Raw genomic sequence first — 72089 nt, forward strand, 5'->3', positions numbered from 1 at the left:
CGTTACCCTCGGTAATGGTCATACCTGCCAAAAAATATACAGACTAGCCTGCATTCATGAATACATAGGTATTCTTCACTTATCTGGCATTATTAGGCAATGAGGTATTGTATGTTAGGAGAAGTTTTTTTTAAATGACAAATTTAAGAGGAGTTATTTTAACCTTCACTTGGTAATTTTTTTCTAAAATTAAGAAATGTATCCACTGGTGTATCTAATGTTTCCGTGATAACTCGGGGTCATCAGTTCAATCAACGTTTGCATGAATAATGCAAATGGAAACAAGACAGGCATGCTTAATGAAACTGAAAATGACATAGCACTGGCTGGAATAACTGATGAGAGAGCAAGAAAAAAACAAAAATGAAAACAAACCGTGATCAAGAAACAATCGGTCAAGTTCTGACTTTCTGTACTTAGTTTCAAAAAGAGACACCACAAATCCCAGCGAGAGACTCCAGCAGCATTAGCTGTCTTTCTCCTTTGTTTCCACCTTCCTTTCCTTTTCCTTCTACCCTAGATTGTTCCAGGAAATGTTTATAGCTGCTTCCAAGACAAATGCTAATACTTACTTTCTCTCACACAAACTTCACAATATGTCACGTGATAAATAGTGTGGAGGTAAAAGACAATTCATCACAGGGACATCTCCCATGAAAATAAAATGAGAAACTAGCTTCTAAACATGCAGAGAGAAGGGCGTGGTGTCAGGCACTAATTTCCTTGCAAATTCCTCTCCATTTCTAATAGACGTTCTTATTTACCAAGATCCCTTTTTATTGGTGTCCTATTCCAGACTGCTCCACTCCGCCCATCCTCATCCTGTAAAATACATTCACACTCTTTTGTGACCCTACCTATTTGCCCATTAAATAATCAATCATAGAACGGTCGGAATTAAATATAACGTGAAATTAAAATACTGGAGTCACTTGGAGGGTTTAAGCAGCTCCACCAGAACATACTGGACATGGATTTAAAGAGGCTGTGTGGGACTTGCTCTTGTCCAAGTTCTTTCTCAAGGAGTATCTGAAATAAGCCTAAATTCAGAGTTAATAAGATTGGCCTGCTTTCTCAGGTGGACTGGAATTCATTGCTCTTTCCCCTCAACTCCCTGATGTCAGTGGCACTTTCCAGAGATGAGGTGGACTTCTCTGCCTACTGCAGAAGCTCAGTTCCCCTGGGGCCCATTCCCTGTCTGAATCCCACACTTGAGGCCAGGTGCCACCCTTCCCAGAACATTCGTGGTCTCATTTCAGTTTTTGACCTGCTCAGATTGAGTCCCTGTAGACTCTTTCTCAGCTTGAAACCTGCTCTTCAACCCCTTTCCCTGACCTCGATGGTTACCTTCCTACTTTAGGTCTCAGGTGCTTTAGCTATAAAATGATATAGTTGCCCTTAATTCTAAAGTCTTCTTTCTAAAGCTCTACAATGTGGTGGCTCCTTGAAAATGTTTCTCTTTGCTGGTTTTAATTTTGTAGTGAATTAAAACCACAGCTACTCTAAAAGACGGTATGTTACATTGGATAAGGGAAGTGTGTTTTTGTAGTTAGATTAACAGGGATGGAAGACGACTTAGTATGTTTTAAGATACTCATGATCCATTCTCGTGAGAGTCAGGGGAAGAAGGGGAAGGGAGTTAATAAAATACCAAACCATTGTGACAAATTAAGTTATCAAAGATGTAGCTGATTAGTTACTACTTGAATAAGCCACACATATCCAATTCAAGTTTTCCTTTATTTTTCTAAGGAGGGATCCCAGTGAACTGAATCCCATGTTCAGGAACTCCACGTTCAATGGCTTAGTCTTTAAAAACTGTTATGTTGCTGGAAGAAGAAATATTTCCCATCAAGTCCTAATTGATGTTTAGCTATCACGCACATTTGAAATAAATTTATTACTTTGCCTGATCTCAGTGTAATACATTCCAAAGGGGCAAAGAGCACACGAAAATTTATGGAGTCTCCATCTTCTACACTAAAGTGTGCAATAAATTACATAATATTGGGCCGTGAAATTCACAAGCTATAGAAACCACACCATTAGCAATGTATACAGTGGTAAACAGCAGGTAATGATAATGATATAAAACAAAATAGACTGTGTATGTTGGCACTGCTGCCAATAAAGCAATCATTAAATGCATTCATATGCATCTATGCTAGGTAAGCTCTTTGAGGGCAATTGCTATGAATTCTACATACCTGTCAGGATATTATATAGAGCCCAGTTTCTATGGCCTTTATTCAGAGACGCTGAGAAACGGTTACTGTGGGTAAATTCAGACCTTTTCTCAATATAGAATTTGGTCAACATGCATTCTGAACAGCAAAATTTCACACTGCTTTCAATTTTCCTACAGTACTTGCCACCTCAACAAATGCAGGATTAAGTAGAATGGATTATAAGAAGTTAGAAAGGAAAGATGGAAGAAAAGAAGGAAGGTAGAAAAAAGTTGCGTATGGAGTACATCAACATTTACGTAAAGAGTGGACCTAAAACTAACCTGAGGTTACCCTAAACTATTAGCATATGATATAGAAGCGTAAATGAAAAAATAAAAAAAAACAGCAAGGAAAACTCAAAGATTCTTTGTTTTTTCACTTTACTGCATATACACGTCCGTCTTAAATAATCTATATGCTTATATCCAATAAGAGAGCATTGTTTTGCAAGGCTATTTGGGTTCTATCAGCATGTAAAGGTCGGACAACTCAACTTTAGCAGAGTTAGCCTTCAGGTGAATAATTGCTTCTTTCAGGTTGTGAGCATTTCAATTTTCCAGAAATGTTTCCCAAAAATTAAAAACTAAAAGAGTCCTAGGACAGCATCCTTTAGAAGTTTTATAGTATCAAGTTTTTTGGAGGAAGAGTATCCTTGTCGATTATCAACACAATGATTCCAAGCAGGTCAATTTATGCTGAGAATATTATATAACAGAACCCACTTCACCTCCATTATACTGACAATGATCTTCCTTACTTCAACCTTGTGCTTCTTAGTAAAGTTGAAAATACTGAGCCAAGAACAGACAGTGACAATGCCAGAGACTCAGATGTACCTATAGGTGCCTTCAGACAACATCAGCCACCCAGGCTAAAGTCCTGGTTTTAAAACATCCCAACATGAATGAATCTCAAAAACCATATGCTGAGCAAGTGAAGCCAGATCAAAAGGGCACCTACCATATTATTCAACTTACATGAAATTCTAAACTGGGCAAAATTCATCTCTAAAGATAAAAATCAGATCCGTGGTTGCCTTGGGGTGGGAGATGGGGATACTTTTGCAAAAGCCTAGGAGGAAACTTTCTAGGGTTTTAGAATTGTTATCGATCTTATGGGGGTGGTAGTTATACAAATGTGTACATTAATTAAAAGTCATTGAACCGTTGACTAAACATGTCTGCATTTTATTGTGTGTAAATGATACCTTAATAAAGTTGATTACAAAATGAACCAAAAACAAAACAAAGAAGAAGAAAAACCTCTCAAGACCTCAAAGGAAATACACTGTTTTCTTCCAGGGTACCAGATTGGAAATGAGGCACTGGTCTGTTCTACCCTCAGATTATCCCGAGGATTATCTAGTCTATTTGAAAGCACTAGAGTCCCCTATCAGAAAAACTCACCCCATGTTTAATTACTTTGATTTCTTCTCTGCCTCTTCTCCCACACGGTGAAGTCATTTACGGAAGAAAAACCAGCTTTTTCCAACTTTGCATCATCACATATTCTTTCCAAAGCTACTACTTATGGAACAAAATTTGGCTACACTTTGTAAAAATCTAGTTTTTTGAGCCTTACAAATCTTAACAGTTAACCTATTGCCTCCTTTGGAATTTGGAAAAAAAATTATTTTGAAAATGAATAGCTGAGATTTGACATTTTTGTGTTTTGTGATTTTCTCTTCCCCTAAGAGAGAAGTGAGTAGGAATGAGAAACACATACATAAAGAAAAAACAAATTATCTTGCTGCCTTTGCATGGTTATAATTTATAGGAGGCCCTTTTCAACAATAATCTATTATCAGAATCAATAAAAATAATCTCCATGAAGGCCAGGCCAGGATATTTGTCTCTTTTTCAGCAGATTGCAATACAAACCACATTCATGGATAGATATGCTTCTTCATGATCTTTGTAATACTGTAACAGCTGACCATTTCCTCATGCCTCTTCACCTTAACTTAAACCTGGTTTTTCACTAATGACCTCACATTTCCTTCTCTATCACTTGGTTGTCGGCCTCTTTTCCAACTCCAACTCCAACTCGCATTTCACTCTGGAACCAAAGGAAGACTCACACCTTCCTGCTTTTTAGTGGTACCTCAAGGTCATTAACATATTGTGATCAACCTGAAGAACAGCCAGTCAATTGTTATTGCAGAGCCATCTGAGAGTTTGTAGCTCTAAAAATTAACTAAGGACCACATTTGTCAAAAATACCCTAGTTTAAGATTTTGGTAATATAGCAACAATAATTCCGAAGTCATTTATGACGATCAGTGTGGGAAGCACCCTCCTTCGGGAAGATCCTTTGCCATACAATACACTTTCCCTGTCAGGTAATAAGGAAGCACGGCCGTGGAAATTAAACTTTTGTGGAAAGAAATACTTGGCTTCGAGAAGGCTTGAAGTTCATACATTTTCCTTGAATTAGATTCCCCATTAATTACATTATCCACAGAGAGGTAATTATCAGAATTATGTAAGCAATTAAGGAGATGCTACTCCACATTCTTTCAGCTTGTTGACCTTTCTCACTTTATTTCATGTGGCTATCTGAAACATCAGTGATTTACATGTCTTTCTTTTTTTTTTAACAGATTTCTGTGTGTGTGTGTGTGTGTGTCCCCATGATGAAAACATCATTAAAATAAAATATCATGAATAGACTCTTAAGAAGCAGAGTCTACTTAAAGTCCTGGAAAATGTGAAAGCACTAATATTCATGGACAACTCTACACTCTGAACGCTACTCCAAATTTTATTGATCTCTATTTTGTCTAGGAGTTTTTCAAATTTTCTACCATGATCATTTGTTAGTTTTATAATTACATAATAAAGGCATTACATCATACAATCTTTTGTTATCCATTGCAGTTTTAAAACTATTCCTTTCCTTGTCCTCAGCAGATATGTCATAGATTATTAGTACACAAGCAAAGACTTTCAATGTAACAGTACTTTATAGTGAGAAGAACTATACTGAGCTATCTCTATCCTAAGACAATGCACTAGGAAAGCACTAGGAATTCTTAAGCACTAGGAATACAGAGAGAATCAAGGGGCAAGTTCCTTGCTTTCGAGTAACATAATCATTATAGCAAATGCTTAAATAGCACTTAGTATATAACTCACCACAGCAGTCTTATTATACTCCTTTTAAATCGGTGAGCAGAGGAAGCCACAGGGAAGTCATAGGGTAAAGCCAGAATTTGAACCTAGGTAGACTAGTACACTGTCCACAGCTTTAACTACTATGATAAATATATATATATATATATATATATATATATATATATATATATAAGTCATATATATATATATATAACTTCAAGTATTCTGAAGTTACAAAACACTTATCTACCAAAACTCAAAAAGGAGCACACAAAATTGCATAGAAAATAAACATGTAAAAGGTCATAAATAAACCACAATATAACCTGCTCCACATAATATACTGATTGCAGTGTCCTGGGCCTCTCCCATCCTTAGGTAGCTGGAAATTACAACAAAATAATACTTTTCACTTTTGGAAGCCACACTATCTCTCATACCAACCAACTAATTACTTCCTTATAGAGAATAAGAAATTAACCTGAATATCAGAAAAAAATATATATATATAGCATTACTGATGTAGAATCTTTATTTAAAGACAATAACTTCAATAGCAGAGGGAACTTTACCACTGCAGGCTTCAGATAACCTCTATATTTCTCAGATTTTATGCTAAATCATAAAATGCCATATTGTGTCTGAAGCTATTTTTTCAATAGTCCATTTTCTTAAATGGACTAGCAAAGCAGTAAATACTGAGGAACATTTTGGCTCCCAAATCCTAAAGCCATTCTGATTATGCCTGGGTCATCATGGGGACATCATCGGAACTACCAGAGGACTGGCAGAAATACCAGTGGTCTAGCCAGCTTATAAATTAGAAATTATACAGAATCCAATTTAATTTTTTGTTAAGTAATTCCTATGAGGTTTTTGGGATGTCAGTGTAAAGTCCTTTGATGTGTAATCTTTATCCATTAGATAGGGAACAATGTCAATCCCCATCATAAATACGGTCCCAATCTGACACTGAAAATCCACTGTAGGGCATAGGACCTGCAAATAGGATATGAATCACACACATCCATCCACTCATTCAGACAATCCACAAATATTCATTTTTAAGTCTACTATATGCCAATAATGTACCGGGCTCTAAGATGCTAAACCATGCTAAATGCTGAAACAGACATACTCAGTTCTGGCTCTCCTGGAACTTATGACCTACAGAAGTGCCTTCATTGTAAATGGTCAGGACTCAGCCAATGCTATTATCATCAGCAGGTGACCAAATGATAGAGCCTGCTTTCTAAACAAGCTCCACACTCTTTGCTTTCAACATTTTTGCTTTCCTTCAAGCCACATAATCCAGTGGTCAGTTTCTCCCAGTTAGTGAGGTTTGGGGAAAATGTACCCAGTGAACAATTCCTTGTGGCCTCACTCCTTCCTCACACTCTCCTCTGTGCTCTTGAGCTAAAGAGACCTGGATTCAAGTCACTTGCTCTAACCTTATTATTTTAAAATAGGGCTGCTCCTGCTTTGAGGATTTCCACGGGATCAACACAGTAGCAAAGCAGCACTGAATCAGAAGCAGGTAAATTTCAAAATGACAGCTCTAAAAATATCCACTCTCCTTTTGTTCTCCTCCTATCCCTTTGCTCTGAACACCTCTGCTCTGAGGCTTTGCCTTTACCCTTCTCTGATTACTGCTCCAAAAGGGTTTCCAAGAACCGGGAGTATTTATGGTTTCACTTGCTCCCAAGTCCTTGGTGGGAAAGGATGCTTGCTTTCTGATTCTTACTAATTCCACACTCACATTGTTAACACAAAAATCATCATTTAAAAAAAAATTTCCTCAGCTTCATATTTCATCTGGGCCAACACTGAAAGAATATTTTCAAAGAAACAATATCCTCTCTCCTTTGCTCTTCTGAGTTTCACGTTTTTACCTCCAGTCTCATTTTCAACCCTTATTACGGGATGCATCACCAAAATAGAAGAAAGTTCTTTCTGCTTTCCCTGTACCAGCCAATTATTCTACTTTGTTCTGTCTCTAACGAACAGAATGCGAAATCAACACAAAGCCTGATTATGCGACCTCTTCCAAGGGAAAGGTCTGAGAGTTGTCTATTTACTAATGAAGCTCAGTGTGTATTAAGGGTTGACTGAAGCAATCATCAGGAATTTTCATCCCTTAAATTAATGTTTTCCACCAGATGCACATCGTTCATTTCAGATAATATAACTTTTAAGTTCAGGATACAACTGGACAAAAGAAAAGAAAAAGAAGTAACCAACACAACACTTGCAGTAATAACACAGTAACAGCTATCATCCTTCCCTGAGGAATTCAGCCTACTTTATGGACACAATTTAGTACAAACTCATAAGAAAGCTAACAAAGCCCAAAACCACTTCACAAGAGTGTAGAGAGGTAAAGGTCAAAATTTATTACTGCCAGGCCCAGCAGACAATGGCACCTACCGGAAAGAGCACAGGACGGGAAAACCTGGAAGCCTGTGCTCCAGTTTTGGTTATTCCTGTAAGCATTGGTATGATCTGAGTGAACTCAGCCTGCCCTGCTTTTTCCGTTTATAAAAACCTACATCATCCTCTCATTAGAACGAAATGCCACATCTGAAAAGTTGCAGATCTCTTTAGGAAAGAAACAAAACTCATGTTTCTAACCAAAATGGAATAATTCAGTCAATGGAGACATAATAAAAAGCTGCCATAAAGCAACTGTTTACTTGAAATCTATCTTTTGTGGTGTATTTATATGGGTAAGGAGTGTAAGGATATCATAAGTAGAGTTACCAATTCTTCCAGAAATCAAGGTCATTGAGTTCAGATTCCAACTTTGACCTTGACCCAGGCTTACAGAGATGTAACATGTGCCAATACCTCATATCCACCATACATGGGAGAAACAAGGTATGCAGACAGATCTTCTTCTAAGTATCCCATATGTAGTGGTTTTAATACAGGGTCTCAGATTCGTTGCCATTCTTCACATCCAGATGTGGGCATTTCCCCTTGAATTTGGGCAGGCTTTCCATGGCTTCAAACAGTAGAGCAGGGGTCAGTAAATTATGGCTGCTGGGCCAAATCTAGGCCGCTACCGGCTTTTATAAATGAAGCTTTATTGGAACACAGCCATGTTCCTTAGTATATGTATTGTTTGTGTCTGTTTTCACATCACAGCAGCGGAGCTAAGTAGTTGCAAAAGAGACTGTATGGCGTGTAAAGCCTAAAATATTGACCGTCTGACACTTTATGGAAAAACGTCTCCAACGCCTGCAATAGTATAAAGTGATGCTATGTAACATCTAAGACTAGGTCATAAAAGGTCATGCAGCTTTTGCATGATTCTCCTGGAATGCTTCAACCCTGAACGCTCATTCTTGGGATACTCTATCTTGAATCCTAACTACCACGTTATGAGAAGTCCAAGCCACATGGGCAGCCATCTATAGGCACTCCAGGCAACAGTCTTTGTTGGGCCCAGTCTTCAAGTCATCCCATCTCAAGGGCCAGACATGTGAATTAAAATTATCTAGATGATTGCAGCCCCAGCCATTTGAATCCCCATGAGCTGAGGTTTCAGACATCAGTCACAGAGTAGAGACAAGCCATCTCCTCTGCGTGCTGTTTGAATTGCTGACCCACAGAATCTGGGCACATATTAAAATTTTTGTTTATTTCACCACTAAGTTTGGACTTCTTTATTATGTAGCAATAGATAACTACAGCACTGTGTCTGTACACAGGAGATCTACATTTCACAGAGCACATACTTTTAGATGTGAATGTTGACTGCTCAATTTCTAAGAAGAACGTATACACACATATAGGTACAAAATAGTTATGTATATGTAAATATTAGACCTATATAAACTAATCTATATTATCCATAAAATGAGGGGCCCTTGATAATGGCTAACATTTCTTTTCGGTATTTATTGTGTTCCAAGAACTGATAAATTCTTGCATTGTATGAATTTTCTCTTTTAACCCTCATAGCAACTCGCTGAGAGAAGTAATGTTATCTCTATATTATAGATGAGAAAACTGAGGCAAAAACAGATAACATGCTCAAGAGTACTCAACAAGTAAATTTTAGAGTCAAGATTGGAACCCAAGTTCTCAAGGTTTAGATCCCTTACTCTTAGTCACCAAGCTATATACTGAGTAAGGAGATGAAAGCTGAAGCCATTACCTCATGCTCAAGAAGTTAGACAGAAACTTAGCAGGCATGGTTGAAAGAAAACAGGACTTGGAGTCGTAAGTCCAGAGCCTGAGTTATGAAATGAATTCTCCTCTCATCTAGATATAGGTTTGTTTTTAGAAAATGAAAAAGATCACTGCATGTTTTGATGGTTAATTTCTGTACTTAATGATTACAAAAGAATGGAATTTTACCAGGGAGCTATTTTGCAATGACATAACTTATTGATTCAAAATCAAACCTTTATTATAAATTCTTGATTCAAAAGCAAATCTTTATTAAGTCTCCGTTGCATCAGAAGTCTTTCCCATTCTTCATTTCTTTTAAAACCCTTTCCTGTCTACTCTTGGCCAAAGCTTGAAGCCTAATTTAACATTTGGAAATAAAATAATGAAATAGTCATAACACAGCAATTCCAATGCCTACTGAAATGGAAGCTCTAAATAATTTTTCAGATAATTTAGGAAATTAAAAATATTTACATCATAGATGCAAAGAGAGAAGTTACTTGTGTAATAAAATAAATGGTGAGACAAAAAGTTTCTGGTCAAGTAGATTTGTTTAAATATGAACACTAATTTCAGCTCTATCCCGGTGCTAAAACCCAGTGACAGGTTGCATACAGTTTCTAAAGGGATAGTTCAGTGCATTGGGTCAAATTCATGCCATAAAATGTGGTATTATTAGTAGTACTAGAAGACAGAGTGTGACTGTCTTCTTTGGGACATAGATAAAGACCCCAAGTTAGACAATATCAAGCACAAGTTATGTAGAATAAGATATGATCTCAGTCTTTGGAACATGTCATCCAGGATTGAACAAGAGGTAGATTTATTATGAAGTACATGAAGCCAGAGACAGTAAGCAATGAGTGGTAGTTGGTTAAAATAGACAGGTTTTAGAAGTAGAGGCAGGGATGTAGAAAACAAACTTAGGGTTACCAGGGGATTGTGGTGGGGAGGCTAAATTGGGAGATTGGGGCTGAAATATACACATTGCTATACATAAAATAGATAACTAATAAGAACCTGCTCTTCTTATTAGCACAGGGAACTCCACTCAATACTCTGTAACGGGCTATTTGGAAATGACTCTAAAAAAAAATAAAAGTGGATATATGTATATGTATAACGGATTCACTTTGCTGTACACGTGAAATTAACACAACACTGTAAATCAACTATATTCCAATAAAATTTTTTTTTAAAATAGGTTTTAAGAACCATAGTCAGGGAGCAGTGTGGATTGGAAAGACCTGGCAAGAAATATTTCTGCATCCTCAGACAATGCTCCCCAAGCTGGCTATTGCAAGGGTGAGCATTTAAGAGATCTTTGACCTAAGGAGGACAGGAGATTAACAATCAACCCCAATGTGCATGAATTATTCTCCTCTGTGTTATCAGAAATCAGATGGCATCCTAGAGCAAGGGTCAGCAGATCTTTTCTGTAAAGGGTCAGATAGTAAATATTTTGGATTTTGTGTACCATACCTCTCCGTTGCAACTGCCTATCTGCTGCTGTAGCACAGAAACAGCCATGCACCATACGTTAATGAATGGGTGTGGGTGTGTTCAAGCAAAATGTTATGTACAAAACCAGGAGTCAAGCGAGATCTGATCAGTGGGCCAGAGTTTGCGGACCCCAGTTCTGGGTCAGTGTTCACAGCTGAATGAGTCATGAGGCCTTAAGTTCCAGTTCTCATTGTACTACTTTCTACCTGGGTGAACTTGGGTTCATCCTTTTATTTATATGGGCCACTATATTAGTCAAGCTTCTCCAGAAAAACAGAACCAACAGCATGTGTATACAATGTGCCCATATATATTGATAGATATAGATATCAATATTGATACCTAGATCTATATCCATATCTATATAAAGATAGAAAGAGAGAGAGAGAGACTTTAAAGAATTGGTTCACACAATAATAGAGGCTTGGTCAATTCAAAATCTGCAGGTTAGGCTGTCTAGAGACTCTAGGAAGAGTTGCAGTTCAATTTCTGTAAGTCTTCTGGTAGAATTCCTTTTTGCGACAGGGAGGTCAGTCTTTGTTTTATTAAGAGCTTCAACTGATTGGATGAGGCGCACCCATACTATGGAGGATAATCTGCTGTACTCAAAGTCCAACACCAATTTAAATATGAATTTCATCCAAAAACACCATCACAGAGACTACCCTGGTGGCGCAGTGGTTAAGAATCCGCCTGCAAATGCAGGGGACACAGGTTTGAGCCCTGGTCTGGGAAGATCCCATGTGCCGTGGAGCAAATAAGCCCGTGCACCATAGCTACTGAGCCCGTGCACCTAGAGCCCATGCTCTGCAACAAGAGAAGCCACCGCAATGAGAAGCCTGCACACCACAACAAAGAGTAGCCCTCGCTTGCTGCAAATAGAGAAAGCCCACGTGTGACAATGAAGACCCAACGCAGCCAAAAATATAAATAAATAAATAAATAAATAAATAAATAAATAAATAAATAAAATTGTAAAAAACACGAAAACACCATCACAGAAATATCCAGAATAATATCTGACCAAATAACTGGGCATGGTGGCCCAGACAAATTGACATAGAAAATTAACCACCTAAGCCATAGTTTTGTCATCTTTTACTGAGAAATTTGACTTATCTGAACTATTTTGATAACTAGAAGATACCGTCTAGAGGTAACACCCTCAGGTTTTTACATGGTAGGCAGCAGAGGGAAAGAGCCCATTTGTCCAGTCAGATGACACCTAAAGATAAAATTCTGTCTTCTCTTTCCAACCCACAAGGATGAATGCCAAAAATACATCACTTATATCTGCTTTAGCTAACATAGGATAGGTCTGGAACAGACCTATGCTCCCAGTAAGCCTCATGAAATGCTATTTCATTAAGGGGAGACTTTACTTGCTAAGATTAGAAGCAAAAGAGGGTGGTGGATGAAACACTGCCCAAGGATATAAGTTCATGCAAGGAAGCAGGAGAGAGAATGGGTATCCGAAGATGTGCGCTCTAAGCCAACACTAATTCCACAGCATCAGGTTATAATTCAGGGAGCACAACTGCTGGGGTTTTTTTCCCCCTCTTTTTTTCCCCCAAAGAGGGACAAATCAAGCATACTGACAAAGGAAGAGCATTAGTCACCACAGATAAATTCCTTTTTAGAGGTGATCTTGCAAATAATTTGGCTCAGTGTAGACTATGATTTGGTTCCAAAAACCATAAGCTAGAGCATTTCATTCCAGGTCCCTCCTCAAATATCCATGATAGGTAGAAATTTGGCATCAGTAGTCCTTGAAATCTCCCCAGGTGATTATAATATGCAACCAGGGCCGAGAATCTGGAGATGTAGAGAGAATTTAAATTGAACTTTAGTTAAACAGTAAAACGAGCTCTGACTCTACTGGCTGGAGCTAGAAAAGGGATATGCATTTACTGGGATGAGAAGATAAAGAAAACCAGGGAGTAAATCAAATGCTTTACACCTGTGCTTAGCTAATTGTTACTCAGATAATTCAGACAATCTTACAGCACCTGAACCCTGAAATTCCTTAGTTCTGTTTAAAAAAAAGTAACTCTTCAAGTAACTGAACTCTGAGAATCATGTAAATCATAAAGAAAAAGAAGAAATCTTATTTTTTGAATTAGTTGATTTCATATATACTGTTTCACTTTCATGATGTTAACTAGTTAGCTTTCTTTCCATTTTATGTTTGAGGAAAGTAAGGCTTTAAAAATCTCAGTCATTTTCTCAAGGTCACTTGTTAAGGGTGTGGTAGGGAGCATAATGTCTCCTAAAAATGCCCTCACTCTAATCTCTAGAACCTATTAATATGTTACCTTACATGGTGAAGAGGACTTTGCAGATATGACTGAAGTTATAGACCTTGAGATAGAAAGATTATCCTGGATTACCTCATGGAACAAATCTAATTGCATGAGTCCTTAAAAGTAGAAAACCATTCCCAACTGTAGAAAGAGAAAGAGAGAGATGTCCTAATAGAAGCAGAATCAGAGAGATTCAACATTTTGGGTTTTGTAGGTGGAGAAAGGGGACTCTGAGTCAAGGACTACAAGTGACCGCTGGAAGCGGATAAAGTCCAGGGAACAGAAACACCCCTAAGAGCCTCCAGAAAAGAATGTAGCTCTGCCAACACTTTTTTTTTCTTTTTTAACCATCTATACTGGAGTATAACTGATTTACAATGGTGTGTTAGTTTCTGCTTCATAACAAAGTGAATCAGCTATACGTATACATATATCCCCATATCTCCTCCCTCTTGCATCTCCCTACCACCCTCCATTCCCGATCGCACCCCTGTATGTGGACACAAAGCACAGAGCTGATCTCCCTGTGCTTTGCGGCTGCTTCCCACTAGCTATCTATTTTACATTTGGTAGTGTATATATGTCCATGCCACTCTCTCACTTCATCCCAGATTACCCTTCCCCCTCCCTGTGTCCACAATTCCACTCTCTATGGCTGTGTCTTTATTCCTGCCCTGCCCCCTAGGTTCTTCATAACCATTTTTTCTTTTTTTTAGATTCCATATATATGTGTTAGCATACGGTATTTGTTTTTCTCTTTCTGACTTACTTCACTCTGTAGGACAGTCTCTAGGTCAATCCACCTCACTACAAATAACTCAATTTCATTTCTTTTTATGGCTAAGTAATATTCCATTGTATATATGTGCCACATCTTTATCCATTCATCTGTAGATCCTGCCAACACTTTTACTTTACTCAATTGAGACCAATGTCAGACTTGTAAGGTAATCAATTTACATTGTTTTGAGTCACTATATTTGTGGTAATTTGTATGAAAGCAATAAAAAACTATTACAGGGGTCCTACAGGAGCCAGGCTATATATTTATACTTAAGTATTTCTGAAATGAATTTAACCTTGTGATTGACAGCAGCAACAGCTTCCAAGGGATCCCACCACACACCTGAGGCAAAAGCAGCCTAATACAAAGCAGTGACAGCAGCAGGTCACTGCCCCACACTTGGGGTAGAGGGGGACTTGATCTACTGTAGCAGCAGCATAGCCTGAATGGGAACCCATCCTCCTGTGGCACTAGTCCCATTAACATTAGTCTAATCTGCTAGCACCTGCTGCGCCAACAGGCCCAACATATACAAACCCTCCAACTCAGCAGCATTAAGTGAGCCAGACTCAGGGTTTCCTGAAACTCATATCCAATGGCACTGGAAAGCCCAGATATCACCTAATGTTATGAAAACATAAAAAAAAACAATAACAGAAGACTGGGAACTTCAGAAAGAAAAGGGGAACAATGGAATGGGTGAAAACAAATGGGGTATATATAAGAGAATATCATTAGCCTCATGAGTTTCTTAAATACTATATAATGGTCAAAGCAAATATTATGACACCATCTGATGTGGTTCTCAATGTAGAGAAAGGAAATACTACAGAAAATCATACTTTAAAACTGGGGAATATTAAGAGACTAAATGGAAGTAAAATTTTGGAACTTCACTTGAAGTAATAAAACACTGATTCCAGTAGGCTATGGTAAGTTACATATGTATACTGTGATGCCAAAAGTAACCACTAAGAAAACTATACAAACAGTATACACAAATGATTATAAATAAATTAAATTAAAATGGACTTATTAAAAAATGTTTAAGTAACCCACCAGGCAAAATAAGAGAAACACAGGATTGAGAAACTAAGGTAAAAGACAAAACAAAAAATAAAATGGTAGACCTAATCTTTAACATAGCAATAATTACATTAACTGTAAATGATCTAAATAACCAAGTCAAAGACAGAGATTGGAAGAGTAGATTAAAAATTCACAAGCATGATCCAACTATATACTGTCTATAAGAAGTTTACTTTAAACATCATGATATAGGGAGTTCAAAGTAAAAGGAAGATAATGATATATCATGTGAATGTTAATCAGAAAAAGTAGGAATGGCTATATTAATATCAGATAAAGTAGACTTCAGAGCAAAGGAAATTATTAGGGGCAAACAGGGTCATTACATAAAGATAACAGGAATAATCCACCTAGATGACCCAATGATACAAAATGTGTGTGCACCAAACAACAGAACTTCAAAATACATGAAGCAAACACTGAAAAAAAGTAGTAAAAGGAGAAAATTTTAAATCCACAATTATTATTTGAGACTTCAGCACAGCAATTTATAGAACTACCAGAGAGAAAAATCAGCAAGAATATGGAAGAAATGAAAACATCATCAATCAATAGGATATAACTGACATTTAAAGAACACACTCAGTAACAGCAGAATACATATTCAAGTGTCCATGGAATATTCACTCATATACTATATACTGGGCAATAAAAAGAACCTTAGCAGATTTAAATTGTAATGTGCCTAAGTGTTGGATGCTAAGACTCAGAGGTTTTCTTATTTCTTTCATTTATATATTCATAAAAAATTAGCAGATTTAAAAGAATTAAAATCATAGAGTATGTTCTCTAGCCATAATGGAATCAGACTAGAAATCAATAACAGAAAGACAACAGGAAAGTCTTCAATCACGTGAAAACTAAACATCACAATTCCAAATAACTCATGGGTAAAAAAGACAGCAGCAAGGAAATATTTTTTAATGCATAGAATAAAAGGAAATGGAGATATAACAGATCAAAGTTTGCAGAATGAAGTGAAAGCAATGCTGAAAGGGAAGTCTATAGCACTAAATTGGGAAAGAAAGTGTTCCAAAGCAATAATCTAATTTTCTATATTACAACAGTAAAAAGGGAAGAGGAAAAAACACTAAACAAGCAGAAGGAAGGAAATAATAAAGATGAAATAGAAATCCATGAAACTGAAAACAGGAAAATAGGGGGGGAAAATCAATGAAACAAAAGGCTGGTTCTTGGAAATAAACAATCTAATCAATAAAGATCTAGCAAGACTGATAAAGATAAAAAGATGGATGGCACAAACCACAGATATCAGAAATGCAACCAGGGATACCATGGCATATCCTGCAGGTTAATAAGGGACAAGTTGTTATGAACAAGTCTACACTATAAATTGAAAAATGTAGGTGAAATGGGCCAATGCTTCTACACTCAAAACTACCAAAACTCAGCCAAGATGGAATAGATAATCTCAATTTTCCTGTAACCATTAGAAACACTGGTTTTTCATTTAAAAACTCCCAAAAGGAATATTCAGGTTTAGATGTTTCACTTTTGCCCAAGACATAAAGAATTAACACCAATTTTACATGATTTGATAAGAAATAGAAGTAGAAGGAACAGTTCCTAATTAAATTTATGAAGCCAGTATTACCTTGATACCAAAACCGGACAGGGATATGATAGAAAGAAGAAAACTACAGACCAATATTTTTTATGAAATTGGCTGTAAAAATCCTCTGCCAAATATTAGCAAATTAAATCCAGAAATATATAAAAAGAATAATATACCATGACCAAGTGGCATTTATTCTAGTTATGCAAAGTTGGTTAAATATTTGAAAATCAAACAATATTATCCACCATATCCAATAGATTAAAGGGAAAAGTCATGTGATCCTATCCAATAATGCAGAGAAAGCACTTGACAAAATCCAATCTCATTCATGATTGTAAAAAAAGAAGAAGAAAGAACTCCAAGCAAACTAGGAATAGAAAAGGAACATACTGAAACTCATAAAGATGATCTACAAACAACCTATACCGACATTATATTTAACTGTGAAAGACTGAATGCATTCTCTGTAAGATCAGAAACAAGGCACGGATATCTGCTCCCACGACTTTTATTAAATATATTACTGGAGGTTCTAGTAAGAAAATAAAGCAAAAATAAATAAATACATACATTTAAAAGTTAAATTTTTAAAAAGTTCATTTAAAAGATAAAAGGACTATTCCTACTATGTTGAATAGGAAGGAATATATCCTACTGAATGTTGAAGAGTAATATATCCTATTATATTGCCTAAGGAAAAGTAAAACTGTCTGTGTCTGAAGAGGACATGATAATCTAAATGGAGAAAATACCAAGGAATCCACAAAAAGCTTGAGAAATAATATTAGTTTGTAAATGTTTTAGAGTACAAGATCAACACAATTTTATCACATTATATATTAATAACTAATGTGTAGAAGCTTAAATTAAAATATGTGATGCCATTTACAACTGACCTAAATAAATACTTAAATACAAGCCCAATAAGACATTTATAGGACCTCTATACTGAAAATTACAAAATGCTGATGAAGAAAAAATTTAAAGTCCCAAACAAATAGGGAGACATACCTTGTTCATGGATTAGAAAACACAACATAATAAAGATGTCAATTCTCCCCAAGTTAAGAGGCTTAACACAATTACTCTTAAAATGCCCTCAAGGTTTTTGCGGATATAGACAAGCTTTTTCTAAGATTTATATGGTAAGAAGAGGCTGAAGAATAGCTAAAACAATTTGTAAAGGAAGATTAAAATGGGAGGAATTAATCCACCCAATTTCAAGACTTTGCAGTAATTTTGGAGGGTAGATACATAGATCAATGGAATGGAATAGAGAACCCAGAAATAGACTGACATAAATACATTTAACCTGTTTTTGACAGCAGTGCAAAAGCTATCAAGGAAGAATAGACATTTCAAAAAATGGTACTGAAACAGTTGGACATCCCTCGACAAAAACAAACAAAAAATGAACCTTAACCTAAACCTCCACACCTTACACAAAAATTAAATCAAAGTGGATCATAATCTTAAATGTAAAAGCAGGACATTTTTAGAAAAAAAAATAGGAGAAAATCTTTGGCATCTAGAACTAGGTGAATAATTCTTAGACTTGACACCAAAAGTATGATCAATAAAAGCAAAAACTGATAAATTGGATCTCATCAAAATGAGTTAAAAATGCTTCATAGAAGATCCTTTTAAGTGGATGAAAACTCAAATTACACAGTGGGAAAACATATTTGAAAATCCCATATGAGACAGATGACTTGTATCTATAATATACAAAGAACTCTCCAAACAACTTAAAAAAATCCAACTAGAAAATAGGCAGAAGACAGGAACAGACATTTCATGGAAGAGAATATACGCATGGCAAAGAAGCACATGAAAAGATGCTCAACATCATTAGCATTAGGGAAATGCAAATTAAGACCATAATGAGATATCAGAGAATAACTAAAATTATAGTGACAACATCAAATGCTGGTGAGTACGTAGAAAAGTTATATCACGTCACTGGTGGGAAAATAAAATGGTTTAGCCACTCTGAGAAACAGCTTGACAGTCTCTTTTAATCCTAAAAGTAGATTCACCCTACAATGCAGTAATTGTACTCTTGAGCATTTATCCAAAAGAAACAAAAACTTAATTAAGTTCCCACAGAAACTTACACATAAATGTTCATAGCAGTTTTATTTATAATAGCCAATAACTGGCAACTACCCAAATGTCTTTCAATGGATGAATGTTGAAACAAATTGAGATAAAATCTTATGATAGAAAACTACCGAGCAATGATAAGGAACAAATTATTAATATATGCAAACATTAAAATGAACTTCAAGGGAATGATGCTGAAGAAAAAATTTTTAAAAGCCAATCTCCGAAGATTAAGTAATTCATGATTATGTTTACATATTATTCTTAAAATAACAAAACTGTGGAGATGGAGAACAGATTAGAAGTTGCCAAGGGTTAGAGATGGGGGTAGAAGGTACAGTGGGGAAACTTTGTGAGGTTTTTGTGGTCCCAGTACAAATAATACAGCACTCTTGGTTTTAATCCCTAAAGATTTTTTAAAACAATTCCTAATAAGAGGTGTCCAGATAATTAGCAATGGCAGCAGATTACAGGTATAGCTCCCCAACATGACAACTTCAAAAGAGATTGTACTAATTCAATGCATATGTTAATGTTAAAAAGGCCAGTCACAGTACTTAAATGGTATATATCTTAACGATATTATCCTAAGTATCTAGCTATACCAGATGGACTAGCAGGATTTTCTGTACATTCAATCTTATTTAAGACAGGAAATCTTATAATAAGAGAGTTAAAAAAAGAAAAAGAAAAAACAACACACCTCAACTCATAGGAAGATGAGGTGAAAAAAGGAGCAGTGGTTCAAAAGCTTAAGCAGTGGCACCTAAATTTGGCTGCATATTAGAATCATCTGAAGCACTTTTTAAAAACCCTCACACTGACTGTTGGTCATCCTAGACCAATAAAATAACTTTAAATCTCCTCAGACGATGCCAGTGTCTAGCCAGAACTGAGAACCAGCGGACTAAGCAGAAGGGGATGTTTCTACAAAGATTTCTTAACAATAAGTCCTTTCACCCAATCAGATTTACCTTCCCACAAAGGGGTAAAGAAGGCTAGATGTTGTCCATACTTGCTTAGCTTTAATTAGCACTTGTGACTTGCCCAAATCCTAGATCATGTTTCCCCTAAATTTCATGTTATTCCCTAAGTTTTTCAAATCCAGGGCTAAGGGGTTTGCCAGGATGAGATTTTAAGTGTTCACACAGGGGAAGTCCCTGGCAAACCAGGACAGCGGTCACTCTACATTGAATTGTAAAGTATCCTAAATAACCCTGCCACTGCTCCCAGATACTAGTCTGTGCCAACCAGTGGAGAAAAGGCATTCTCCATTACTACCACGGCAAATGCTGCTGTACTTGCCTTGGCTACTCCCTATCTTTTCCAGGCGTCACTCCCCTTCACCTGCTGGTGGACGCTTTGGCAGCTGACAATGCAGATATTTTCAAACTTTAAGGTGAATAAAAATCATCTGGAGGGCCAGTTATAACAGAGATCACTGAGCCCCACTAGAGTTGCTGATTCCATAGGGCTGGGATAGGGCCCTAAAACTTGAATATCTGACACATTATCAGGGGACGCTGGTAAAGCTGGTCAGGTTGTTACCGAATGCAGGTTCGTGTGTCTGAAGCACAGTGAGGCCAAACAAACCTAAAGGTTGGAGTCTGGAGAAGAGAAAGGTTTATTGCAGGATCGAGCAAGGAGAGGGGTGGTCCGTGTTCCAAAACCCCTGAAATCTCCAAAGGATTTCAGCAAAGCATTTTTAAAGGCCAGGTGAGGGAGGGACATCCCAGGGCATGTGATCAGCTCGTGCACAATCCTCTGATTGGCTGATGTTGAGGCCACAAGGCAGGTAACATTATCCATCCTTAGGTGCCAGAGGGTCTGGGGGCTACGTGCTCATGATCATCAAGGAGTTCATTTCTTCCATTGGGTGGTGGTTTTTAGCATCTGAAAACTCAAGAAATATGCCTGAGATACTATTATCTGAGTACTTCAGAGAGAAACTACAATAGAGGATATGGGGGATGGGTCTGTCCTAGGAAGGCCCCATAGGGTACTGCTTAGTTACAAGGTGACCATACTTTGAGAACCACTGCTCTAGTGGCTTGGAATGTTAAGAAAGCAATGGAAGAATCCTTTCCCAGATCTAGATTCTAGTATCACCAGCTATTTTGGTGGGAGGAAGGGTAAGTTTTGTCCTTGCTTGGACTTCTTGTTCATTTATATCAAAGCCTATTTGAGGCAGTGCGTTCGGCAGTCCTGCAGATCTGTCTTTTGCTTCAACAGTGTTTGGAATGAACAGACCCAGGGACGCTCCTTGCTCCAGCCCCCGACCACCTTCCAACCTTTCTTCCTTTCGCAACCTTTGGAATCAGACACTCAGCTATCCTCAGCCTCCAGGACAGGCCAACACCAGTTTTTGAGCTTAGCTCCTTATCACTGATCAACCACGAGTTCACAGGTTCGTCAGAATTATTCCACCGAGGTGGAGGCCGCCGTCCACCGCCTGTTCAACATGCATCTGTGGACACTTACCTCTCTCTGAGCATCTATTTCGACAGCAACAATGGGACTCTGGACAGTATGGGCCACATTTTTCGCCAACTGGCTGAGGAGAAGTGTGAGGGCGCCCAGCGCCTCTTGAAAATGCAAAACCAGTGCTGCGGCCGCGCCCTCTTCCAGGATGCGCAGAAGCCTTCTCAGGATGAGTGGGGTAAAACCCAGGATGCTGTGGAAGCCGCCATTCTTAGGGAGAAGAATCTGAACCAGGCACTAACGGATCTGCGCGCCCTGGGTCCTGCCCGTGCAGACTCCCAGTTCTGTGATTTCCTGGAGAGCCGCTTCCTGGAGGAGCAGGTAAAACTCATCCAGAAGATGGGAGACCACCTGACCAACCTCCGCAGGCTGGCTGGTCCGCAGGCTGTGCTGGGCGAGTATCTCTTTGAAAGGCTCACCCTCGAGCCAAACAGGAGTCTCTGAAGTCCAGCCGCGTCTGAGGAGACCCTCTGGCGTCAGAGCTTCTGCCTGAAGCCCCGCTCTGCAGCCACTAGGCAGCTTTGTAACCGCCCTGGAGCCCTCTCCCAAGCCTTGGACCAAATGGAAACAATAATGCTTTTTGCAGAAGGAAAAAAAAAAGCCTATTTGAAATACAAACAGAATAAAGTGAAAAAAAGAAATATATACATATATTCACGTTCTTTTAACATATGAATTGCCCCACTTTATCTGTGTGAAATAAGTTTGTTCCCATTATTGGGCTGGTTCTCAAGCTTTGCTGCTCGTTTGAATTACCTAAAGAGCTTTGAAGAAAAACATTGGTGTCTGGGTCCCAGCCCCAGAGATTTTGATTCAGTAGGTCTAGGGAGGAGCCTGGGCACGGGAAGGTCTCAGAGTTCCCCAGGTGATTCTAATGTGCAGCAACTTTGTGAACCACCTCTTGGCTTCAATGCAGCTAGTCATCAGATATTAAATCTAAGACACATGGACTACTAGTGCGTGAGCTCTGTCGCTAGGTGTATTCCATTTTCTTTCTCCTGGAAGATTCGTGCCAGGGAAAATGATTGATAGTTGTGTTACTTCTCTGAAATGGATGGAAATTTCCAATTAGCGTGAACAGGGGAGGGTGAATGGGTGAATGCAATAAGGTGTATCATTTACGTATTGCCCTATGTGTATGGCTAGAAGCTTTTGCAACTGAGGTCTGCCCTACTTTTCATGCTAATGGTAATGCTTGTCCTCCTAATGCAGCCGTAAACTTTATAAGCCCATAGGTAGACAGCATCACAAAATATTTACCCCTCCCCACTGGCCCACTCTCAAGCTTCACTCCCCTTCCCCAATACACAAATGTACATCAGTGCACTTGAGACCAATATCAACATACTGACCTTCAATTCTTCTACTCTGCAGCTTCCCTCTTATCAGGAGATGTCAGCATTTAGTGCAAGGACAAATGCTTGCCTCTTGAGGAGTAATGTAGACAAAGCCTCCAAGAGACAAATAGCCCTCAGGGAGGGGGAAAAGGTCTTTCAAAAAGGTTAATGCCCAGAGGAGGCATTTTCAGTCATCTCAGCTTAGAGGTCAAATATCCAAAATTAAAAAGGTTAAAAAAAGAAGAAGAAAGCAAGGAAGAAAAGAAGGAAACAATTTTCTTATCTCATAGTAATAAGGCAGTTTTCCTTAAAAAAAAAGACTTAAGCCTTAAATTCTCTTTCCTAATCAAAATGTGCTTTTCCATCTTTAGACTATTCCTCTTATATCCTGTATTATTCATGATGTTTAATTCTTGAAATAGCACATGGCTGAAAACAGAAGCTAACCTCTTGTTCACTATGAATTAAATCTTCTTTTCCTAGGACCCGTCTACAATGTACAATTTGGGGTTGGCCAACATAATTATTTTCTCTGAAATACGTTACAGCATTTTGCCTTTTCAATATATAGTTATACAATACATTGTTAACACAACATATTTAATATAGTCAATATAGTAAATACAACTATAACACACATGATATGATGCCACTTTGGTGATTTTCTTCATCCATGTAATTCTGAAATTTGACAGTATAGTTTTCATATTCTAATGAGCTGAGTATTACCTTTGCAAGGATAGAAAAATAAAATAAATTCATAATATTCTTGTGGGGTTTGCCCCTGGGGTGGATTACCATAATGGGGGGATATTTGAGCCTTTCCCCAAGTCATTAAAAATCCTCCAGCAAGCAGCCCCTTGTTCTCTCCAGGGAGTGGGGGGAAAGGATCTTTAATCATAATAATCCCGGGGGGAGAAATCTCGGAAATAAGACATCTGCTTCTGTGCCTTGTTGTTTTGCAGAATAGCAATGATTGCCTTAGCAGCTTCTATTGCCATATGTATACAATAAGTAAATGAACATAAAATTGAATAAACGCATAAAAGAAGGATAAACCCACCCAGCTTAACAAACCCACTCTCTCACCTGCTGTGCCCCGAAACATGAAAGAAAGAATCACGGGATCATAAGGATTAATAAAATAACAGCCTCTGTTAACAAAATTGACAGAAGATATAAGGATAATTTGTCTGATGTGGGACCAACAGCTTAACTAACTGCTTAATTCTTTTTTAAAGGGCAATTCATTCATTTATTGTTTAAATATTGCAAGACAACATCTGAATTTTTGTAGCACAATTTAAATGTTTTACTTTTTTGATAAAGCAGAGTATAATAGCAAAAACAATTAGTTTCCAGTAATATCTATATCTCTATTCAGAATTAAGTCTTCCACAGACATGTAACCTGGAAACAAAAGCCTGTTACAATAAGCAAAGCTTCAACGGAGTGGCTACTTTTCGGGCCAGGGAAAGGTTCATCCCTATAGGAGGATGATGTGCTATGTAAAATGGCTGCAAGGTCACAGCCTTGAGGGCGTTGGAAGTCTAGTATCCTATTCCACATTAAGTAGTTCGGGGAACTTCAAATGTCTGTTCATCTGCAACCAAGCTGGCAACCTTTAACTGATATTTCAAGCAGGTAAGAAATAAATGAAAAGAAATCCCTACATTGATGTTCCTTGATTTACACTGTTAAATGGTTCATTAACATGTAACTCTGGCTAAGAATTACATTTGAGACTCCTTGCCCAGATTTTGGTTAACAGTACAAATCTTTCAGAAATTCATGTTTTTATTAATCAATAATTTGTCAGCTAGGATACGTTCAGGCATCAGCTACAACTTCAAAATAGGTGCACTGCCTCAGCGCTTTGGAAAGACATAATCTAAAACACTAATAGCAGACAAAATATCTGTTACTAGACAGAATATGTGTAGTACAGCAAGACAAAAACATATTCATATGTGTCACGGACCAGCCTCAGAAAGAGGATTTCACCGCCCAGGGTCAGAAGGGACGGGGTAAGGAACTGAAGTAGCACCGACGAATGGGGTCAGAAGGACCAAGACAACTGATGGTTGCAAGGCAAGTTTTATTATGTTACAGTTGCAGATTATATCGACTAGAAAAGGGAAGGTTGCCAGACGGTGGTTTACATTATCTAATGACTGTCTCGGCTCAAGGTTAACTTCCCTGGGAGAAAACCCATAAACCCAGAATCATCCAAAATAACCTGCACGTGCAGGGTGGAGACAGATTGGCTTGTCTCATTTTACATTCTTTCTGATTTCTGGGCCCTGGTGATTTATCTCCCGTGGAATGGAACAAGGAGGGGAACAAGTAGGGACAGTCCCTTCGAGCAGCGGCGGCATGCCTGGCATGTCCGTAGCCTGCTCTCAAGGCTGACTGCTTCCCACACATATGTTGGCTTGTTTAAGCCTCAAGCCCTCGATCCTTTGATGAAATACAATAATTTCATTCCTATGGTTTTCAATACCAAAAACTCAACCTCCAGGAAGGCTAAAGTCTAATTTGTACTCCAAACCAAGTAGCAGTGCAGTTCGCTACTACTGAGGCTGAATCCATAAAGACTTCAAGACCACGACCAGAAGACAAGTTATTATATATAATACCCTAGAAGGCCTGAAACATAATTATCATATACATAGCTGGTCCTTCAGAGCTTTTCACCTATAACATGTTTTTTGATGAAAGTTATTTAATGTACTGGAGATAACTGTGACTTACTGATCAAATATTTGAATACTTATACTTACCTGGGATTTCATTTCTGCTGAAAGAAAAAGGAAGAACAGGACTCACCTAAAAAAAACAAACTTTAGAAATGAAAGTAAAAATCTTATCACACACTCTCACTTTTGGAAGCAGCATAGAGGGGCAGTCAATGGTAAAACACTGGTGAAATAGGTCAAAACTCTAGGCCAAAAATCCATTATTATTATCGTCAGTGACAGTACCACAACTGTGCCCTTCATAATTAATAAGCACTCCTAACAATCTTCATTTGGCACCAGATGATGTGTTGAAGAGAAACACTCTGGGAGGTTTTGAATCACACTTGGTATTTTGTTAGCCAAGTTACAGGAGAATTTTTAAAGTGGGGGGAAGGGAAGAAGGAAACGGACCAGAAAAAGAATTGAAGCCATCATCTACAGACCAACAAAGCACTGAGAGTTCCAAACGTTATGTCAGACACTAAAGTGACTGATAGAGGCTCAAGTGGTTTATAAAACCTATAAAAAGACTACACCAGCAAAGTCCCCATTTATCGGTAGAGTTCAGAAACTAAAACAAGGAATATTTTAGCCTAAAACCTTATCTCAAGAGAATCATATACACTTCACATGAATAAAAATACCTGAAACCAAACATTTTTAAAAGCTCCAATACCCAAAATAGAAAGAAAAAAATTAATTCAGAAGACTCAATCAATCCGTGATAATCACAAAACGGCCGGGCAATCTCTATCTCCCTTCCACACTAACCATCCATCCCCTGGAAGACCAAGGGAGATCAGACCTTCCAGACTTACCTTCCAGACCTTCCAGACACCTGGCTGCTGCAAAATTCGATGGAGACTCCTTGTGGAACAGCAGTTTCGCATCTCTTGGGTCTCTCCCTATCGTGATCATGCAGGAAGCAAGTCTGGCTGTGCTATTCCTTATCATTGTCTGTCACCCATCTGCACCATGCTATTGAAAAAGTAGTTTCCTTTCCCCCAGAAGGTTGAGGCTCAGCTACAGGGGTAATTCTCCTGGGCACACAGTCATTATTTAGGCCGACTCAGTGACTTCAACAGGCTTAATCATGTGATCAGGTTTGTTGCCAGCTGCATAATGCTCCCACATGTGTAGATAGAGCCGCTCTAGTTCCATTGTGTATTGTTTGGTGTTGAACAGAGGGCTAGATGTTCTCTGCTTCCAGACTTTGCCACGAATTTTCTTCAGGTATTCGAGATCAGTTCCCAGTTTCACAGCTATCTCTTCATATTCTTGCCGATTTTTAGCAATCAGCTCAAGACAGCCTAAACAAGTGAGCTGGGAACCTGCAACTCGGGAAGCAAGAGTCTCTCCTGGCATAGTCACCATGGGGGTCCCTGCCCAAAGGACATCCATCCCTGTGGTGTGGCCATTACAGAGTGGAGTGTCCAAGCAGACATCAGCCAGCTGGCCTCTCCGAACATGTTCCTCTTTAGGAGCAACAGGGGAAAAAATGATACGGTTCGGGGGAAGGCCCATATTTTGTGCGTACTGTTGAATATTAGCTTCTCCTGCTGCTGGAAAACGCAACAGCCACAGTACACTATTGGGAACACGCTTCAGAATATTTGCCCACATCTGCAAAGTAGATGGGTCAATTTTGTATAACTGATTAAAGTTACAGTACACAATGGCATCTTCTGGTAACCCATACTGAGAACGTGTGGTTACAATAATGGTACGGGGAACCTCCTCTCCAGTGGCAGCCTTATTGTTGATCAGGGTAGTTGCCAGGCCATTGCTAATACTGAATCCATTTATTGTAATCTGAATTTGTCCTCTGTTAATCATTTCAATAACTGCTTCTGCAACAGTATTCATAGGAATGACAGGCATATTAAGAGCTGTATTACTGCTGTCTGTGTTGTCTTCTCCATCAGGACATTTCATCTTGACTATTTGCACATCTGATAGACTATCAAGAAATGCTTGGAGGCCGATGCCATTCAGCACAATCCGATTGTCATAAATGTGCCCATTGGACTTAAAATCGATGACGGCTTTTTTCTTCAGGTGCGGGAACATATTAGCATGATCACCAATAAAGAACGTATGGGGCATATAAGCCAGTTTCTCAGAATACTGCTCAGCAACTTCAGCAGGTGACGTTTCCTGATCAGTGATGATATAATCCATGAAAAGCACGCCACTAGTCCCAGGGTACCCCAGCCACATTGCCTGAATAGGAGCTGGCCTGAGAGCAAAGAGTTCATTTCGAGCACCCCTGGTATAACCATTCATATTTACAAGGATGTGTATACCATCTTGATGGATGCGATCAGCTGCTTTCCCATTGCATGGAATCTGAGAAAGATCAGTGAAATGATTGGCTTCTGCCATCACCTTCGCTCGGAAGTTTGTGCCATCATGTGGGCTCAGGGCATGACAGAATATCTCAAATTTATCAGAATTGTGAATGCCTGGAATAGACTGCATAAGGTGAGAAGTAGGATGGTTCCCAAAGTCAGAACTCACGTATCCTACATGCAGTCGACCGTCACTGAGCTTCAAGTCTTTTGGATGTTCATACGGTGGTTTATGAAGGGCACTTATATTAGCCAAGCAGAGGTTCCCATGCCTCTCAGCAATAGCCTTCCTGAAGCCATGAGGAAGAGGATAGAGCATACTATGATGAGGCTGCACAGAAGGCAACCTATTCTTCTCCAACTGGTCAGCCACAATGCTGACCAACTTCTTCATTCGCTCATCATAGTCTGTCCAATCACAGACAACCTGCAGGCAATGAGCCAAATTACAATAAGCGTCAGGAAAATCAGGTTGAAGCTTCAGAACAGTGCGATAAGAAGCAATTGCTTCTGGAATATTCCCTGAATCCTGGTGAATGGAAGCCAGATTGCTGTGGGCATCCGCAAATGCAGGGTTGATCTGCACGGCACGAGTATAACACTCTAAGGCTCCCTGAACATCCTGCATATCCCATAGAGTGTTTCCCATATTACAGTACGCATCAGCAAAGGTAGGACTGATTCGAATAGCCTCCTTATAATGCATCAGAGCTTCGTGCAGTTTTCCCTGCTGCTTCAATACACTTGCTAAATTTGAATGGGCATCAGCAAAGTCTGGGCAGAGCTCTAATGCTTTACGATACAAGCGAACTGCCTCTTCACTGTTTCCCTGTTCTCCTTTGATATTGGCTAGGTTATTCAGAGAGTCTGCATGGCGGGGACACAGCCGGAGAGCTGTATGATAACAATCTTCTGCTTCAGCAACACTGCCCTTCTCTTTGAGAGCGTTGGCTAGGTTGCAGTAAGCATCAGGGAAATGTGGTTGCAATTCAATAGCTCGCCTGTAGGTGTCTATTGCCAGATCCATCAGGCCTTGCTCATAGTATACACAAGCCAGGTTGCCATGTACCACTGCATGATTTGGACTCAAGCTTAGGGCACGAAGGTAAGCTGCCACAGCTCTGTCAAAAATCCGTGCCTCATTGAAGACATTTCCTAAATTGATATAAGCATCCAGAAAATTGGGGTCAAGGGTGACAGCCTTTTCAAAGTGATGAATTGCAAGCCAAATCTCCCCTTGTGCATTGAAAACACAGCCAAGATTACTCCAAGCTACTGCAAAGTTCGGTTGCATCTCAATTGCTTTCAAATAACATGCCTTGGCTTCTTCTAAGCCACCCAGGGCTTTGAGCAGGTTCCCCAGGTCACTGCGAACACAGTACAAAGAAGGATTGTACTGAAGAGCAGAGACGTAAGCTTGTACTGCTCCTTCCATGTCGCCTGCTGCTACCAAAGCGGCTGCCAGGTTAATATAACCATCGATGAAATCTGGTTTGAGACGCAATGCATGCCGGTAATGCTCAGTTGCTTCCTGCAACTGCCCTCTTTCCTTGTACACATTCCCCAAATTCGAATAGGCTTCTGCCAGAAGAGGGTTCTGTTTAATTGCCAGAGTACTAAAGTGGGCAGATCTGTCCAGCCTTCGACACTGGAAGTGTATAGATGAAAGTAATAAAAGTACACCAGTATTGCCTGGCTCTTGTCTCCAGAGCTGCATGCAGTGTCTCTCAGCTGTCTCAAAATCTCCTGCCTGATATTCTCGATGTGCCAGCTCAGCTAACCCTTGGAAGGAAAGCATACGTTTCGTTGGTTCTGTGCTGTCGGCCACGTTGCCCACGGAAGACGCCATCTGGAGCTTCTGGAGAGAGTGAAAAAAGGGAGTAATTGAGTCCCGCTGCCGCCACTACTGGCAAGAATGTTTCTAGTGGTAGCAAACACGAGCGCAGCAGCCGTACCACTGCTTTGGCACGCTTAAGCAGCGGCAACAGTTACAGGCACCGAACCTTAGGAACTATGGTTGGCCATCTACCTCTCATGCTCTTGAAATCTTAATTCTTAACCCTGCCCTCTTCCTCCATTTTTCTCCTAATCAGGGAATAAAAATTACCTATCCATTTGCCTTAGAAGAAATCAAAAGTCAGTAGGCCAAACACTTTTCAAAATATTGTTTTCTGTCCAGTTGGAAATGAAATACATGATTGACTTTTCTTCATCATTCATATAGTCAACGTGGAGAACATTAGGGCCGTGAATTTCAATACAGTAAGATGAGAAAATTTTAAATTGGCCTTCCCAAACCACTAATAAGTAACCGATGTTGTATAGAATGCTAAAATCTTAGAGACTGAGTTTGATATTTTAAAAGTTCTGCAAACATTAGCTAATTTCTCCTCATCAAATTTCTCATGCCTCAAACCTGAGTATCACTTTTTAAAAGATAAATTTATTTTTATTTATTTATTTATTTTTATCTTGGCTGCGTTGGGTCTTCAGTGCTGCGTGCAGGCTTTCTCTAGTTGCGGCGAGTGGGGGCTACTCTTTGTTGCGGTGTCCGGGCTTCTCATCACAGTAGCTTCTATTGTTGTTCCACAACTCTATGGGTTCCTTTTTAGGTCCTACGAAGAACCCTAGAAATTAGTTCATGTCATTATAGGTTTTTGCAAAATTGTCAAAAGTGAGATATTTTTATTTCCATCAGGTAAGTCCAGCGTCTATTTCTTTGTCAATTTTCCTTCTATCATATTCTGCTATGTTGGATCATATTGGATTGGTCACAGGCTTTCTTGAAATCTGGCTAAGGAGATGTTTTAAGTGAGGCTATTATGTGATTTTCAGACACCACCATATGTAACTGACTATATAATATCCCATTACAGGAATAACTTCCAGTACTCTTACTGACTACTCTACTGACTTAACTAGCACAAGACACAGAAGCGTAAGGACAAAAACCACCTTACAATATAGCCATGTCTTGCACTTCACAGCTCTCAAAGCATGTGCGTTTGAAGAAGAAAAAAAGAACTGAAAAGTATAAAACCAGAAGTTATTCTGTGGAAAATTATTTCAATCATCAGGCATGTGAAGGATAAGTCAAAGATTCAGTTTTCTTCAATGCTTAGTCAAAACGGAAATTTCCTTCTGTCAAGAATATACCCCAGGGCTTCCCTGGTGGTGCAGTGGTTGAGAGTCTGCCTGCCGATGCAGGGGACACGGGTTCGTGCCCCAGTCCGGGAAGATCCCATATGCCACGTAGCAGCTAGGCCCGTGAGCCATGGCCACTGAGCCTGCATGTCCGGAGCCTGTGCCCCACAACGGGGAGAGGCCACAACAGTGAGAGGCCAGCATACCGCAAAAAAAAAAAAAAACCCAATATACTCCAGGGGCTTCCCTGATGGCACAGTGGTTAGGAAGTCACCTGCCAATGCAGGGGACACGGGTTCGAGCCCTGGTCCGGGAAGATCCCACATGCCGCGGAACAACTAAGACCGTGTGCCACGACTATGGGGCCTTCGCTCTAGAGCCCGTGAGCCACAACTACTGAGCCTGCGAGCCACAACTACTGAAGCTTGTGTGCCTAGAGCCTGTGCTTTGCAACAAGAGAAGCCACCACAATAAGAAGCCTGCACACCGCAACAAAGAGTATCCCCCAGTCGCTGCAACTAGAGAAAGCCTGCGCACAGCAACGAAGACACAACACAGTCAAAAATAAATAAAGAAAGAAATAAAAGAATATACCCCATCAATAATGTGTGTAATGGAATGGTGTCAATGAGTATTTTATCAGAATTCCTGTAATGCACAAACCTATAGCAGTACTGAAATCAGTAATGCATTTATAATAGTAAATATTTATGAGGAAGTAATCCATAGAGGTTTTCTCAAAGTTAACAATGAACATTAATGCGACATTATCAATAATAAATTGTGATGCTGAAATAAACTTTTCTAAACTATTAATAACTAAAAGCAAACTCTAATCAACCATGTGAAAAGAAATCTATGTCTATAAACTACAAAGTTTATTTCTTACAATTTTATTTCTAAAACAGGAGGCAGTTAAAGAATATATAGCTACAAGAGTGGGGAAAAAGTTTTATAGAGACACATCTGGCAGTAGTTAATTTTCAAATGTCATTTTTCTAGATTTTGTGACACCTATAGTATTGATATTTCAAAGCATTTAACAAATTGTAATTTGAAGATTTGCTACTTCCAGGTAGAGTAAAATATTTTGAAGCAAAACAACATTTCCACTGAGAAAAATTTTAAAAGCCAAATAAAATAGTCAGCATTCAATCAAAAAGTTCTAGACATACCAAGAGATAGAATCATATGACTAAAATTCTAAGAAAAGAACAGATAATACACAAATATTTATATAAGATATTGTGTATATTTATCAGGAAAAGTCTTTATCAAGAAAAGACTTTTAAATCATCAAAATTAATATTACATTTTATTTATTTGTATATTTTATTTATATATAGATATTTAGATATTTATATAAAGAACTTAAAGTTAAAGCTCTAGTTAAGGCAGTGACAAAAGCAGTAGCAGTGGCAGTGAAAAGAAATGGTTATATTCAAGGATATTTTGTCAGTAAAAGTCCAAGATCAAATGTCTGACTGCATACATGGGATGGATAGACGGTGTGGGAAAAATCAAAGTTAACTATAGAGGTTCTAGTGAAGATGGGGTTGCCATCCCCCAACCCAAGGGGTTGCTATCATCCCCAAGGTCTAGGAGACTCAAAAGGAAGGTCATGGTCGAGGAAAAGTTAATTGCTGGGAAAATAAGACTCCCAGTCTCTCCAGCTCCTTACACTAGTTTTTTTTTAAACATCTTCATTGGAGTATAATTGCTTTACAATGGTGTGTTAGTTTCCACTTTCTAACAAAGTAAATCAGTTATACATATACATATGTCCCCATATCTCTTCCCTCTTGCAACTCCCTCCCTCCCACCCGCCCTATGTCACCCCTCTAGGTGGTCACAAAGCACAGAGCTGATCTTCCTGGGCTATGCGGCTGCTTCCCACTAGCTATCTATTCCTTATACCAGTTTTGTTTTTCTGCTCATATACGTAGCAGCATTTCATTCAAGGGGAAAGTCATTGATCTGACTGGTCAAATTAAACACCATAGTTCAAGGCACATTTACAGTGGTTAGTTCCTCCACAATTTAGAAAGTAACGTTCACAATTTCCCTCTTCCTACACTGTGGAACACATTGGCCATTCCTCCAAAGTTTCCACTCCATAGAGTGGACCAGAGATGACATTAGCCCAGAACTGAGAGCTTGGCATGAGATGGTGTCAACCCCACCTAGAGCTCTGGCATAAGTTATGACCCAACCCAGCTCTACAGAGAGTTCTGCATGGAATCTTGTCTCAGCCATAATAATGTGATTCTGTTTTTCATTTGGTTTGCTTCTTTGCTTAACTTTCCCTGGCCACTCTGACAAACAAAATTTCAGGCAATCCTGGGCCACTCACTAACTTTATTCCATCTAATGTTATCCAGATTCCCAAGAAAATTACTAACTATAAAGGGGGAAATTTGGAACATGGTGAGTTTTAGGTGCCTGAAATATACAGGTAACTGAATCCAGTTAAGTAGCAAATTATTTGGATCTCAAATATGCCAGTAGAAGAGCAGACTAAGCTCAATTTAATGTACTCTTACTGGAGACACATGTAAATTCTGGGTCAGTTTTCAAAATGTTAACAGCACATAGCTGAGATTAAAAGAAAGAAAGGAGCACCTGCATGTTTCAGAAAGTAACAGAGAAATTAAATCCAGAGAAATAAGAGCAGACTGATGTGTATGCGTTCTGTTCCTTAGTAGAGGCCTTATGTACATAGGGGCTGGAGCTAGAAATCTAACATTACCTTGAGGCCAGGAATTTAGACTCAGGATGGAACAATATGGAGAAGTTAGTACAGATATCCTACAGAACTTTCATGAGGAACTGCTTAGTCCATTAAGAGGGCCAAGGGAGGTGGTGAGGAAGATTGATATCTCTTGAAAACCTTCAGGTACAGAAAACATCAGCACCTCTGAAAAGTAGGCCTGTCCTTCCCAGAGTTGTGATGGCCAGGTTGTCACTAACCTGTAAGGCCCTGTATGAATCAGAAACTGCAAGGAGAGGAATTCAAAGAAAACCAGATGCAGGATGGGTGTGGCAATAAATCCTAGGACCCTATCAGAAACAAAATTAAAACCACTCTAGAGGGAAATTTTAACAAACCAGGGCAGAGAGTATCCTAACCAGAATAAAATAATAATTCTGAGGAAGTTCCTTTACTTATTTAAGTAAGATTCAATGCATTTCCATGGCCAGGCCCTTTAGAAGAATTCTAAAACATATACAAACAATTCATTTACATCTTATATATCCCACCATCCAGAGCAAAATTCACTTAAGAACTGTACTGGTGGAAATTGGGCAGCACTATGGAGAAAATAAAATGTGTTTACCATCAAAAAACATGAAGGTAAGAAAGATAATGTCTAATTTTTTAATTATCCTGTGGTTTCTTGAAATCTTTTGGAAACCCAAACTAGAGAAACCTAGGAGGAAATGAAGATTTAAATGTTTAGAGATTTATCAACTCATCTATAAAAGCTTTATTAATCTCTTCTTTTAATAACATTCCTGAGAGCTATAAATGTGTCCAGTGATAGGGTTGAATAAGCCTGAGAGAATTTCAATTGTTTACTATTCTTGGTCAGCTCTTAAGACCTTTCAGGAGCATCTTGATTTTCATGGCCTCATCCAACAAAAGCAGGATATTTTACAGAAAGTCCTGGGCCACTTTTCGGCTTGCTTTTGTGTTTATGCTTTTGGTTTTTTCACATCGGGCGGTACATTAGGCTACCTATTGCATACTCCCTCATTCATGCATGCATTCACTCAAACAATATTGACTGAGTTGAGACATTTAATTAACACTCAATAAATGATGTTTAGATGAATGAATGCGCTTTCTATCAAAGTAAGTGTAAGTACTGAGAAAAATTACAGAATGTATGATCCCAGCCCCACAAAAGCTTATAACTGTGTTGAGGATATAACATATGCTGATGAAATAAGTAATATATCATATTGGACAGGGTCTAAGTTCAAAAATGAGTTTTTATAAATAATCAGAGCCTAAGGAGCACAAAGAAGGGACAGTTCATTATGGCTTGAATCTATCAATAAATGTACATTTCAGATGAGATTTGAGATTGACCTCAAAGAAGAGGACTTAGATATATGAACAGAGAACAAAAAAGGCATGGTGATAGCATGTGCATAGATAGTGTGGCCAATATTTATGTTCTTCATTAAAGATAGTCAGAGATAACCCAAATGTAACTGTTTCCATGGGTCCATTCTCAGTATCCAAAGAAAACGGCAAATCCTATCTTAGTAAAACTAATGAAAAACACAGTCTTTAACAAAGAGATTGTGAAGGAAAGGGGGAGAGAAAGGCTTGCATCCCACACCACACAACAAAACTTATTGAATTATTTGTTTAATTGTCTCCCTCTGAAAATTTCCTCTCCCTCTCTCGGTACGCGTCTCTTCTCCCACATCTGACCACACTCTACCAGCCATCTTTCCAGATCTTTCCAGAACTCTCCATCCTAGTTTCATTAGGCCACAATTTAAACATCTCACAGGTCTCCAGGATGCATCCCCATCACTTATTCCACAAAGACAAACAAAGGACACTTCTCAGGATCACGTTTCTTTGAAGGAAGAGGTCATGAGGAGTGATTATAAATAATATAAGGTGGAGAGCAGTGACTTAAAATACCATTTTTCACCTTAGAATGTGAATACAGGGAACTTTGGGAAACTAGAAAATCTAGAAAGGATTCACTGATAATTATTTATGTTCAATGAATAAAATAAAATGTAATAATACGGCTGAACTCTGACAGATTCACTTTTTCAAAAGTTGCTTTCACACACTTTCACTATTGGGATGTTTGATAAACACACCTTTCCTTCTTTACTTTCTTCTTTCTTTGCAGATACTGGCACCAAACTTTCAAACAATAACAACCTTCCCATAAGTCCCTTGCCAGGCAAGGTTAAGGTATAACAATCCAAACAAAGTTTTGAAGAAGATAACTGCTTGAAAGCACAGGAAAAGAGCTGGGTTTCTCTTATTCAACAGTCACATAATGAGTAATGTGTGAATTGGTTTAAAAAGTCTCTCTGCATGAGGGGCTAAGGTTAAGATTAGAACTTCTGAGGCCAGAAGAGCAAAATGACTACAACAATCCACATATTTTCAAGAGCTGCCCTTTGGATGTGAGGCATTGATTTTTCCCACTATTTTTTCAGCAACCCAACTGGTGTCTTTATTAAACGACATAAGAGAATACAGTGTGGCCAAGAAGGCTTAGATTTCCTTAGCCCCAAGTCAGATATTCTCCAGTGACTGTCCACTCAAATGAAAAAGAGAGATTTACAAGAGGAAACTGGATACAACTGAGTGTACTTTAATTTTACCTGAATTATTTGTTTTGTTTTCAATTCTCCGCTGAAGTGCCTACATTAATATATCTTTAAGAGCATTTCCTTAAGTTGAAGTATTCATTCAGTATATTCATTTACTATAATTTAGAAAAGCCAAATGATTTAGACAAATTCATTTCTATATTGCCACAACAGTGTATTGTGAACTAAATGACACCTGGCAGTTCTTTACTCAGATACTAACTCAATTAGAAGGCAGAACAAGGATACCTACCCATTCAGGGAAGGATAGGTCACTTAGCCTCTGTAGCTCTCTTAGGTCTCTTATCATCACAGTAACAAATTGAAGACTAAAAACCATATGATTATCTCAATAGATGAAAAAAAAGCTTTTGAAAAAAATTCAATATCCATTCATGGTAAAAACTCTCCAGAAAGTGGGCATAGAGGGAACACATACCTCAACATAATAAAGGCCATATACGACAAGCTCATAGCTAACATACTCAATGGTGAAAAGCTGAAAGCATTTCCCCTAAGATCAGGAACAAGACAAGGATGCCCACTCTCACCACTTTTATTGAAGGTACTTTTGGAAGTCCTAGCCACAGCAATCAGACAAGAAAAGTCAATAAATAAAAGGACTCCAAAATGGAGAGGAAAAAGTAAAACTGTCACTGTTTGCAGATGGCATGATCCATAGAAAATCTGAAAGACACCATCCAAAAATTATTAGAGCTCAAAAATGAACTTGGTAAATTTGTAGGATACAGAATTTATATCTAGAAATCTACTGTATTTCTATACACTAACAGTGAACTATCAGAAAGAGAAATTAAGGAAACAATCCCATTTACAATCGCGTAAAAAAGAATAAAATACAGAAGAATAAATCTGCCTAAGGAGGTAAAAGACCTGTACCCAGGGAACTATATGACACTGATACAAGAAATTAAAGATGACACAAACAGCTGGAAAGATATACCATGGTCACGGATTGGAAGAATTAATATTGTTAAAGTGACTATCATACCCAAGGAAATCAATGGATTCAATGCAGTCTGTATCAACATATCAAGGGCATTTTCCACAGACCTAGAACAAATAATTTTAAAGTTTGTATGGAAACACAAAAGGTCCTGAATAGCTAAAACAGTCTTGAGAAAGAAGAACACAACTGGAGGAATCATGCTCCCTGGCTTCAGACTATGCTACAAACCTACAGTAATCAAAACAGCATGGTACTGGCACAAAAACATCGATCACTGGAACAGAATAGAGAGCCCAGAAAGAAACCCATGCACTTATGGTCAATGAATCTATGACAAAGGAGGCAAGAATATGCAGTGGAGAAATGTCTGGGCTTCATTAGGGATGGTTTCATCAATTAATTTGTTTTCTTAAATGGACCATACTTTTCCATGTCTTTGTATACCTTGTGATTTTTTTGGTTGAAAATTTGTCTTTCAAATATTATAATGTGGTATCTATGGAAATCAGATTCTCCCACTTTCCCAGGGTTTCCTGGGCTTTTGATTGTTGGAGGCTGTAGTAGTCTGTTTGTTTAGGGACCTTTCCAAACTATTTTTGCAATGACTGTTTTCCTTATCGTATGTATGCACCGAAGTCTCTGTTCCTTTAGTTCATGTTTAGCTAATGTTTTGACAGAGATTTCCTTGAATTCCTGCACCTAAAACAAACAAAAATAAATACACACAAGCACATCCACATGCACACCCAAAACCACACACCTCTGCCCATTGTGCAGATTGCTGGATCACTCCTTCAACATTTAGCTGACCTGCATTGAGTTCAGGGCTCAGCCCATGGTAAAAGCTTAGAGACTCCTCTGGTGTTTTCAGAACATGCATCTTATCTCGAGTATGCATGTGGCTTTCCTAATTTCTCTGGACACATGTGTACTTTTTGTAGGTTCTAATTTCCCAAAGAATCTCCCCCAACTTTGGCTCCTGCATCTTCTGTGGTCTACTGTATTTCAATGCACAGTCTTCTGCCCCAGCCATCTGTGCTTTGTTAGTTCAACTTGCACTTTTTTGAGCATTGACCGCTGCTTTTCCAGACTGTGTTCCAAGTTAGCTAAGACAGAGATAAGCATCTTGTGTCAGTCCTTCAGGTAGCTCCCAGACAGGTTAGAACAGATACACATAATAATCTGAGAGTACAGTCTCTTCTGCTCCCTCCTGAAGCAGGATTGAGGGTCCCATTCTAGGAATGGTCTGCTGTTACTTTAAGACTATCACTGCATTAAGACTCCACCACTTTAAGACCATCACTACACTAACAGTGGATGGGGCAAGGGCAAGTAAAAATGCCACAAAGCTTTCCTGCCATTTTCAAATTGCCTCTTCCCTGGTTCACTATGTGTTTGGTTGCTATAAATCTTTGGCTGATTTCAGGACTAAGAGAAACTCAAAGAACCCCACAGCAAAAACCAGTATAATCAAACTCTCAGAAGCCAAATGACACAGAAAGAATCTTTTCTCCCAAAGGAGAAAGAAAAAAGAAATTTGTTACAAAGCAGGGATCCTCAAAAAGATTAGAGCTAATTTCCTCTATGAAACCACGGAAGCAAGAGGCCAGCCATATTTAAAGTGCTGAAAGAAAAAAAATTGTCCACCAAGAATTCTATATTTGGCCAAACTGGTTTCAAAACGTAGGGAGAAATTAACGCATTCCCAGATGAACAAAGGCTGAGGGCATTTATTTTACAACTTCCTACCACTGCCCTATGAGAAATGCTAAATTGAACCTTCAGGTTGAAATGAAAGGACACTAGACAGCATCTCGAAGCTGTAGAAAGAAATAGAAATCTCCAGTAAAGATAAATACATGGGCAAGTACTAAAGCCAGTATTGTGTTATTGGCTTGTAGCTCTACTTTTTATTTCTTACATGATTGAAAAAACAAATGTATAAAATAATCATAAATCCATGTTATTGGGCTCACAAAGTAAAAAGGTGTAATTTGTGACAATAATAATGTAAAGAGGAGGAACAGAACTGTAGAGGAACAGAGTTTCTGTGTGCTACTGAAGTTGGTTTCAATTGAAATTATATTGTTTTAACTTTAGAATGGTAAATGTCATCTTCTTGATAACCACAAAGAAAATATCAATAGACCATATGCAAAAAGAAATGAAAAGGGAATCAAGAGTTCACCACAAGAAAATCGGCTAAGCACAGAAGTCAGTAATGGAGTAAATGAGGGGCAAAAAATGCATAAGACATACAGAAAACAAGCAGGAAATAGACAGAATTAAGTTCTTCCTCATCAGTAATTTTTGAAAAAGTAAGTGGATTAAGCTCTCCAATGAAAAGATAAACATTGGCAGAATGGACTTTAAAAACAACCATAATCCAAGTATATGCTGTCCGCAAAAATCTCACTTGATTTCAAAAGACACAAGTTGCTTGAAAGTTAAAGCATAGAATAAAATATCCCATGCAAATAGTAACAAAAAAGAAGGAAAGAGAGACAGAAAAAGAAAGGAAGGAAGGAAGGAAGGAAGATAGATCTGGGATGGCTATGTTACTATCACACAAAATAAACTTTAAATCAAAAACTATCACAAGAGGAAAAGGAGGCCACTATATGTTGATAACAAGTTCAATCTATCAAGAACATAGAACACCTATAAACATATATGTACCAAACAACCCCCAAATATGTGAAGCAAACATTGACAGAATTGAAGGAAGAAATAGATAGTTCTAAAATAATAGTTGGAGATCAATACCTTGCTTTCAATAGTGGAAAACACATCTAGACAGAAGATCAGTAGAGAGGTAGGGGGACTGAATAACACATTTAACCAACTAAACCTAACAGCGTATATAGATCACTCCACTCAACAACAGCAGAATACACCTTTTTCTCAAGTACACATGGAACACTCTCCGGGAAAGACCATATGTTAGGCCACAATACAAGTACCAATACATTTTTAAGAAATTGAAATCATACAAAGTATCTTCTTTAGCCACAGTGAAAGGAAGGTAGAAATCAATAACAGAACCATTGATAGCCATTTCCCATCATGCCTGCCACACATGATATAAAGCAATGAAGGGAAAAACATAATTTACCACTTAGAAAAGTGGGAAGGAGGACATACCATTGACACAGAGTGTATGCTGTTTCCCATTGTCAGGGATAGAAATAAATTAGCATCATTTATTCATTAGTGTGTTAATTTCTTGGTCAATCATTGGGCAGCCAGTGTTTCTGCCTGATGGGAAGATTTCCTATACTCAGTGTTGAGTGGAGCCAACCTTGAAAGGGACATTTTAAAGGATTATACTGTGATGGGCTTCGCAGTACCCTTCCTCCTATGCCAGTATTTAGGCTGGGGTATTTCCATGGAGTGTGTACAATCGTAGGCCCCAGTTCACCAGAATTTAGTTTGACTCGTTCTGTTAATACATTCCCTCAGTACTTTGTCTTTTGTATCCTTTTGCATTTACTTCATTCTTTATTATCACTGCGAAACAACTTTGTTTCCTGTTCAGATGCCAAAAAGTGGATATCAATACCTCCTGAGTTTTACACATCACAGATCAGTTTTGGATATCAGGGACAGAGACAACAGCTATTTCCAATGACTTTGAGACATACTTTGAACATGTGATTAACATGTTGAGTGTTGAAATGTGTGTCGAGCTCATTACACGTGCTCTAAAAGGTTTCAAACTGCAAATATTTAAAAATCTCTATCTTTGAATCGTTTTCCTGTGCTGTCCCTTTGTGTCAGACTGTTAATATGCAGTCTGGCACCTTCAAATAATGTGGCTTTGTAACCAATTATTTACATGTTGTTTTATCCACAGAGAATCTTTTTTTTAAATAAATTTATTTATTATTTATTTTTGGCCGTGTTGGGTCTTTGTTGTGGCACACAGGCTGTCTCTAGTTGGGGCGAGTGGGGGCTACTCTTCGTTGTGGTGTGCGGGCTCCTCATTGCTGTGGCTTCTCTTGTTGTGGAGCACGGGCTAGGTGCTGGGACTTCAGTAGTTGTGGCACACGGGCTTCAGTAGTTGTGGCTCATGGACCCTAGAGCACAGGCTCAGTAGTTGTGGCACACGGGCTTATTTGCTCTGCAGCAGGTGGGATCTTCCCTGACCAGGGCTCAAACCCATGTTCCCTGCACTGGCAGGTGGATTCCCAACCACTGTGCCACCAGGGAAGTCCCCGCACAGAGAATCTTAAGGTCAAAACATACAACTCGATTAACTACACTTCCTCCTGTTCACATTTCCCTCATCTTTTCTTCATCTTCTGTCTATGTTTCCTTGGCCCTGTTTATATTAAGTGCTTTTGCCATTATATTTGATTGTTTGTATTCCGGTGAGTTACCACAATGCTTTATGAGACACGCTAGGATATAAATGCATTTAAGTAATATATATATATATATATATATATATATATATATATACACACACACACACACACACATATATATGTAGTTTGCTTGAGTGCAGTGTTTTTTGTTTTCTGTACTGAATTCATTAGCATGGGTTGGTATAATATTTAGCATAGGTCGATATGTAATTTGTAAACTAATAAAGTCTTAAAAGTGAGGAAATAAGTCTTTCAAATTTAATTATTTATTTTAAAGAGCAGAATAGCATACATAAACAGGTGCCTAATGAAAACTTGTATTCTAATTTGGAACTCTCATGAACACCTATTCTTTTGTTCTTCTAATGGTATGATCGTAGGCCATTTGATTATTTTTATTTTTATGGCTTTAACTTTAGAATAATGAAATATTCGTAAATTTAAAAAAGTATTTTTCTTTATTTGATGGGGGTGGGATACTGGAGAAATGAAAGGTCAAACACCTATTGAGGAATCCATACTTGTCTATATAGTGTGTACTTTTATTTCAATAACTGATTTAAAATTCCTAAAAGGATGCTATAATAAGTTATTATGCCATTTTACAGACTGAATTAAGTGAATTTCAGGGAGGTATGAAACTTGCCTAAGGCTATCCAGCTGCCAAGTGGTAGAAGTGAGAATTAAATCCGGGTATACCTATCGCCAAAGTTGCTGCTCATCTCTTTACATCATCCACTTTGAATAGCCAATGCTTTTCTGCTTACAAATATGACTGAGGTTTCCAGACAGTCAACATTGCTTTTTAATCAGATAGAAAAATTACTGTTGCTTCTCTAAAGACATATTCCTTTTCCATTAAGTGACTTTAGTTGTTCAGATAATACTTCCAGACAGTAGTCATCATACAGTTGGAGACTAAGAACAGAACTCAGGGATGTGTCTAGCACTCAGTAAAGACCAACTGGGCTCACTGATGGTACTTACGGTCATTTCCTCTAGACTAAAATAATCTTATTAATAAGAGCCTAATAATTCACAGTACTGCCCTTGCCTGATTGTTTGTTCTTCTCCCTCTATCACTCTCTCTTTCCCCATATGATTATTATTTTTGACAATTTTTGGTGAATTAAATTCAGGGATTAGTATTCAGGAGCGCTAGTCACAAAAGCAGAGAATCTTAGCTCACACCAAAGGAAGAAAATAGAGAAAAAGTATAAATTATATGAATACACACATATCACACGTGTACCAACTATATGTTGCACTCCTCCAAAATCTATTTCGTATCTGCACATTTATTGTATATTAGCAGGAAGACAAGAAATGAGCGTAATGCTCTGTTTACAAGATACAGAAAACAGACCCAAATATGGAAATTACTAGCAATGAGAATGGGGAAGAAAGACTACAACAAGGAATGTAGATGATATTTTTGTTTCTTAGCTATGATGCCAAATATTGAACTTTCAACTTGAGACAAGGAGGCCATAAAAAGTTGTATTAGTTTCCTAGAGCTGCCATGACAAAGTACCAGAGACTGAGGAGGTTAAACAACAGAAATTTACTCACTCACGGGTGTAGAGGCTAGAAATCTGAGATAAGGTGTCAACAGGATTGATTTCTTCTGAGGTATCTCTTCTTGGTTTGTAGATGCCATGTTTTCCTTTGGTCTTCACATGGTCTTCTCTCTGTGCATGTCTGTGTCCTAATATTTTCTTTTTATAAGGACACCAGTCATATTGAATTAGAGCCCACCCATTTGACCTCATTTGAACTCAGTTACTTATTTAAGGGCCTTATGTCCAAATACAGTCAGATTACGAGGTATTGGGGGTTAAGACTTCCACATATTAACTTGAGCAGGACACAGTTCAGGTGATAATAGAAGATAAGAGTAATTTAAGCAAGTAAGTAACTATTGTTTACAGTGAGTTGCTTAAGGATATGTATTTACTCAAGAAAAACAAGAAGAAATTACATAACACTCTGTGTTATACAAAGATATTAAATTAATCATAACATCCTGTGAGATGGGCATTAAATTAGACTAAGCAAGAGTAAGCAACTTATCCAGAATTGTATAGTTGGTACTTTCCAGAATTTAAACCAGGTATTTTCCCAGTTCCATTCTACGTTATATATTCATTTCATTATTTGAAATGAATTTTGAGTCTTCATTTTGCTTAGTTCCTGAAGTTATATGGGGATAGAATGGAGTTGGATATTTTCAGTGACATTCACATATGGGGAAGGAAATTGAGTCCAGAAGCTTCAGCAGTGTTTCCATGGAGAATGCTAACAACAGAACCAGAAACACCGTTATCCTTTTGGTTCAGTGATCTTTCCTATAGCACTACAAGAATCAATTTTAAGAAGCCCCATGTTTTCCAAACTTTCACCAATGGGCTCTGTAGGGTCCTCTAACAATATCTAAGAGACTAACTAGTTTCACATTCCAAGCCACTTAAGACAAGGAGTTCTGATTGTTCTCTGTGAGGAAATCAAGTGACAATCATAGCTGGTAATTTAGGATAGTTTCTTCAGGGCCCAGGCAAAACCTAATACACAAGTGATAACCATTGTTAAGTGCATCTTTGACAAGGATTCATCAAGTATCAAAGAGGTCTATAAATTGGGAGAAATTATGATCAAAGACAAACATAGACCACAGATATCTAATTAATGCTCAATTATTTATGAGTTTAACTTTGGTTAACCTCATTTTCCTTCTTCTAGACAATTTCCAATTCATCTCCACAAAGAGACCAGAATACTTACCTTCCAAAACAAGATTTATTGTGTTCCTTTAATTCAAAGCATACAGTGACTTCTACATTCACTCCACCAAGTTTTGCTAGGAGAGAAAAGGAGACATTATATTTTATCTTGAATTACATATGCCACCATACCTGACTTAGCTCATCCTACTGGAAGCACTTTGACGGCAGATTCTACAGTCTGGTCTGACATCCTCTACGGAATCAAGCCAAGGGAATCACACATAGTTACAGCTGGAAAAACGTTTGTTCTGGGTTGATACTTTTAGCCTTTACCACCAAGACTTTATCACCAAGATCTATCTTGACAGCCTCTAAACAGGAGACCTTCTTGCCTTCCGTTTTCATATTGACAAGGAAGGTAAAGGGAAGAACTGAGAAGTACCCAAAGTCAGCTAGCAGCCAGCACAGATAAATCATCTGTGGAGATATTGTTTCTTTCAAAAGATATAAACATAAGAGGAAGTCCTAGTGTTTGAAACAATTGTGCATAATAAAATACTCCATGAAAACCTAGAAATCCAGATGCAGATCAGTAACATAGTGGCTAAATAAGCTGTTATGTTCATGCAATGGACAAGTGTACAGACATTAAGAAGAACGAGATACTCTTTTCTATGAGATTCTCTTTTCACTGAACTCATCAGTGCTGCAAAAACAATGTTACATAATACTTTTTCTTTAACATTATATCAGGCATCCTCATCTTGTCCTGCATTTATTGCCAGTGTTACTAAAGTTTATCATTTACCTCTTTCTCTTGTAGACATATAATTTCTTCTTATTTTGGAAGCATTCATCAATCCCTATTTTACTCTTTCTTTTAAATTACAAATGAATATTGAATTTTATAAACTATCTTTTGCGGGATATTTCAAGTGATTGTATAGTATTGCTCTCCTTGGACCTTGTTATATGGTAAATTATATTTTGTTATTTTATATATGCTATTTATTATATGTCGTATTATGTTTACTAATTACATTTATTATATTATAATTACATTATAACTAAGGTAGCATTTTGTTTTAGATAGGCAAAACAACCAGTGGAATAGGAAGCATCTTAAAATTAGATGCAAGAGCATAAGGGAATTGAGTTTAAAATAAAATTCACATTTTGGATCAGTAGCAAAAATTATTCAACAAAAGTGGGAAAATATGGCTATCATTACTAAATTCTAGATACAGCAAGTAGTTAAAAGTTAAAAAATAATGAAACTGTAAAAGTATCAGAAACCTGGGAGACATGAAATAAAGTATTCATGAGGAATACCTTTCTCAGATACAAAGAAAAAAGGATACATTTAATGATATAAGAAATAAAATTTGCCTCATGGCAAAATGCACTACAAAGGTCAGAAAACAAGCAAAAGAAATTGGGAAATATATTAAGAAATGGATATGCTTTCTTTACAACTTTTGAGGAAGCACATGTTTCTTTTTCCTTTAACCTGTTATGGGGGTATTAATCTATAATGTAAGTGCATGGTTCCTTTCCTTTAACCTGTAATGTGAGACTTAATCTATATGGTAAGTGCATGGTTCCTTTCCTTTCATCTGTAATGTGAGTGTCAACATGGGGCACTGTTTCCAAGCACAGACTTTGGATGTTCCTGTACTGGTCCCATCACTGACCATCCACAAAAACTTACAAATGTTGCTTCACTTTCCTGGGGGTTAGAGTCTTAGCTAAGAAATGGAAGCAAAATAGAACTTTCCCGCAGGGATGATAGAAAGTTTAAAGGAGTAAATATGTAAGTGACTTAGCACAGTGCCTAGTACAAGAGAGATCAATATAAGTACTTATCATTTTTTAAAGAGACAGATGAAAGAAATAAAATGTGGTGTTTTCAATCTATTGATATATATCCTTGACATTAAACTACCTTTTCATTCATTGGATTACCTAACTTGCTCATGCTTTTTCTTACTCTAGTGAACTTGGGTAGCTAATATCATAGTTTAAAATTTTTGCTTTTATATTTACAAGTAAATTTGACCTGTAAATTTCTTTTTCCTTACAGTCCTAATCTAGTTTCAGTATTAGGATTTTATAGACTTCATAAGATGAATAAAGGAGAATTCTTCCTTCGCTATCTCTAGAAGTTTTTCTTTGTTCATATTGATGTTATCTGTTTAATAGAAGTTTCATAGAATTCACCTCCCAAATGATCTGGCTGGGTCTGGTATTTTCTTGGTGAAAGATTGTAAACTACTGACATAATTCCTTTACTGGTGAAAGAACTCCAGCTATAAATTTCCTCTTGTGTCAGTTTTGGTAAACTTTAGGAGCTAGGAAATTGTCCACTTTACAGAAATGTTCAAATTTACTGGCATTTCATATATTCTCTGCTCTAACATTGTCCTGATTCTTTCTGTATATTATTTACTTATGTTTTTGTTTTGCTTAATCAAAGTGTGTTTTTTAAATCTTTTCAAAGAATATTCTTTTGACTTACTAAATCACCTCAATTTTATACTTTTTTCTGTTTTATTAAGTTCTGCTCATATATTTATTATCTATTTTTCTATGTTCTCAGGGTTTATTGTTTTACTCTTCTGATGTCAATTAAAACACTTGGTTATTAATTTTAAGAAATCTTTTTAGTTATAAATAGTTGAACTTTTTGAAGATTCCAGATTAGTTGTAAGTATCTAAGGGTCAGCTCGTCCACACTGTTGCTAGCCTAAGGCTTAGTTCACCCTACCGCAATGTATATATTGACATGTTTTCCCCTCGACTTTCTGTGTTTTGCTACTTCTCACTTTTCTTTGGAGAGAAGCCCTTTGACATAACCTTAACTTATTTTACAGCCAATAAGTCTTTAAAGTAATGTGTATTTTTTAAAGATAAATCTACTTATATAATTAGGCAGAAAATCTGACCTGCCATATTTTTAAAAACAGCATAAATTCACACTTCTCCATGATTAATCTGCTGTATTACACAACCTTCGAGTTTTTAGCTTTATCAATGACATGTACTTGAAAAATGTTTTAAAGATCCTACCCAGTCTTTTAAAACATCCTTGTTCCTTGTTTCAGTTCTAGTTTTATGTATATTTTCTGCCTTGCACCTGATTATTCCAACATCTGATGGATGGCCTTGGGAATATAATTCTGGTATTGATTGTTTTTTGCTGATTCTCTCCACTTCTAGCTGATTTCTTCATTATTGTGTAAATTTAGATCATGAGCTCATGTTTAGCTAAACTTTATCTGTGGGAATGCTATAGGCCTGTGTTGAAGGTCTACCTCTCCAGAAAGGGTTTAGTTTTGTGTTTGGAATACCACCGATTTGGGAGCATTTTAAGTTAATTTCTTAGCTTCTGTTTGCAAGACCGCACATAAATTTGCAACCCAAACACTGGGAACACAGATCTGGGGTTCAGAATTCTCAAGATTTCCTACCTGTTTCCTACCCAGAGCAGAGGCCAAGAGAATTTGGTCTTAGTCTCCCTTTGCCAACAGATATTTTTTTCTCCTGGCACACCCTTTCATTGAAGGTGAAACTAGGGATAGATAGGTTTAGTTCTAACTTCCCATCTAGTAGGGATGGAGTCTTACCTCCTGCCTCTCACGTGGTTATGGCCATTTATAAACAAGTCTCTATGTCAGGTGTGTCACTAAACTATGGCCTGTATTACAAATCCAGACACAAGCCTATTGCTATGGCCTGTGAGCTATGAATAATTTTCACATTTTAACTGGTAACATTTTAAATGGTTACCTAAGTACCTAAATAATATCCTCAATTTTGCTCTTTGGTCTACAAAGCCTAAAATATTTGCCACTTGGCTCCATAAAAACAGGATTTCCAGCTTCTGTTCTAAGCTATCAAGATCTTCAACCCACTCCTAATATAGCTATAACTCTCACACATGTACCACCCTTCTTTCATGGGTCCTGGAAATTTCTACTGCATACTTCAAAAATCAACCACGCACTTAAAAATAAGTTGTGTACATTTAACCTAGCATACCTAACCCTTTTCCTTCAGGAGAGTTTTTCAAGTCATCTTGCCCACCGTATTCTTTAGAGCTTCATTAATAATGGCAAAAAATTAAAACAACTTAACATTCAACAAATGGGAATTGTTCATAACAATTATAGAAGCACATACAGTAGAAAACTATAAACTCTTATTGAAACAGTGAGACATAACTAGTTTTATTCTTAGAGAACTATGTTTATTTAGGTCCCTTTTGTTTAAATAAGTATATTTCTGTGTATGTATGTATATAGTCATGTATTTATATACACATACATTATTTGTATGATATAGTTATATAAACGTATGAAATACATACCTATACACATACCTTTGATTTATATTTGTATACATACACAGGAATATAATTATATATATTATATAGTTATATACATTGAACTGAAAACTGGTAGTATACATATATATCGTGTATCAATGTGTGTCGTCTATGTGCATGTGTAGAAAAGCAGGTTGAGAGATATGGAAGCATGAGTTAGACAGGGCTCACGATTCTAAAAGTAGTTATGTGTAGGTAGTGAGCTTAAGGCCCATTTGATTGAAAATATTGCATATTTTTACATCAATTGTTAGGATGAACAGATTCCTATGTAAATAAAATTATAAATAGCTATACATACTTGTATGTGTAATGTACAATTAAAATGTATATAGTTTTATAGATGTATTATATTTATATTACATAATATAATTGTCTTATACTAATACATTACGTATTGTGTTATATAGAATATATGAACTCTAGTGTATTATATCAGATAATAATAAATATATATTTATAATATATATAAATATATATTTATAATTTATATATTATGATATAATTGTTTTATAATCAATATTACAGGATATATCTTATTAATATTATGAACATATTAACCATATAAATACATTTCATTACCCATATATTTTGTATATAATATACGCTAGGCAAAAATATATATTAATATAATACATAATTGTTATACATTAATATAAATATTAGCATATTAAATTTATATATCAATATAATATTTAATATTGGTATATTTATATTATATTTAATATATACATAGCTAATGCTCTTTAAAGCCATCTGCTACAAGTAGAATAAGACCAGGAGTATGGCCAAAGCAAATTCTAAAAATATTAGATTACTTCTATTCATTTATATGTCATTTTCCTGGAATCTGCATCTGGCTATTAGAGAGGACACACAGCAAAATCAACACAAAGTGCCCAGGAGGACATAGGATCCTTTACTTATCGGAGCCTCAAAGGAAACACAGTGCTATCCAGTCCCCCATCAAAGAGCCAAGAGCAAACCTTGAAGCACCCAGTAAAAGCCCATTCAAACAAAAAAGCTTTCCCACTTAAACTGGAAAAAGTTAAGTTCCCAAGAGACCCCCTACACCAACCACCGAAGCTCATTTGGCAGTAAAAACAAAAATGTTCACCGAACAACAAGAAACCCAAAACAATAGTTGTTTTAGCACAAACAAAGAAAAAGCAGCTAATTAGTGTCTCTCCTGTTTGAAAGAAGGGGGTGGGAAGTGGGCAGAAGACCTGATAGGAAAGATAAAAAGAAAAGGAAAAGGAAAATAAGTTTCCAGTTTGACACTCAAGCTGTCTTCTGCATCCATTTTGTCAAGACCACCAAGTCAATGTGGAGGCTTTTTCCTCTTTCCCTTTTCTTTTCATGAGACTGGTCACAACCAGCACTGCAGATTCCATCGAATTAAGGAACGCTGTTGCCTACATGTGTGAATGAGCTGTGAGTAAAGTACTGAAGTAGAGGACACCTGAAGTGAAATGTCTTCATGAATGTCCATGTGGCTGAGCAGGAAGTTAACCTTTCACAGATGTGCTAAAGAAGAAGAGTTGGCTTTTATTTTATTTACTTTTCCCTGCACTGTGTTGAATGACTATCATCTACAAGTTCAGGCTACTTTTTGCTGAGGATTAATGCACTGGGAGAGCTGAGAGAAAACTGAACAGTAGAGCTGTCTTTTTCTTGACCAGTTCACCTTACTTTCCCAAACTCTAAGTCTTTCCCTAATTCTTTCTCCTTTTTATTGTAGTAAAATGAACAGAACACAAAATTCACCATTTTGATCATTTTACAATTCACTGTACCATTCAGTGGAATTTAGTACTGTCCCAATGTTGTGCAACTATCACCGCTGTCCAGCTGAAAAACATTTTCATCACCCCACGAGGAAACCTACACCCATTTTAAGGAGCCATTCCCTATTTCCCTCTGTTCCAAACCCCTGGCAACCACTAATGTATAATATTTGCCGTGTGTATGGATCTGCCACTGCTGGACATTTCGCATAAATGGAACCATATCATATGTAGCCTTTCCTGCCTGATGATAAGTTGTGCAGTGGTAGGAAAAACTAAAATGCGATGTACTGTATGATGTATGTTTTACTGAAGTGGCTTGGTCAGATTATAATGATTTATGATAAAATCATGTAAAGCAAGCATCACAATTCTCCAGGAATGTTCTGAAGAATGCTAATGTTAATTATGAATATGTGAATCCCAAATCTTTCATTTGTATTGACCCTATCTCATTAATTCTTCTCCCAACACTGCTATAACTAGAGTTGAGTTCTAAAATGTACCTTCCTCTTTTCCCATAGAAATTGTCCCACAATTTCAAAAAGTTCTCAAAGGTGAAAAAGTGCACACGACGTTTATCACGTTTGCAAATGCCAAGGGAAATGCTAAGCTAACACTGTCCAAAATGCAATATTCTTCTGTGAGAGCACCCAACTTTAAACAAATACACATATTCTAAATACAGCTTAGATCTGTGACATGTTTTGGCCACTGAAGTATGAGCAGACATGATGGCCTTAAATGAGCAGAAGAGGCCTTAAATGGGCTTGTGCGGTTGGGCTCACCTCTTATGTTTCAGTGAACTTTTAGAGAAGACAGGGCCTGGGAGCTGCGGCCTCACAGTTGGGCTCCAGACGAAGAGGTGTGTGACAGACCTCAAACTGACCCAAAACACGGAGCAAAACTAGCCATCTAGAGGTCTAAAAGAGAGCCACTGCAGCTAGCCCATAGGTCCAAGAGAAATAAATTCTTGTTTATGTAACTGACTTTGGTGTGATTTGTTCCAAAGCATTATCACAGCAAGAGCTGACTAACACAACATCCTCCAAATCATTGTTATGTAAATGGATGCCACCATGCCTACATGTAAGGCAACTGTGTACTCAAATTGTGAGAATTCTTGAACTCTTGGTGCCTCTCCAACACAATGTACATGGCTAAATTTCCACAAATAAGTTCACTAATATACCACAAAGATCTCCCTAAACTTTTATTAAATGTAATGCAAAGTTCTTTCTTTTCATTTTCTGCTTCTCCATGGTTAAAATGCTGTTTATCAATGTAAAACGGTTCTTGCCGTTTGGCTTCTGTCGTTAGAGTCTTTTGAACTCTTTGGCTTTTCAGCTCCTAGGCTGTAACATTTGAATCAGCAAATGCCCCAAGGAGAAAAGCTGCACCAAGTGTCAAGCTTGCGTCTGTGTTTCCCTTCTCTCCACAACTTGGCCCACATGTCTTGGTGTCTCTCTAACATTCAGACGCCAGCGAACAGAAGTTTTCCTACTCGATCCAGCTTGTCTAAAATTCCTTTAGACTTCGCCTGATCTTATGTTATTATTCAACTATCATCTCAATTACCCCTAGGAGGAAAATTTACAATTTTTAGAGAAAACGGAACCCTGGTACACTGTTGGTCGGAATGTAAACTGGTGCAGCCACTGTGGACAACAGTATGGAGGGTCCTCAAAAACTAAAAGTAGAACTACCATATGACCTCGCAACTCCCCTCCTGGGTATAAATCCAAAAAGAACAAAAACACGTGTTTTCAAAGACATGTATTTGAAAAGATACATGCACCCCAATGTACGGAGCATCAGTATTTACAATTACCAAGATATGGAAGCAACCTAAGTGTCATCAACTGATGAATGGATAAAGAAGATGCGGTACATAAAACCAATGGCATACTACTCAGCCTTAAAAAAGAAAGAAATGTTGCCATTTGCGGCAACATAGATGGACTTGGAGGACATTGTGGTAAGTGAAATAAGTCAAACAAAAACAAACACTGTAGGATATCACCTATATATGGAATCTAAAAAGTACAGCAATCTACCGAATATAACAAAAAGAAGGGGAGACACAGATATAGAGAACAAACTAATGGTTGCCAGTGTGGAGGGGGAGGAGGGGGCAATACGGGGTGGGGAAGTGAGAGATGTAAACTACTGGGTGTACGATAGGCTCAAAGATGTATTGTACAACACAGGGAATATAGGCAATATTTTGTAATAACAGTAAATGTAAAGTGACCTTTAGAAAGTATATAAAAATATTTTAAAACAGAAATCATACTGAAAATTGGAAACAATTTAAATGTCCATCAACAGGAAAATGCACATATAAATTATTGTACTTCCCTACATGGGAATCCTACATTGTGAGGAAAGTACATGAACTAGACAGATCTTTACGTGTCAGCATGGATGAACCTAGCAAAGATAACACTAAAAAAAGCAAGTAAGAAGACAAAACATAGTAGAATACTATATGAGGTTTAAGAATACTTAAAAATGTAGCCTAAATAGAAAGACATCCATGCAGTGATGGAGACCAAGTTCAGAAGAGTGGTTACCCAGGGTCAGCTGGGGAGTGGCTGTGTTTGGGAAAGTGGTCGCAGCAGGCTCTTCAACAGGAATGGTAATGTTTCAGTTCACACGCTGGCTGGAGGACGGAGGAGTGTCTGCGATATTATAATGTGAGCATGCTGCATGTGAAAGCCATTTCTGACCACATCTAGGGGATCTGATACGCGGGATCTGGTAGTGGGTGGAGGCATCCAGAAGGTGGTGGTAGAAGAGGAACGTTGTATGCATAACGCCTAAGGCCTGACCAGAGAACGACCACTGTTCTAGAAACTGGACAGAAATCCAACTTCTACGACCAATGTTAAAAGACAAACTGAGGCATATTTAAAATAAGACTTTACGTGAGCAAAAATAGATTCAATTCAGGCACCACCAAAGCGGAAATGGTGAGGAGCACTCCAGCCACAGGAGCTGCAGAGATGTTTATTTTAAAAGGGCAGAAGCAAAGCAAGGTAATGACTGACTTGTTATAACTTTAAAGCCTAGTTGGTGATTTGTGACTCGTTGTCCTCAGCAGTGTTCGCCACCCTGAGGCGTTGACAGACTTAGATTTTTGTTGGTTTACATAGGCGGCCGCATCACTAGAGCCACCGCAGGCTAACGGCCTCCTTGCAGGGTTAATTTACTAACACCAGTTGTCTGAGTCCTTACTCTTACTCAGTCACTTCACTTCCTACGCCTCAGTTTCTCTTCTGGAAAGTGGATATTCAGTAGTAAATTCTCTGTGGAGTTGTCAGTACCAAACAAAGTGATTATTAGTAACCACGATCATGTCCTGAATGCATGGAACACGTCACCATTTGCCAACTACCGTGTCAAATTAGCAGAAACTACAGAAATTAAGAGCTCTCCGCATAAATTCACACACCCGTGCACCAGGTAAGGGACCACAGGCAGACGTTCACTCAGCCTTTCGTGTGTCCCTCACGGAGTGCAGGCTCTCTCCTGGGTGGGGGGAGCACAGACACTTACGGGAGTTTACTTTTAAAATGCGTTGATACAACCAGGTCTCAGTTTTGTTTGGATGAGTCAGCAAACGCTTTTTGGAAACCCCAAAGTCTCCACACCTCGTATGTTTCGCGCTGCCTTCGTCTCAGAGCTCAAGCCCCTACTCTTCAGGCCGCGTCACCATGGGAGACAGGGCTGCGTGCGGGCGCACGGCGAGCGTGCTGACGTCCTCGAGCCCCGCCCCAACGGTCCCGCCCGCTGACGTAAACCCCAGCTCCGTGGCATGGAGGCCCTAGATGCCTGCGCCAACACCGGGCCGCGCGGGGTCTCTGGAGCGCGGCATGGGGGGGTCGGCGTAGCTGGGGCCCGTGGCCCTATGTCTTCTGGCTGCGACGCCGGTCCTGCGCAGGCTGCGGGGCGCAGCCGCCGGGCGGTGGGCGCCCGAGGGGCCGGGGCCCCCAGGCGGGTGTGGCCATCGTGTCCGCAGCCAGCGTTCCCGAGGCCGTGCTTGGGCCATGATCACTCGGTGAAGCTGTGCCGGGACAGCGCGGCCGACTTCTTTCCGCGCTCTGAGGACCTGTGCGCGCTGCAGGACTTGGTGCCTCTGCCCTCTGTGCACGCTTCCCTGCGGGATGCCCCGCCGGACTTAAGGCCGACCGCCTCCGCGGGGTGCACTTGGCGCTGCTCCTGAGCACCCGCTGCCCCTGATTTGTATCCAGAGCTTCTTCCATCCATGGCTTGTCGAGACAGGTTTGTACTTCCCGCTTCCAGGGCCCCTCGTGTTGGCGCTGAGAAGCGGGGTTTTTGATGGTGCAAGGTGGAGGGTGGGCACTAGAACCAGTGCCCAGTGCCCGGGTGTGCGTGCACTAGACGGGGCGTGTGGCCTAGGACTCCTGCCAGCTCGGTGACCCCGGCTGAGTGCCTTAAGGCTTCCTGGTCTCAGTGTTCTCATCTGTAGCGTGGGCTTAACAGGTCCCAGTCTCTGTGGTGGTTACAAGGATGCACTGTATTAATGCTTCTAGACTCTACAAAGTAGAACACTTAGCACAGTTTGGAGCATCGTTAATTGTTGCACAGATGTTTCCTGGTCTGTTGAATGACTTTGCCTGGTACACACCAAAGCGATTAGGAAATGGATATATCCCAGCTTCATTTCCTTTCCATTAAAACAGGGTTCAGGAAAAAAATTTTTTTTCAATAGTCGTATCAGATAGTGCAAAGCTCACTGGTGTGAAGGCAGCTTAGGGTTTGAATTCCAGGGCTTATGCTGTCTGTGGCCTGGGCAGGTTTCTTATGGACTACAATCCCCACACTTGTAAAATGACATTAATAACCACTCTTTCTGTGGGTTCTTAGAATGAATTAAGCAGGTTATGTGTGTAAAGTAGCCTGGCACTTGAATGAGTTGTCAGAACCAAGGGCTGCTGGAGACGATGCTTCTGCCCTAGGTAATCTCCCCTTCTACTGGGCGGCAGGTAAACACAAGCACAGTAGTCAGTGCTCTGGAAGAAGTGAGTTCTGGTGCTATAGAGCATAGAATCTTTTTTTAAATTTAATTATTATTTTATATTGGAGGTTAGTTGATGTACAATATTGTGTTAGTTTCAGGTGTACAGCAAAGTGATTTAGTTATTCATGTATCCATTCTTTTTCAGATTCTTTTCCTGTAAAGTTTGTTACAGGATATAGAGTAGAGTTCCCTGTGCTATGCAGTAGGTCCTTGTTGATGATCTGTTTTATATAGAGTCGTGTGTCTATGTTAATGCCAAACTCCTAATGTATCCCTCCCCCCGATCTTTCCCCTTTGCAGAGCACAGAATCTTGGAAGGGAAAGTTCAGGGTAGGCTTCTTGGAGGAGGTGCCATCCTTTCTAAGGATATGTAGAAGCTCCTGGGGTGGCAGGAGAGAGCAGTGTGTGTTGATGTTTGAGAAATATAAGAAAATATGGCAAAACTAATGTACAGGACTGGAACTCAGGGTTTGGGAAAGAAATGAGAGTTGATACTGGAAAGTTAGTGGGGCCCAAGAGAAGGGGGCCTTGTTTGTCCTGTCAGAAGTTTGGGTGTTTATCCTGAAGGCTGTGGGAAACACCAAAGAAGACTGAGATGGACTTGTGGTTCAGAGGCTCACTCGGACCTCCATGTGGAAGGCAGTTGATTTGGTGCAGGCTGAGTTGTAATCTGAGGGTCCCACTTAAGTTATAAAAGGTGGGACTGGATTTTGCAGATCTGAGAGAGAATGGGTGAGGCCTGGTGACCAGTTAGAAAAGAGAGGGCAGCAAGCGTGGGTGACAGTTTACAGCTGCATCTTTTTGAGAGATACAGAGCACAGTAGAAAGGGATTGGGGGTGGCGAGAGGATCTTACTTCATCTTCAGTGCTTTAGAGGGGCCTGGTAGACGGGTCTGGACCCAAGGTACAGATCTGGGCTTTTTGGGAGGACAGGTGTTTGAAGGCATGGGAGAGACGTAGGTTACCCACAAGAAGATCCAAAGAATCATAGGTCTTAATCATAGACTTAATAACTAACAGTTGCAGCCTCTTCCAGGGATGTGACTTTAACCAGTTACTCTGGAATTACCTGGTTAGTTCCAGTGAGATAATCTGCCTCATAGACAGGTGACATCCCCCCCAAAAAGGTGACCTTGCTTGAAATAATACTTTGTTAGAAACTTCTTTTTGCCCCCTTCTGTGTATAAAAGCCTTCCATTTTGTACAGATCCTCAGAGCTCCTTTCTGCTTGCTAGATGGGATGCTGCCCAATTCATGAATCATTGAATAAAGCCAATTACATCTTCAAATTTACTCTATCAAATAATGTTTTTTAACACAAGAATTAATATTGAAAATGTAATCATGTTGGTCAAAGCTATTTGTGAGTATATGAAAATATAACATTTACATCTAATGCTTATACTTATAAATTATAGTAAGTCCCCTACATATGAATGAGTTCCATTCTGAGAGCTCATTCATAAGTCCAATTTGCTCGTTAAGTCCATCAAAGTTAGCCTAGGTACCCAACTAATACAACAGCTATATACCATTGCTTTTACGCTTGCTTCCAAACATCCTGGGCTTGAAATAAAGATACTGTATTATTATACTGTATACAGTACTGTACAGTAAAATACACAAAAGCACAACCACTTGTAGAGGACGCATGCACGTGACAATGGAAGCCAGACACATGAAGTAACTTACATGATTGGACATGCGAACACACGTTTGCATCTTTGAAAGTTTGCAACTTGAAGGTTCATATGTAGGGGGCTTACTGTATTGCAGAAGTAAAGTAAAAACTATGTCAGGATAAAATATTGGAATTAAAGAATTCTGGATTTATTATATAATTTGGAAAGTAATAATTAACATTTTAACATGTACTATTTTAGAAAGTAGCCATTGTAAGATAAAAACAGTATATAATATCTAAAATAGTGTGACCAAAACTGCAAGAACTGATAAATTAATTTAGCAAGGTAGCATGATACAGGATTAACATACAGAAATCTGTTGCATTTCTTTACACTAATAATGAAATATCAGAAAGGGAAAGTTAAAAAAAAATCTCTTTGAAAATCATATAAAAAGAAAAATACTTAGGAATAAAGCTGACCAAGGAGGTGAAAGACCTATATTCTGAGAACTGTAAAGGAATTTGAAGATCATTCAAAGAAATGAAAAGATATGCCATGTTCTTGGATTGGAAGAACTAATATTGTTAAAATGGCCATACTGCCCAAAGCAATCTACAGATTTGATGCAGCCCCTATCAAATTACCAATGGCATTTTTCACAGAACCAGAACAAATAATGCTAAAATTTATATGGAACCATGAAAGACCCAGAATTGCCAAAGCAATCCTAAGGAAAAACAACAAAGCGGGAGGCGTAACTCTCCCAGACTTCAGACAATACTACAAAGCTACAGTAAACAAAACGGTGTGGTGTTGGCACAAAAACAGACATATGGGTCAGTGGAACAGAATAGAGAGCCCAGAAATAAACCCACACACCTATAGTCAATTAATCTCTGACAAAGGAGGCGAGAATATAAAATGGGAAAAGGACAGTCTCTCTGCAAGTGGTGTTGGGGAAGTTTGACAGCTGCATGTAAATCAATAAAGTTAGAACACACCCTCACACCCTACACCAAAATAAATTCAAAATGGTTTAAAGACTTAAATATAAGACATCACAGAATAAAACTCCTTGAAGAGAACTTAGGCAAAATATTTTCTGACATAAATTATACCAATGTTTTCTTAGGTCAGTCTCCCAAGGCAATAGAAATAAAAGCACAAACAAACAAACAGAACACAATCAAACTTATAAGTTTTGCTCAGCAAAGGAAAACATAAACAAAATGAAAAGACAACCTATGGAATGGGAGGACATATTTGCCAACAATTCGGCTGACAAGGGATTACTTTCCAAAATATACAAACAGCTCGTACAATGCATAACAACAACAACAACAACAACAAATCCAAAAATGGGCAGAAGACCTAAATAGACATTTCTCCAAAGAAGACATACAGATAGCCAAAAGGCACATGAAAAGATGCTCAGCTTCACCAATTATCAGAGAAATGCAAATCAAAACTACAATGAGATATCACCTCACACCAGTCAGAATGGCCATCATCAAAAAATTCTACAAATAATAAATGTTAGAGAGGGTATGAAGAAAAGGGCACCCTCCTACACTGTTGGTGAGAATATAAATTGGTGCAGCCACTATGGAAACTTGTATGGAGTTTCCTTAAAAAAATAAACAATAGAACTATCATATGACCAGCAATCCCACTCCTGGGCATGTAGCTGGAGGAAACTCTATTTGAAAAGATACATGCACTTCTGTGTTCATAGCAGCACTATTCACAATAGCCAAGACATGGAAGCAACCTAAATGTCCATCGACAGATGAATGGATAAAGAAGATGTACATATATACAATAAAATACTACTCAGCCACAAAAAAGAATGAAATAATTCCATTTGCAGCAACATGGGTGGACCTAGAGATTATCATACTAAGTGAAGTAAGCCAGACAGAAAAAGACAAATATCATATGATATCGCTTATTTGTGAAGTCTGAAAAAAAAATGATACAAACTAACTTATCTACAAAACAAATAGACCCACAGACCTAGAAAACAAACTTATGGTTACCATAAGGGATAACAGGGAGAGGAGTGGAGGGATAAATGAGGAATTTGAGATTAACATATACACACTACTATATATAAAATAGATAATCAACAAGGACACATTGTGTACCACAGGGAACTGTATTCAATATCTTGTAATAAACGATAATGGAAAAGAATATTAAAAAGAATATATACATATATATATATATATATATATATATATATATATATATATATAACCAAATCACATTGTCAGAAAATAACACATTATAAATCAACTATACTTCAATCAAAAAAAATAAAATAGTTGTGTGAAATGGAATTAGAGTAGTATATAAGTGAAATCAATCCAAAATTGAAAAGTTACACTAAAACACACACACACACACACACACACACACACACACCCAAGTATATGTACCTACATGCTAACCAACAAAACAAATGTTGAAAATCAGATAAATAGAAAACATTAAATAAGTAAAATAAGATTGTAAGAATGAATCAATATATATGAAATTAAATGTGCCAAAGAAATAATCCAGGTTAAAAAAAATCAATAAGTCAATTTAAAAATAAAGTTATATGCTTTTTTGCAAGGGGATAAGTTTTAGGCCCTAAGTAAATTTAAAAAAACCCAAAAAACTTAGAATTTGAAATTAAAAGAGCATAAATTTATAAGCAAACCAAATATTTAAAATATCAATGATGTATTTGTGTTCATGTCAAACAAACAATATGTTAAATAGTAGTATTAAAGTCATCAGGATGATAAAAATCATACTGAGTATAAATTATAAATATGTATGCATCTAATAATAGCACCACATATATACACATGTAACAATGTAGAAATGCTAAGAAGAAAAAAAAACTTAAATCCAAGCCAGGAATATTAACAAGATGTTAAGAATTGATAAAGATATAGAAGATTTAAACTAAACAAGATCTTGATATAATGAGTATAGATAGAACATGACACCTAACAAATGTAGAATGCATATCATTTTCAAGCAAACATAGCATATCCATAAAAATTAATCAGCTACAAGGTAATAAAGCAAGTTTTATTATATTCCCAGAACCAGTATCCTAAAGAACACATTCTTGACCAGAACGCAATTAAGCTGGTATTTGATATAAAGGGATTACTAAGGAACAACCACATCTGAAGTTAGGGAGAAATAAACTTACTCTTGTAAGTAACCCTTAGATGAAAGAAGAAATAATAAAGTTTAAAATCATATGACTGAATAGTAACAAAAATACTGCAGAGTGAAACTTCTCTGTTGAAGCTGAAGGGGTACTTTGCACAAAATAAAATACACTTAATTTAAAAATAAAGATAGTGACAGAAAATGCTGCAAAAAGAAGAAAGTGTTATAGCCGACAAGCCTACAAGTACAGGAAGGAAAATAAAAATCTTATTTATTGTCTAACCATCAGCGAGTGTGTGGAAGCCAGGAGAAATCTGGCTCCTTTCCCAGCTGAATATAAATGAAATTAAAGGAATTACAAGGCACAGGTTACTGATCACCAATAGACTTGCGTGCAGTATCAATCACATGAGAAAATGTATAATTGCTCCTACTGGGATGCAAAATTATTCCAACCAACATGTTCCTGCTCTCAAAGATGAGAATTATGAAGAAAAATGGAAGGAGTTAAGCTAGCTCTCATGAGAAATAGAATGGTAGTCACTTAACTGAAGTTTTAAACCCAGCAGGAATCAACAAAATTCCTCCAAGTGAACTGCTTATACTTGTAAAATGGACTCACAAACCAGATGAAATGTTACCAAAATGTTCATTCAGGATTAACGGGTTTATAAATCAAGGGAAACACATTATTTTGCCATGGTACCCTTTATTTTACTAAGTCTATTTCTTAATTTTTTATCATGCCTTTTATCTAATGGATTTGAGATCATTTATTAGGTTACCATATAATATAATTAGGGAATCACATAAAACAGTTTGAAGTGCAAACATTGCAATGGGTGTTACAAGTCACCTGGATTGAGCTATTTATTATTATTGGGCTCTAAATTTGATTTATATCTTCATGGCACTAGAGTGTGGGCACCTTGAAGGCAGAACTAATGTAACATAACCTGTAGTTATTTTCCTAATTAGTAAAATATTTTCTTAAAGGAGTATTTAGTCCTTAATATGAATATTAGTCATACTATTCTTCCTCCTTACCTTTCTCACAGCCAAAAGTAACAAATAAAAATATTTGAATTACTGATTTTTGAAAATAAAATAAATGTCTTCATGATAAAAGTAAGAGTAACTGATAAAAAGACAGTGACAAATTGGAAATATACTTGCAATACGTGGCAAAAATATTAATTTCTGTGAGGAGAAAAACCGAATTTATAGGACACTAAGAATACAACTGGACATTAGACATGAAAACTTAACTTTGTTTATAATAAGATTAAATCTTACATTTTAAATTATTTTATCTAGAAAAGTGTGGGGAGGAAGAGTAGAAATGGGTGGAGATTGTAATAGGGGCTGGGCAGGCGTGAACCTACCCCCCGTCCCTGCCTCAGCGACCTAATGGCAGCAGCGGTCCCCATGGGTCGTGGTGCACAGAGGCCTCAGCACCTGGAGTACACGGACACTGTCATCCAGGTAAGAGCTTCAACCGGCTTCAGACTCTCTGCTCAAGTTTCAAAACTTGGTCCAGCTTTGATCAGTTGTCCACCCCAGGAAGAGGCCAGAGGTCAAGGTTCAGCTGCAAGGACTTTGCACATCATTACTTCAGGTCCGCCTCTGTGGTTGGGCTGTTCTCGTCAAAGGGCAGTTGTTGGCAGCTGGGAATTCACCTGACTGGTATTTGCTACAAATGATTCTCTCCAGTTTAAAGGAAAAGCCTGAGGGCCGGCGGGGTCCTGGGCGCCTGGCTCCCTCAGTGATGAAGGCTGGGCAGGGTCTGGGGACCTGGCCTGGAGGGCACCGCCACCTGAGATCTGCTTCTTCAAGCAGGCCTGGGCACTGGTGGGAGAACCCAGACTGGTTGATGGACGGACACTCCCGGGCAGGGTAACCAGCCTGCACACAGACCCCCTCCTCTTGGCCAGGACCTGGACTCTGGAGAGCAAGAGTTGAGCCTCGGGACCTTGCCCTTTCTTGTCAGTACAGAGAGTAACATTTGTTTTGATGGAGGCTTACAGGAACATCGTGACCTGACCATGACCTGACCTCAAGAAAAGAGGATCTGACCTTAGAAGTTTGAAGCAACTAACCACACCCCTCCCTTACCTTTCCCATGAAAGGGCTTTGCTGAAAGCTTTTGGGGAGTTCAGGGTTTTCTAAGGCATGAGCCGCCCATCTCCTCACATGGCCCTGCAGTAAACCTTTCTCTGCTCCAATGCTCCAAGCTCGACATGTTGGTATTGTTTGGCCTCACTGTTTGTCAGGCACATGGACTTGCGTTCAGCAACAGGATGATATTTCAGTCAAGAATAGAACCTCTTTTTATTCTCAACGTGTTACCTTTGTCCATCTTCACCCTGAAATGTGCACTATCAACTGTATTTGGGGGGGCAGATCATTTTCTCCCATATAAATTATTTTCTTAATGAGAGAGTAAATTGTGCGCCTGAGATTCAACTTCGGAAATAAAATGTTTACTCTGAAGAGCCAAACTTGTCCTTGGAAACACACTTTCTAGACAACAGCAGTTGGACCCATCCTGTGCAGAGTCCAGTTCATTCTGAAAGTTCTATTGTGACCTGTCACTATGGTAATATGATAATGCACATCTTGGCATTCCATTCCAACTGCCATTCTGTGAACTGAGAGGTTCACATACGGTGACGGATGAGAAGCTCTCACTCTCACCCCTTGAGACTTTGAAAATGGACAATCTGAATTGTTCTGGAGGTAGGTTCATATTCATCCTCTGAAGGCTGTTCCTTCAAATGTGCTGGTTAACTTTTACTGATATATGTTCCTCATCTTTTTTGTTTTCTTTTTTGATTTCTACCACATTTATCTACAGTTATAAATATATTTTATAGTTTGTTATATTACTTAAGTTATATTTTTGATTCTTCTATCAAGCCAGCTGCCTTAAATATTTTCCTAAATTTAGAAAAACATACTATCTCCAAATGCCAATTTTGTACACACTCTACCAGAGAACAGATAAAGGGAACTCACTCATTATGCTTTTACTGAAGCAGGAGAATCTTCATATCTCCTCAGCAATGGTCATTATAGGAGGAAAGGGGAATTACAGCTCAGCTCTTCTAAATGTAGCTGTCAATCTGAAACCAAATATTCAAGGTCTAAATCCAGAGAGTTTTATAAAGGAAAGAACCTGGGATTCACTGGTTGGATTTCCATGGGTTGCTGTGGACAAGATCACTGGCTGTTTGGCGGCTGCCAGGGAGTTTGGTGAGAAGGGCCAGTGCCATCACATTAGTGGAATGAACATTTGGTCACTGAGGGAAGGAGGGTCTGTCTGGTGATTCTCAAGGAGAATCCTGGGGTGGGGTCTCCAGCCTCTGAGTATGGAGATGACTTTCAAAAAGAATGTGGGATTCTATTGCCTTCCACTACAGGGTCTAGAAAATGATGAGTTTATAGAGCCAGAATATTAGTGAGGAAAGACTTGAACGCTTGCCCATTCTTAGCAAGCCCTTGGTCCAGGCTGCTCGAATGGGTGCTCAGATCAATTGTCAGTGAGACTTTGAGCATCACACACTTAACTAAGCCACCAAAGCCCAGCAGAGATGGCCACCTCCCCAGTTAATTCATGGTAACTATTCATCCAAACTTGGTCAATTGAAGGGAAGCTGATTCTTGGTAGAGCCATCATGTGGCCTTTTGCTTAGAGGTTTTGAGCTCTGAGGCAACCTAGGAATGTAACAGACCACTGGTCACTCAGCATGGTGAGCTGGTCATTGTGAAGGATGCTTGTGAGATAGTTGACGGTATGAAGAGGCTGGGGAGAACGGACACAGTTGGAATTCCTGTGGTCCTTCAGGGGAGCTTTGTTCATAAGAAACTGATGTATTTTGAATGAGGGATTGAAATATAGAGACGAAAAGTAGGGTAAGGATTTGGGTTCTTTTCTAGGCTCAGGCAGCTCCTCCAGGGCATCAGCTCTCACCCACAGAAAAATTGGGGCAGGAGAATTTGAGAGAGAGAGTGAGGGGAACTCCTGGCTCAGGGGTCCAGGGGTCTGTCCTGTCACAGATCCATCATTCATCATGGTTGTGATTCTTGGACAGTCACTTATCTCTAAATTTCCACACCCTCCACCATAACATATGGGTTACAGCCCCCACTTTGCCCTCCCCTTCACCCCCAACAGGGCTGGGTGTCAGACATGATAATGGATATTCTCCATGAGCTGTAAAGCATTGTTCCCATGAAAAAGCTGAAGAGTAAGCTTGAATCCCCCTTTACTTGGAGCCGTCAAATCACTTCTCTGCTTTCAACAGCTACGAAATGTCCAGCTTCTTCTTGCCATCATTCAGGATTGAACACTTATAGCGCATTTGTGAAGCACCGGTCCTTTATTTTTCAAACATTTTACCTATATTCAATCATTTTTGGACACATGACATAATGCTAAACTTAGGCCATATTAACATTCCTACATCTCAGAACAGGGAACTGAGGCAAAGAGGGATCTACATATCTTTCCCAAGTACATGCTTCTTCTAAACGGGATTTGAATCCAGTCCATCAGTCATGGTCCCAATGGTTTGCTGAGTTTCTAGACATTCTCAGTTAAATAAAGATATTTGCCCACAAAACCTGTCTGTTGGGTGTTTTCACTGCATACCAAACTGCAAGATCTTCCTAAGTCCAACTTTGATTCAGGAGGCTCTGCTGGGCAGCTGGTGAGGAAAGGGACCAAAGGATTGAACTGTGAATAAATTATTGCTAATTTCCCCATGGTCTTCTGCCAGCAAGATGTCAATAGTTGTCTCTATTGTAATGCATTTCCCAGGATGCTGCTCCCAGAATGCGAGAAGAAGAAACACTCATCAGAGGTCAAGAATATCAACCCCAGGCTGGCTGAAAAAGATCCGCATCCGGCCACATTTTAGGATGCACCCTATAAATGACCCAGCTGAAGGTACTGTGGAAAATGTCTCATTCGGTTCACTCAAGAATAATTATTCTAGTTGATTCCGTGCCTCATATTGAAGAAAAAGCTATGAAATATTAAGCAGTATTCTTCTTTTATTCCATGTGTTCAAATTGAAACTTACTAAGCCAGCTGGTACAGTTTTAACCATGGAAGTAAACATGCATTTATTTATTTATTTATTTATTTATTTATTTATCTATTGAATTTTATTTTTTTTATTAGTTTCTGCTTTATAACAAAGTGAATCAGTCATACATATACATCTGTTCCCACATCCCTTCCCTCATGCATCTCCCTCCCTCCCACCCTCCCCATCCCACCCCTCCAGGCGGTCACAAAGCACCGAGCTGATCTCCCTGTGCTCTGCGGCATGCATTTAAAATTCAACATTTGGTTCACGTTTAAGAGGGAAGATGGTCTCTAGTTATGGTTTAGACATTAGCTGATTTTTGAACGTCAGCAACAACACATCCCGCCCTGAAACCATGTTTTGAGATTTCTTTAAATTATTAGACATTATTTAGAACAGGATTATATTGACATAAAAGTTGTACATGCAATACAGAAAATTCCTGTATCCTGTCACTCCAGTTTCAGCTATTAATAATATATAGCATAGGTGAAGTACATTTGTTACAATTAGTGAAACAATGTAAGTATATTTTTACTAATGAAAAGTCCATAGTTCACCTCAGAGTCACACCTTGTGTTGTTATATTCAATGATATTTGAAATATGTACAATATTATTTGTCACCATTATGGTGCCATACAGAAATGTGTACACTAATGTTCATAGTCGCATTATTCTTAGTAGCCCAAAGATAGAAACAATCCAAAGTCCATGAGGTGATGAATGGATAAATAAAATGTGATATATACACAGAATGGAATAATTTTCAACCATAAAAAGGAATTAAAGATTGACTTATGCTACAAAATGAATGATCCAAATAATATAAAAAATATATTATTGTTAGTGAAATAAGGCAGGCGCAGAAAGACAAATATTATATGATTCCACTTGTATGAGGTACCTAGTGTAGGCAAACTCACAGACACCGGAAGTAGAAATGACCAAGGTCAGGAGGCAGGAGTAAGGTGGATTATGATTTAATGGGTACAGAGGTTACGTTGAAATGATGAAAAAGATTAAGATGTAGATTGTGTTGATGGGTACACAGCATTGTGAAAGTAAGAAATGCTAGTGAACTGTATACTTCAAAATTATGAAAATTATGTAAATATACATATATAAATATGTATATTTCATCACAATAAAATAAGTCAACAATCCAACAGAATGGACGATGAATGAAGGAGCAACATATTTGATTAGAAGGAAGCTGAAAGAGTCTTGTAACATTTCAAGAAGAAGGGGGATTTGGAGGGACTTTCAAATGGGCAGAGGGGCCGTGGGACTCTATACTGAAACATAGTGCAATGTTAGTGTTCAAGCTTTTTCAGACTGACACTTTCAAATTGATTAGGTTCCCTACAGCTAGAAAGCTAAAGGTTCTCTTCCTCATTTCTGAAATGTTCCTCCCCTTTGCCTTCCTCCACCCACCAGGGAGGTTTGTCCAACAGCACCTCAGTCCACACTCAGTAACCACCTGCATCCATACACTCCCACCCTGTGTCCACATTAACGAGGCTCTCTGAGTAATTCCTGAGCAGCATCACCAGTGTCCTGACACTTACTCTGTGTCCTCCTAGAGCCCCCTGAGGACCTGTTGGAGAAACTGCCCCATGTGAGGACAATTAAAGTGGCTCCTGCTACCTCCAGGGTAAGCTCCCCTTATTTATCAGAGATTAAAAGTTTGCTTCATTTCTTTCTTTTCCAATTGATTTCAGATATGAAGATCTACAATGTTCAAGACAGCTGATGTATACAATTTTGCTTGGTTGGATGGATGCTGATTGAAGGTCTTTCCCAACAGATAACTCATTCAAAAGGCCATTTAAAAAATGGCAACATCAGTTAGAAACTGTAGAGTCAGACACACTTTCCTCAGCAGAAAATTTCCCTCCTTGAAATAGACTTTTGTATTTGCTCCTGAAAGTGGACCTGAGAGATCTTCCAGGCAAAGCTCCAGCCTTTCCCACAGCTGTCTTCTCTGGTTTCTTTTGGGGCCATTGGCTCAACAACAGTTTCCCATTTGGTTTTCTGAGGACAAAAAAAGAGATGAAATACCTGTGTCCACAGAGCACAGGATGCTGAGATCCTTACACTGTTTTCTCTTCTCTAATCACAGGTGGATTGGACAGCAAACAAAAACGGTATGTATTCAGAGTTCACCCCTGTGCTGAGGAACAATCTAGATGATGAAGAAGGTGGGACTCTCTTGCTGGCTTTGCTTGGAGAGACACCCTGATTCAGGGTCCCTACAGGGATGAGGGCTGGGGGTGTAGAGCTAGAGAGTGATTTCCCAGTAAAGAGCCATGCCCAAGTTCTATGGCCCTGGAAGTAGCTGCATCATTTAGATGATGTGGGTTTGTGTGTATCAGGGTTGGGGTGGGGTCCATGTGTGAGCCTATGTGGTGTGATTGTGAACCTGCATGCGTGAGCGTGTGTGTGTTTCCTCAGGAGATATTTCCCTCTTACACAGCACAATTCACCTGTCAACAAAGCTCGTCACCACTGCACACTGTCTGTACACTACCTTGTTCTTCCCTCAACACAGCTGTTGCCCAGATTTGGTTAATATTCCTTTTCCTCAGAAGGAGATGGTGCAGAGATAAATGTTCTCAGCTCTTGACCTCCTAAGTGGAAAAGCCAAACTGAGAACCCAGGGGTGGGTCCCAATGTGGGTGCTCTGGATCCCTGACCTGCACTTACCACTCAGCCAAGGGATCCTCAGTCATGGAGCAAGGGAGTCCCTGCATCCGTATCCTTGGCTGGAAGTCCTAGCATCTCCAAAGGTCCAGACCTTGCCCATCAGGTGGCCTTAGTGGTCACAGAATCCAGGGCAGCTATGGGTGGACTTATCAGTTGACTTTGGCACAGTCATTAATGTGAAATTCACCTCAGGACCTGCATTCTCCTGGTCAGCTCCCAGATTCTGAGAGGTGTGAGACCCCATGTATACAGTACAGGTCATATCTGTCAGTGCTGGTGTCATTGCTTAAACAAGGCCAAAAGCAGATAAGAATCAGGGAGCTATTTTATTGTATTGGATAACATTACCATAAGCCTTAGAATTGGTCAATTCCTGTAGCCCACACCCAAGGACTCAAAGTGGAACCTGACTGTTAGCCTGTACACTTCTCCTGCGCAGCTGGGTTAGAGACAGGCTGTGCTCAGTCCGGGCTCCCTCTTCATAACGAAGTGTCCCACTTATGGAACAGCTCCCTAGAGTATGGAGAGCCCCTGACTCAGTGGGCATACGTACATTGTATAGAAAACAAAGACTGGGAGAAAAATATGATACGATTGATAGTGGCTGTATCTAAATGGTAGGATTTCAGTTTTGTCAAATCTTGTGTATTTGATTTTCTTTAAGACAAGTGATTAGTGAATAAATATAGCATATTTTGTCTAGGATTGAATTCAGTCCTTTAATGGAGGTTGCTGTTAATCAAGTATAAAATATCATACAACAGAAGACATGATAAATGCAGTAGCTGGCATTGTGGATGCTGGGGAAAGAGTGATCTGGGAAGAATCAAGAGACAGTGGCAATTTAGCAGAAGCTCAAAAGAGGCAGGATGGGTCATGGGTCTGTGTCATTGAAACAGAGCATGCATTATAGTGTTTACCATTTTTTAGATCGACCCTTCCCTTCTGATGAGGCTCCCCTTAGCTAGAAAGCCAAAGCTCTGTTTTCATTTCCTTCCTCTTGTCCTTTGCCTTCCTTCATCCCCCAAAGAGGATGGCCCAACACCAGCTCAGCCCACACTTACTAACCTCCCACATCCATACACACCACCCCATGTCCTCATCGAGAAGAAAGCCCCTGAGTAATTCCTGAGCCGCATCACCAGTGTCCTGACAGTTACTCTGTGTCCCTCCAGCTCTCCCGGAGGTTGCAGTGGATGACCTGCACCGTGATAGGACAGAAGAAAAGCCCCCGTGGATCCCCAAGGCAAGCTGGATTTTTTCTGGTCTGAGATAGAAATATTGCTTTATTTCTCTTTCAATAGAATTAAGTTATGTATATTTGAGGGTATTCCTTCCAGATACATACAATTCCCTTGGTTGGGAGAATGTGGAGTGAGAGTCTATTACCAACTCATGGTGCCTGATTCCACAGGACATTACAATTGGCAGCATCCATTACAGCCTGTAGAGTATGGAGCTCTCTCTCCTGCATCGATTTTTCTTCTAGGAAAAGAATGGCTGTAATTTCCAACCTAAATGGACTTGGAAGTTCCATCCTCCCAGCAAAGTTCTTGCCTTTCAGCCTGAGTAGGTTTGCTCTGATAACCCTTGCTGGGTTCCCTGGACCACTGTTTCTTACCAGGTTTTCTACTGTCAGCAAATGAACAAAAGACCTGAGCATCACTGTGATCTTATCCTCATAGTGTTTTCTCTTCTGTAATTGCAGGTGGCCTTCCCAGAACGTGAAAACGGTATGTATTGTGGAATCAGTCACTTGGGGAGGAAGAACTTTGAAGATGAGAAAGTGGGACATTCTTGCTGGGTTCAGTGTAGAGGGCAAACTGATTCCAAATTTGTGCTGGGAATGAGAGTAGGGGTCCTGGTGATAGAAAGTGATTTACAAGTAATGTGACCAATTACTATAGTCCCAGGAAGAAGCTGTATTACGGTTAGGTGGTGTAGGTTTGTGTGCATGAGACTGGGTGTGTCTGTATGTGAAATGAGTGGGATGATTCTGTGTGTGTATGTGAACTTTTTGTGTTGTGTTTCCCTTGATTTATGTTCCCCTAAACATCACTGTTACTGGTGCCAACTTTCTAGAAAATATTCCCATCACCACTGCATCATGAATGGGTATGGATATAAAAGTAAATAAACTGTACACTTTCAGTGTGTGCATTGATTTTATACCAGGTGAGCCTCATTTAACCTGGAAAACAAATCCTATCACCACCCAGGCAAATGTTTACTGGATGATGATGATGATTGTTATTTTTTGGCTGTGTTGGCTCTTCGTTGCAGTGCGCGGGCTTCTCATTTCGGTGGCTTCTGTTGTTCCAGAGCATGGGCTCTAGGTGCATGGGCTTCAGTAGTTGTGGCACGTGGGCTCAGTAGTTGTGACTTGCGGGCTCTAGAGCACAGGCTTAGTAGTTGTGGTGCACGGACTTAGTTGCTCCATGGCTGGATTCTTAATGAACAAAGCTGGGTTTCAGCATCCCTACTACTGGGTCAATTACAACTTCATTTAATAAGAAATCTCATCTCTTAGTAGGTCTCATAGCATTCTGAATGGTTATGATACATCTCTCTGCCACTTCCCTCATTCTAACTGTTTCCTATTAGAGCCTCGGGATGAGTCCTCCCCCCTTACCTGAAGCACCTAGTGCTAGGCAGGCCTCCTTCCTTTTGCAGGGAGCCCATGCTTGTACCCACATGCCACACCCAGTTCTGGAGGAGTCCGAGAAAGAAGGAGCCTCCAGGAGTAGATGGAGGAAAGTCACTCCACCTTTCTCCTTTGAGGCTAATATTCACTATCGGATTCTGTGCTAAGGAAACGAAATGTCCTTCTCCTGTGGAAAGTCTGTCTTCCATCACTTGTGCCGGCCCTGTTTCTGTGTGCTGGGCAAGAAACACTGCATACAGTGAAGACAGAACCAAGAGATCTACCCCAGGGATTGAGCTCAGGGTAGGCACTGGCTCTGTCTGTCCTGTCCGTGATCCATCATTCATCATGGTGGTGACTCTTGGACAGTCACTTATCTCTCTAAATTTCCACACCCTCCACCATAACATATGGGTTACAGCCCCCACTTTGCCCTCCCCTTCACCCCCAAGAGGGCTGGGTGTCAGACATGATAATGGATATTCTCCATGAGCTGTAAAGCATTGTTCCCATGAAAAAGCTGAAGAGTAAGCTTGAATCCCCCTTTACTTGGAGCCGTCAAATCCCTTCTCTCCTTTCAACAGCTACGAAATATCCAGCTTCTTCTTGCCATCATTCAGGATTGAACACTTATAGAGCTTTTTGAAGCACCGGTCCTTTATTTTTCAAACATTTTACCTATATTCAATCATTTTTGGCCCCATGACATAATGCTAAAAGTAGGCCATATTAGCATTCCTACATCTCAGAACAGGGAACTGAGGCAAAGAGGGATCTATATATCTTTCCGAAGTACATGCTTCTTCTAAATGGGATTTGAATCCAGTCCATCAGTCATGGTCCCAATGGTTTGCTGAGTTTCTAGACATTCTCAGTTAAATAAAGATATTTGCCCACAAAACCTGTCTGTTGGGTGTTTTCACTGCATACCAAACTGCAAGATCTTCCTAAGTCCAACTTTGATTCAGGAGGCTCTGCTGGGCCGCTGGTGAGGAAAGGGACCAAAGGATTGAACTGTGAATAAATTATTGCTAATTTCCCCATGGTCTTCTGCCAGCAAGATGTCAATAGTTGTCTCTATTGTAATGCATTTCCCAGGATGCTGCTCCCAGAATGCGAGAAGAAGAAACACTCATCAGAGGTCAAGAATATCAACCCCAGGCTGGCTGAAAAAGATCCGCATCCGGCCACATTTTAGGATGCACCCTATAAATGACCCAGCTGAAGGTACTGTGGAAAATGTCTCATTCGGT

The 72089-nt window shown here is 38.8% G+C and overlaps 1 protein-coding gene and 1 pseudogene across 2 annotated transcripts; one reads left to right on the top strand and one right to left on the bottom strand.

Annotated features, from left to right (window-relative positions):
* The first annotated feature begins 21287 nt into the window (after positions 1 to 21287).
* Positions 21288 to 21978, top strand: LOC308611129 (ferritin light chain-like; annotated as a pseudogene). The gene has a single exon. The product of its transcript is annotated as a ferritin light chain-like (transcript).
* A 4479-nt stretch (positions 21979 to 26457) lies between these two features.
* LOC308611127 (UDP-N-acetylglucosamine--peptide N-acetylglucosaminyltransferase 110 kDa subunit-like) lies at positions 26458 to 29764 on the bottom strand. The gene has a single exon (XM_081260030.1). It carries the CDS (start codon positions 29644 to 29646, stop codon positions 26506 to 26508), a length of 3141 nt encoding a protein of 1046 aa, XP_081116156.1. The 5' UTR covers positions 29647 to 29764; the 3' UTR covers positions 26458 to 26505.
* Positions 29765 to 72089: the final 42325 nt, after the last annotated feature.

The sequence above is a fragment of the Mesoplodon bidens genome (genome assembly GCF_964165515.1).
Source record: "Mesoplodon bidens genome assembly, contig: HAP1_SCAFFOLD_592, whole genome shotgun sequence".
Classification (NCBI taxonomy): domain Eukaryota; kingdom Metazoa; phylum Chordata; class Mammalia; order Artiodactyla; family Ziphiidae; genus Mesoplodon; species Mesoplodon bidens.

Excerpts from the sequence above, each read along its gene's own strand:
- LOC308611127 (XM_081260030.1), bottom strand. The coding sequence starts at position 29,646 with ATGGCGTCTTCCGTGGGCAACGTGGCCGACAGCACAGAACCAACGAAA.